Source organism: Vipera ursinii (assembly GCF_947247035.1).
Source record: "Vipera ursinii genome assembly, chromosome: 4".
Classification (NCBI taxonomy): Eukaryota; Metazoa; Chordata; class Lepidosauria; order Squamata; family Viperidae; genus Vipera; species Vipera ursinii.
In genome coordinates, this window is record NC_139514.1 from 86,198,227 (window position 1) to 86,270,315 (window position 72,089).

Here is a 72,089-nt window from a genome sequence, read left to right on the forward strand (position 1 = left end):
CTTTGCTGTTACTGTCTGTTACGTTAGGATGCAGCTAGCTAGCTCTGTATAATATATATTTAGTTTTTATATTTTGTAAGTAAAAGGTATTTAGTAAGATTATGCGTCGTGTTTTTTCTTGCCTTCCTGCAAGTGTATCATGCATTCTCCGAAGCACGGTCCGTCGCCCTCTACAAAGGTATGCAGCTAGCTAGCTCTGTATAATATATATTTAGTTTTTATATTTTGTAAGTAAAAGGTATTTAGTAAGATTATGCGTCGTGTTTTTTCTTGCCTTCCTGCAAGTGTATCATGCATTCTCCGAAGCACGGTCCGTCGCCCTCTACAAAGGTGATTTTTACCTTGACATTTTGGTATCGAGGATGGTTTGATTTATGTTTTTGGAGAAGCATGTTTCTGCGGCTGTTATCAGTTAGTTGGTGCTGGTGGGGCAGCGGTGGTTAACTGCTGAAACATGTCAGGAAGGAAGCCACGGCTGGAAAGGAGTCTTTCTGTGGGGCAGATCCCATCGACCTTAAGAACTCCGATAGCTTCGGCCACACGCCTTGGAGAAGACGCGCCTGCTCCTGTCCACGATGCAAGGTCAGTCACTCCTTTTTCTACTTTTCCAAGCTCCCTGGCAGCTGTTTTTGAAAATGTTCACACTCCAGGGGCTCAAGATGAATTTCAAAGTCTTGGAGCGAAACTTAAAGTCCAGCCGAAGAAAATTCCTTCTGCTCCTTCAAGCCCCAAGCAAACTATGCGAGATAGGGCTATGCAAGGCTACTGTGAACAAATTGGGGTTTTTGAAAGGCGTTTGCAGCAGGCAAAGAAATATGTGTCAATGGTTCAGCAATATGAGAGGAATTATGAGCATGAACCGGCCATATTGCCACACCCACAAGGAGAAGCCATATTGCCTCCTTCTTCCCCAAAGCTAAAGTCACGCCCATCATTGAGTGTCATGCAAGACGAATGGGAACCGGAGGCTCCTATGTCACATGATTATGGGCTGTCCCAAAGGACATACAGAGCCACAGTGATGCCTGAAGCAAATGTTATAGCACCATCTACTGGTGAAGCTGCATTAAGACATAAATTGGAGCTCTCACTCTCGCAATTGTCTATGGAGGAGTCTTTGCTCAGAGATACAAGATTTCTGCCATCATCTGAGGCTCCAGTCCCTGATGGTGCTAGGATTCCTGTTACTATTGCTTCTCCTGTTAATATTGCTTCTATGCAAGCCCCTCTACCTGGCAGAACACAGCCATATGTAGCCCACATGCGATTGCCACCGGGTTCTTATATGCGAAGGCCAGTGTCATCTGCAGATTATGCTAATGCACCAGCCCCAGCGCCAGTGCCTCCTGCTGGCCAGGGTGGAATAGCAGCTCAAAGACAGTCACAGCCAGCACCAATACTACCGGCAGCTTCAATGCAACTGCCGCATGTCCAGGCACAGACGCCACTGGTGCCCCCTGCAGGTTATGGTCAGATTGCACAACCTGCACAGCCAGTACCTCAATTGTTTTTTCCTCATCAAACACCTTCCATTGTACCACTGGCTGGTGACTCAAAATTAAAGAAGTCAGGACAGAATTACAGGGCATGGGTCAGTGAGGTTGGACTTTTGTTACGCAGAGAAGGTACTCACATGATGGTGTTTAATCCTCCTGCCCAGCCATGGACTCCTGACATATGGGACTTGGATAATAGAGCATGCACAACATTATTGATGTCAATGGACATTGAATTGCAGCTCACGTTTTCACAAGATGCAACTGCCCAACAAATTTGGACTCAGTTAGAGGCATGTTATCGGCCTACATCAATTGAGTCTACATGTTTGCTTTTGTCTGAGTTCCATGGTTCCAGATTAAAACCTGGTGAACATATTGGAGCACATTTGACTAAAATGAAAGGTATTAGAAAAGAACTGGGTGAAAAAGGCTATCCTATTGATGATTTTCAAATGATCAGCATTATCATCAATTCTTTGAATCATGAGTGGAAAGATGCTATTTCCAAGATCAATCAAGTGCCTATTGCTCAACGCACAGTGGATCATGTATGCAGGATCTTAGCCGAAGAAGAGGCAGTTATGCAAGCTGCGCCACATTTAAGGGAACCACCTGCATCAAGAGCTTCAGCGAGGCGTGCCTTCCGTGGAAGGACCTACGTTCCAAGGATGCCAAGATGCTACATCTGCAATCGTGTGGGACATGCCACCCGGGATTGTCCCCAACGAGTTCCAGCGCCCGTCACATACCAGCCCAGAGGAACAGATTCCAGAGGAGGCAGAGGTAGAGGCGGACGACAAGGTCGTGGTCGTGGTTCCAGGCGTGATCCACAAGCTCCACTTGTCACATTGGTTGTGACCAACGGTCCACAGCCTCAACCAGAGTACGACAGACGACTTCTTTGGACTTTGGACAGTGGAGCAGCATTACATGTTACCTACAGAAAAGAGCTTTACACTGAGATGCACGAGCCTGAACCTGAACTTCGTGAGCTTTACTCTTTTTCCAATCATCCTGTTCAGGTCATGGGAAAAGGAACTGTCTACATTGAAGAGCTTGATGCTCTCATTCCAAATGTTTACTATGTTCCATCTGCCAGTAGTAATTTGCTTAGTCAGAGTCATTTGTCTAGGTTTTCTCATTTTCAGGTCCACCATCTTGAAAAAGCAAGTTATATAGTCAAAGACGGAGATATTGTTGCTGAAACCATGTTGATTGGTGGTGTTTATTACTTAAAACCAAAGCCTAAGCAGCAAGAGCAGGCAAGTATACACGTTCCAAAGAGCACAGGCCCAGAGAGAGACGTCCCAGAGAGAGATCCTGTTGCTACTCCAAAGGTTCCTAATAATGATAAAAATACAAAAAAGACACAGGTTGCTCACAGCAAGCCTGGGGTTCCTAATAAAAATGCTAAAGTTGAGAATTCACTAACAGGTAAACCTTTGCATTCCAGGTGTATCCATAAGTGGCACAGAAGATTGGGTCATGTCAGTTTCCGTGTTCTGAAGAAGATGCCAGAGTTCGCAAGAGGTTTGGATCTAAAGGGGTGTAAGGTGTTTTTGGACTGTGCTGTCTGCAAGAAAGCCAAATCTAAGGCAGCAGCAATTCCAAAACGCGCTACACGCCTGTCAACACGCATTTTTGATTTGGTACACACTGACATAGTTGGTCCTTTTGCACCAACACTTGGTGGTAAAAGATATTTCTTGACAATCGTTGACAATTATTCTAGATATGGATATGTATATCCTATGAAAGAAAAATCTGAGACCTTTCAGATCTTTAAAGACTTTGCTAGTCTTGTCTATACCCAATTCGAGGTCAACGTTGCCAGAATCCAGAGTGATCGCGGTGCTGAATTCATGTCTCAGGACTGGATGCGTGAGAATGGGATAGTACATCAGACATCTGCTCCTTATACTCCAGCTGAAAATGGGGTGGCAGAACGCAGAAATGGGGTTTTGCAAACCATGATGCGTTGCCTCCTTGAAGATGCTCAACGTTATCCTGAGGACTATACAAATACATACTCACCCACAGTGCGGACTGAAAGTGTGAAAATTGCTTTAGCCACTGCAACTATCCTTGGCCTGGAAGTTTTCCAGTTCGACGTTGAAACGGCTTATCTACACGCTGATCTTGATGAAGACATCTACGTCAAAGGTCCTCCAGGTTTCAGACAGCAAGAAGGGGATACCTGGTTTCTACACAAAAGTCTTTATGGTCTGAAACAGTCTGGTTTAATGTGGTACTTATGTCTTTCTGACAAACTAAATTCAATGGGCTTTATTAAGTCCGAAACAGATGAATGCGTGTTTACCAAAAGATCCGGTAATAGGTATGAGATAATTCTTGTTTATGTCGATGACATTGTTTATATTGGTCCAAATAAGCAGATGAGTGAGGTTTTTGCTAAAGCTTTACAAAAGTTTTTCACGTTGAAGTGTTTAGGATGTATTAACACTTATTTAGGTGTTCAAATTGCCAAAACTCAGAAGGGGTTTAGTCTCACACAAGGAGAGAAGATTGAACAACTGTTACATCACTGTAACATGGAGGACGCTAAGCCTGTGAGTATACCCATGCAAACTGACTTTCACATTTTGGCACATGAACCAAGTCCTGAGTTCGAAGATCAAACACTATATCGCTCAGTCATTGGGTCGCTTCTATATATTAGTAGTTGGACTAGACCCGACATTGCACTTAGTGTTAATCTTTTATCACGACACGTAGGCAAGGCAAAACAGTTTCATTGGACATGTGTTAAAAAGTTATTGAGGTATCTAAAACACACCAAAGACATGAAGTTGTTGTTGGAACCAACACATACTGACTATGCAGAGTTATGTTGTTTTGCAGATTCAGATTGGGCGAGTGATAAGAAGTCACGGAAAAGTACATCAGGTTACATGATGTTTTTAAATGGATGTCCTGTTTACTGGCATGTGCGTAAACAGAATCTTGTTTCTTGTTCCTCTACAGAAGCTGAGTATGCTTGTGTGTCTGATGCATGCAATTCTTTAACCTGGTTTGATGCTTTAGTCACAGATATCTGGACACATCCGATTCGACCAATCACAGTGATGGAAGATAATGAATCTGTGGTTTATATTTCTGAAACACGTTTTACAGGTTCAAGGTCCAGACACATTGACATCCGATATCAAAACATAAGGCAACTGGTTAAACAAGGTTTTGTGACGTTACAGTATGTGCCTACACGTGATCAAATTGCTGACATGCTGAACAAACCACTTCCTACAGCCCAGCATGAGTATCTGCGTGAGAAGATGTGCCTTACCTGAGTCTTCACTTTGCTGACGAAAGAAGGGGAATGTCACTGCACGTTTTTTTTGTTCGTCAGAAAAGTTCATTTCTAACTGTACATTTTCCCCTGTTCTCTGCACCTGTTGTGATAACTTATCTGGTAACCATAGTGAATCCCATATGACTAGCTATGTTATGGTTTCAGTCTGTTTAGTGCGCATGTCTAGAAGAAGTTCCCAGAGTTATTATCTGTATTGTTTTTCTTCACTTTGCTGTTACTGTCTGTTACGTTAGGATGCAGCTAGCTAGCTCTGTATAATATATATTTAGTTTTTATATTTTGTAAGTAAAAGGTATTTAGTAAGATTATGCGTCGTGTTTTTTCTTGCCTTCCTGCAAGTGTATCATGCATTCTCCGAAGCACGGTCCGTCGCCCTCTACAAAGGTGATTTTTACCTTGACATCTTCAGTATGTTACAAACATTGGAGAATGCATTGAAGGCTGACATCCAGTCAGTAGTAGATGACTGTATTGTTCTAGCTCACTTAGTAGCATTCTCTCTTTTAAGGCATTCTAATATTGCCTTAGTATCAACTTTGGCCCAAATTAACCTTTTATTTTGGGTCACCTCTACCTTTTTGGTGAGCCATCTGTCAGCCATGTTATATGGTCTTAAATCTGAGCGGCCTCGCAATGTCACACTTACAGGCTGATGGTCGCTATTGTCGCTAAGGTGTACTGTGACCTCTGAGAAGAGGTCAGCCTTATCTCTAGACACACAAAAGAGATCCAGTACACTACTTGAATTGGCTGAGTGGTATGTATAAGGGTATGTATAATTCTTGTCCTTACCTCCCAAAATTTGGAGATTACCCTTAAAAATTAAGGAGACTAGGAGCAGGCCAGCGGCATTACTTTTACAGTCTCTCGAGAGCCACTGAGGATGGTTATCAAAGAACTCCCCTGGGATTCCCTTCTTCTGGGCAAGCTCATACAGAGAGGGACCCAGTCTAGCGTTCAGATCTCCTAATAATACCACTATGGACTGAGGGTACAGTATAGATATATCTTCTAAGATAACTTCCAAGCCTATCCAATATTCCAAATTATAGTGCTGGGATGTGCTTGGAGGAATGTACACATTTACCAATATTAAGTCAAACTGGTCATATTCAAATTTGACAGCTAGAAAGTACGGATACTTATCTTCGTTATATAATTTCTCTCCCTGCCATTGCAACTCTTGCTTTATAAGAATGCATAGCCCACCAGAGGGTCTCCCTTTGTTCCTTGTTTTTAGGGCTGGGGAGGCCCATCCCTGAAAGCCTGGCAATTGTACTGGTTCATCCACTTCGGTTAGCCAGGTTTCTTGAAAGGGTATTACGTCAAATCTAGAGAGAAAGCTCATTAGTCCACTATCAACCAGCCAGCTATGTTCCAGGTCATCAACTGTATGGGGTTCTCAGAGGCAAGGTGGTCTGACTTGGTTGATTGGCTAGATGGTAGAAATGCCAGATGTCAGCTTGACATTGGAGCTGGGTCATTATCATCTAAGCTTCCCATATAAACACAGTTGTTGTGAGGTTCGATATTTCTCCTCATGGGTTGCAGAACTTGCTGTTGCTCCTCTACATCTCGGCCGCCAGCGTGCCTCCGCTCTTGCTCCAAGAATGATCCTTTTTCCAATGGGCAGGTACTCTGGCTTAAGTCTATAAATGTAGATTTATGTCCATTTTTGGAGCGGCATGGCAGAGGGTTCATCTTGTGGAAAGATGTTGTGGGAACTTCTAAATCAAATGAGGATGTAAAATGGATTATGTCCTTATTGTTTGTCAGCTTAGAGGGCACTGTGTGATGAAGCCCTTTGTCTTTCAGTTGTTTCTCAGAGGCTGGGTCAGTCAGTGCAGTTACTCCACTCTCAGCCTGTGTGACAACACCTTTTTTTACTGTTGAGGTAAAGGCAGATTGTTGATTAAGTATCTTGTCACAAAGTTGCGTGGTTAGTGTAGCCAAATTAAATAGAGGCTTTGCTGTAGATTGAGTTGTTGTCAGTGCCTCTTTTAGGTCATCCAATCTTTGAATGATATTAACTTGCTCAGGTTCTGGCAATGCACTGAATAGGTCAATCAACATTTCCTCTGCCACATCCTCAGCAGTTCCTGCAGCTGTGGGTAACACAGTTCGTATATTGCTTCTTTGCTTTCTCAGGGTCAGTTCAGTTGCAGCAGCCTCAGGCTTAGTAGTGTGAGGGCTGTTGCAGCCTAGATTTAAAGCGACAGTTCCCTCTTGATGACGCTGTTTCAGGAGTGGGCACACTTTTTCTGAACAAAAGACCCTTATTGGAAATATTGAGAAAATGCTCAGAAAGGGTTTCATTCTGAAGAGCATGGAGGGAGTTGTGGGCTGCTTGAACAATAGGAGAATTCTCATACATTGTGTTCTTGCTGGCAGCCACTCTGCATGTAGTAGATCTATCAGAGTGAATTCACAGCGGAGCAGCTGGCTCAGGGACAGCCTAATAGCTTTTCTATTGCTCCAACGCCCTCTATTTACTCTCTTGTCATAAATTTGCAAAGTAACCTGGTTAGTTTGCAGACTGTAGTTATATTGGTCATCTCTTAGACCTTTGCCTGATTGTTTTCTCTGTAGGTGTTCAAATTTTTGGGAGGAGAACAAGGTCCTTCTCTACTTTCATTTTCTGAGTTAGCCATCCCATGTCTGCCCATGGTTATCCTCTCAAGTCCTTCTACAGTATTTGGGTGGCTCCTAACAAACTTTGCAAAAGATTCTTTCAGGCAGTCAACCTTATTTATGACAATTGACAAGAGATCATATATTGAGTTTACAGTTTGAGCTGTAAGCAAACATTGTCTAGAGAGGAAGTCTGTCACATTTTCCCCCTTCAAATTTGCTACATCTCCCTCCTGTGTAAAAAAGGCTGTTGCCGGATTCCAAGGAGGGGAGCCATTCTCCGAGAGGGAGGAGGACAACTCCACACGCTGTCCGCTCTCCAGTTCGGTTTGTAAGTCCCATTCCAATGAGTCACACAAATCAAACTTATCTGATAAGGTGCCTGAGAATGAGTTACTTACTGGAGCAGACTGTCTGTTTGCAATATAATCCTCCATTTTCTGCTGCTTCAAAGGCTTGGATATACTTTCTGCTGCAGAGTGCTGTCTCTTCCTTCTTTTCCTCATTCAGGTTTGTTAAAACAGGTTTTTTTTAAAAAAGTTTAAAACTATGGTTTAAAAGGTTAAATGGTTAAAAATGGGTTTAAAAAGTTTAAAAGGGGTAGGTTAAAATACAATATTAAAAGAGGTTAAAAAGTTAAAATAAAAATAAAGTAAAATAAAATAAAACTTTTACTTTTGCAGGAGCTCTTTACAGCCTTTGCTGCCTCTCCACCATCTTGGCTCCGCCCCTCCACTGCCACTCCGACTAGGAAAGCCAGATGTTAAGCAGTCTGCAGGGCAATAAAATAATATTCTGGAATAAGAATATGTATCTCTACCTTCCTGTTTTCTTCAAGTCAGTCATCACTCCTGGTGATCTCATGGACAAGTCCCTGAAGTTGGCAACATTTTTAGAAGTCCTTTGTGTGCTGTCTTCGCAAACTGATGTGATATCTGCCAGATATTGTCATGTGTGACATAGGACAATTATGTATTACAGCAAACCTTTTCAATCTAGGCACCCCACAGACTTCTATTTCTAGAATTCCCAGCTGACCTAGATCTTGCTAAGAATTTTGTGAATTGGTGTCTATACATCTTGAAGCTAAGATGTGTAACATTTCAAAAGCACTATTATTCCAGGGAAAGTTGTTCTTTAAAAAAAAATAGCCAACCTACACAGAATAATCATTGCAAGGACCATTACAGTCATATTTTTATATTAAATAGAGTACTATCTTTTGGAATCATTTCAACCACAGCTATTATCAGCAGGATCTGATTGTGAATTCTGACTGAAAGACAAGCTCAGCATTTGTTTCAGATTCTGAAAGCTATTTCTTCTCAATTAAATAATAATAATAATAATAATAATAATAATAATAATAATAATAATAATAATAATAATAATAATAATAATAATAATTATTATTATTATTTTATTTGTATACCGCCCTTCTCCCGAAGGACTCAGGGTGGTGAACAGGGCAAACATATAAAAGTACAGGACTACAAAAACTAAAAAAGAATTAAACAAGATGCCCAAGTTAAAACAGTAGATTAAAATACATTTAAAATAGCAGTAAAACCTAAACCCATCCCCCATCAGGCCAGGCCGGCTTGTTCGAACAAATAAGTCTTCAGATCGCGTCGGAAGGAGCGAAGGTCGGGCGCCATCCGGAGCTCAACCGGCAAATGATTCCATAAATCCGGGGTGCCCACAGAGAAGGACCTCCCCCTGGGGGCCACCAGACGACATTCTCTGACTGGTGGCACCCTGAGGAGGCCCTCTCTGTGGGAGCGCACAGGGCGGAGGGAAGTTGACGCCGGCAGCAGGTGATCCCTAAGGTACTCCGGACCCATGCCATGTAGGGCTTTGAAAACCATTACCAGAACCTTGAAGAGAGTTAAAACAAATAATTTCTATTTGAAAAAGTATAAAGATATCTTTATGTGATTTCCAGCTGATATTATTCCACTATTATCTTTAAATTACCAACAATCAGCTCTTTTGTAATTGAATAAAGATTCTGTTTAAAGCAGATTTCATTGATGAACGGAATACATCAAGATAAAAAATAATATGAAGAATATTTCATATTAAAAGCATGTTAACTCTAAAAGCGAGCCTTAGAGAACATGTAATAAAAAAATTACTGGAAATACACTGATGGCAAACAGCAGCAACTTTTTATTCAGGAATTAAACAGACTAAATCCACTCTCTCTTTTTGTTTTCTTTGCCAAGAATTATTTCACCTTCTAAATCAGCCATGTCAAACTTGCGACGTCACATGACATTGCGTGGTGTATCGAGAGTTTTGCCATTGCTGGCAATGGGGTGAGCGCGGCTTCCACGTGACGCGTCTGACCTGTGGGCCGGTAGTTTGACACCCCTGTTCTAAATTGATTCAAACCAGTTTCATACAGAAGAAGGGTTCTAACAATGCCATAAAGACAAAAGAGGAACATACTCGCCTTTGATCCATTTAGGACCAAAGAAATTACAAAAAATTTGTGATTAAAGTAGACATATTCAAGGATAATACTGGAAGAGGTCTGATAAAAATAAATGAGGTTAAAGAAAGATAGAAATACTATACTGAAACCCTTTACAGATACAATTATAGAATTGTAGTCAGTAAATGAGGACTACCAATATATTAAGGAAACTATTCTACTAACAATGGGACAGGGAAATGGACTAGGTGTCAGGTGCAGATGACTATACAATTTAAAGCTATAGAAGAAAAGGCAGTTAAAGCTCTAAGACCATTATAACGTGAATAAGATAAGGAACAGGTAAAAACACCTGGCCTAAACAGGTAATTATACCCTCAAGCTGACTGCACCTATGCAAGTTTTTTTGGCAGTCTTACAAAAATGTTTTGCCACTGCTTTCTTTTCAGCCTGGCGAGAAACTGAAACATACTGATGTATATTTTGAGAGAAGACGCTTGAGGAGGAATGGACTATTAACGTCTGGTAAATAAAAAAAGCCACACGGGTATGGGTAGACAAAATTTCACACAAAGCTCATTAAAAAAACTGGCATGGAAAACGCATGTCAGTCCTCTGCCAATAGATATGGGAAAAAGCAGCCTGGCCTAAAGACTGGAAAAAGTCTGTCTATATCCTAATCCGTAAAAAGGGAGATTCAAAGATAGCATTTCTGGTTGCTAAAGTGAACAATTCATTTTCTAAAAATTGCTAGAAATTAGCCTTATATATGCTAATTGCTGCAAGAATATTACATGCTTTTTTTATTAGGAAGGTCACTGGATACCCTCAACAGAAGAATAGCTGACTAAATTGTATGATTATGCTTCAGCTTCACAACTTAAACACTTCATAATTTAAAAACAAATATTTCAATTAATTTAATTAACATTGGGATGAATTTCTTGAATACATGGATTTGTATTACATCAAAATTTGGCTTACTGTTCTTATATGCATAGAGTTGTGAGAAGTCAGCTCTCCAGAGGTAGAAATATTAAAAGGGCAGAAAAATATATTTCCTCAAAGGATCTTAAAGAGGCAGAAAATCATGCCCAGTTTTTCTTAATAGCCCCAGGTCTCCCTCCCCCAAGCAGAAACCAGCTCTATAGAAATGCAGATGTAAACCATTCAGAAAACTTGAAGCTAGAAGATTAAGAAGACAAAGACCTAAAACCTACATACCCCACCCAAACTCTAAGACAGGACATAATAGGATTAACCCATATATGCCAAAGGGACACAGGTCAGAATACATGACACAGGAAATACAAAGCCTCAAACAGGAACAGGAAAAAACTCCAAACAAAAACCCACTCCCTACATGTGCTCACTCTTTTCTTCCAGAGCCATCTTCCTGTCTGCCCTCTTCTCTTCAATAAACTGCAACCTTCCTTCTAAAGTAGTTGTCATGTTGTTTATTCCCAGCTTGGACAGAACCATGATGACTTTTCCTTCAACAATTTAGCACGCCAGATGGGACTCCAAGCTAACCTCTCCAATGGACTGAGACTTTTATGCCCCATTTTGCCAGCAGCAGACCCCTTGTGTCTGTGGATGGGTTTCCCAGACCCTGCCCATGTGGAGCCAGGGTACTAAAGGGAGTTTTGGGTTTGAGCTCAAGGGCTGCTTTGGAAAGAATGTGAAGGTGAGTACCTCTAAATTTTAACTTTAAAGCCCAGGGGAGCAAAGGAAATGTGAGTATGGCTGTGTGTGAGAGTGAGAAAATCCTTTTCCCAATCGCAGTTGGATTTTGCTCCCTCTGGTCTGTTCAAGTGGCAGACCCTGGAAAGCATGGGGGTTTGGCCAGAGCGCAGGAACTTTTGTTAGGGAAAAGGGAGAGGCTGTGTGAAAATGGAATGAAATGAGTGAAAGAATTGGATTTGGCAACCAGCTGGTAAGGCCCTGTAAGCAAAGCTCATCTGTAGGAGTGGCTTATACTAGTGTACAAAGCACAGGTCCTCCCGAGTCTGAAAACTGAAGGCAGGGTGGTAGAAGGAGGCCATGTTCCTGTTGCGGCAGGTCCTCCTCAGACCCCTTTTGGTCTGCAAAGTGATGGTGGGGAGTTCCCTAGGTAGAAGGGGCCCGTACTACATTAGGGAAGCGAAGTCCTCCTGGGCAATTTTTTTAGTGCCCAAAAACTGACAGACAGGGCAGCAGGGATAGTATCAGTAAGAGTGGCTGGGAAGTACTGCTAGGGACCTGACTAAGCCAATTGAACCCCCACATCGGAAGGGGAACATGGTTAGCTGTAGTTTGAGGATGGGAATTAGGTCACCTATTGGAGATTTGCTTGAGGTGTGGGATAAGAGGCGAGTGCTTGTCCTGGATGGTATGAAAAAGGAAGCAAGACAAATTTGTGAAGAACGGGCTTTGCTCAGGGTTTTGCTGGGGAACCAATTTGACTAAATATACTTAAAGGGAAAATAATAGTGATTCTCTCTTTCTCTGCAACCATGTGGTATGTTTAAGATTTGTGCCTTCCCTAATTTGAGTTAACTGAGATTTATGGTGGGAATGACTAGGTGTAAAACTAAGACCTGTTTCCCTTTTCTGTTCCTTTCCTTGTCTTTGTGTGTATATGTGTGTCAAAGTCTTTGTGTGTGAGGTAAATGTGACTATTAACTGTCTCTAATCCAAAGAGAAAAGAATTTCTAAAATTTTGCTAGAAATTCTGCTTAAAATAAGCCATTAAAAGAAAAATTTCCTCACTCTAGCCAACAAACAGTGAAGAAAAATTGTTTTTTTCTTCTTCCTTTCTCTGTGTACTCTTAAGAACAGCCCAAAGTTACCAGGAGGGAATGTTTTAAGTTCATCTGCTGGAAAAGTTTCACTCTTGCATTTACTGTATGTGTTCTAATGGGTTTTATCTGTCTATCCTTTTCCTGAAACTTGACCAGCATTTTTCAATTTGCAAGTCCTTAAGTCCTAACATGTTGTAAATGTTCAAGTTCAGAAGTTAAACCTTTCATGTATGTTCTCTTACCAGAATCCAGCCTTTCTTTCATCCTCATCTGGGATGTCCTCAGTTTGTCTGCCTGTTTCTTTAACCACTGCAGTATTAATGCCTTTTCAAACTCTGCCTGCAAGCTACCCCCTTCCCCCATTCTACTTCTCCTTTTCTTATCCTCTGTTCCCCATGCCTTTGTCTGCCTCTCCTGCCTTTGTCTGCCTCTCCAGAAAGGGAGGAAGAGATATTGTTCTCATGTCTTTCAGCCCTGCATACATGACTCCCCCCCCCTCAACCTTTGGAAGCAGAGCACACTGACCCAGATGCTGCCTCCATCCATTTGAGCCACAGAATTGGGTTTTGAATCCAGCCATCCACTAAAAAGCCACCATCCAATCAGAGTGGAACAGATCTTCCCAAGTCCTACCATTCCCCCAGATGCCTTTGAAAGCTGCAGAAGGAAAGAGTCCTGGAGCCACTGATCCCTACGTGAAGCCTCAGAAGAAGCTTGTAAGCCGCCCTGAGTCTTCGGAGAAGGGCAGGATATAAATGGAATTAAAATAAATAAATAAATATTAGGAAGACTATGGGGGAGGGTGGAAACTCATTGTAAGGTTTTCTTTCTTGCCCCATTTGTATTGTAATAAGCCAGTTGAATGTATTTATGGAGAGATGGAATTTGGGAATAGTTGGCACAGCAAGTACTGAACACCTTGGACTTCTGTCTGGTGGGAGGGAAAATTTAACCAGGATGGTTGTATTGCTTATTTTGTATTAGTAGCTGCACAAACACACACACCATTCACAGTCACACTGAGTATCCCTCCACCTACCTTCAGTAAAGTTCACCAGGCTGCTTTTTGCTCTGTGGTGCCAAAGCTTTGCATGTTCAACTTCCTGCAAATTCTAAGGGGGAGGGAACCAGGCCCCTCAGGTGCTTTGCAATTCATATGCCCTGACTAGAGATCTTCAAACCTAAGCCCTGAATATCTTGTACTGGTGGACTCATATTGGGAGTCCTAGGGCTCATTATATGCAATTTAAGAAAAAATTAATAGCCTGGCTTGTATACTGGCTAACCTCAATCGGACATTACAAACCTGGATGCACTGAACTAAGAGGTAAGGCAGAAAACAACCCTTGAAAATGGGCAGCCAGTGGTTATGTACTGAGGCAAACTATGGCTGTGAAGAATTTTGGTAGGAATGTGCAAACCTGACTGGAAGCTCAAAGTGACATCCAACATTTGAAAGTGATTGGCACAGAATATTGGACACTATACATTTCTTTTCCACATAACAAAATGTTTGCCCTTTTAGACCTTTATGGGTTGGAAGCTCCCCTTTTGGGAGCCACTGCAGGTATCTGTTTCTGTTGCCTCTATTAGTGTCTTCTTTTTTTGGCTTAACAGTGTAAAGCTTGTTTACCAAGTCTCCCTGACCAGATCAATTTTATTCTTCTGCCAGTAAAAGTGTGTCACCCACACTATTATGGCACAAAGGGCAGATCTGTGGGAGGTCAGACCCCCCCCCGAGAGAAAGAAATATTAAAAGGGCAGAAAAATATATTTCCTCAAAGGATCTTAAAGAGGCAGAAAAGCATGCCCAGTTTTTCTTAATAGCCCCAGGTCTCCCTCCCCCAAGCAGAAACCAGCTCTATAGAAATGCAGATGTAAACCATTCAGGAAACTTGAAGCTATAATATTAAGAAGACAAAGACCTAAAATCTACATACCCCACCCAAACTCTAAGACAGGACATAATAGGATTAACCCATATATGCCAAAGGGACACAGGTCAGAATACATGACACAGGAAAGATAAAGCCTAAAACAGGAACAGGAAAAAACTCCAAACAAAAACCCACTCCCTACATGTGCTCACTCTTCTTTTTCTTCCAGAGCCATCTTCCTGTCTGGCTCTCCTCTTCAATAAACTGCAACCTTCTTTCTATAGTAGTTGTCATGTTGTTTATTCCCGGCTTGGACGAAACCATGATGAAGACTTTTCCTTCAACAGTGTAATGTTTTTACAAATCCAAAATGCCCTGCTGATTTTGTATCATAGCATAACTGCATGAAATTGATCCTTTGGGTGGCCGGTATATATAACTTTTCCCCCACCCAAGGTAGTCTGTCCTTCATTGTGCACATGTGTCTATTTTTCTGGAACCATTCATCCTTTTCCAAAGCTTTCCGGAATTCAATTCCGGTTTGGCTATCCAGCTGCGGTTTTAATTTAGCTTGTGCTCTGGTAGTTACTGGCACTGCCAGTTGTGATTCTGCCATAAGTGGTTTAGAATTGGTGGCTCGTGTGCTGTTATAGTGGGGCATGTGAGATAGTGCATCTGCTAGGAAGTTCTTTCCCCCTGGCAAATGCTTGAGCGTAAAGCGGAATTGGTGAAAATTTTGGGACCAGCAGGCTTGCTTGGGGTTGAGTTTCTTGGGTGTTTTCAATGCTTCCAGATTTTTGTGGTCTGTCTACACCTGAAAAGGGATTTTATTCCCTTCAAGGAACTGACTCCACATAAATAATGACCAGCGTATCCCGTATGCCTCTTTCTCCCACGTGGGCCAGCGCTGTTCCATTTCAGTGAGTTTCTTGGATGTATATGTGTAGGGTTGCAATATCCCTTCATCGTTTTCTTGTAACAGTACAGCTCCCAATGCCACATCGCTTGCATCTGCCTGTATTATAAAGGCCTTATCCATGTCTGGGTGTTTCAGAATAGGTGCTGCAGAAAAGAGTCTCTTTAATATCTCAAATGCCGCTTGGCATCCCATTGTCCATTTTAGTGGCTGGCTAGGCTTTACTGAAGATAATCCCTTCATTTTTAATAAGTTTGTGAGAGGCATTGCTGTCTGGGCAAATGAGGGGATGAATTGGCAGTTAAAGTTTGCAAAGCCCAGGAAACTTTGCAGTTGCTTTCTTGTGCGAGGTGGTGCCCATTCTAATACTGCTCTAACCTTCTCTGGGTCCATTTTAGTGCCCTGTGGGGATATGCGACAATCCAGGTAGTCTATTCTCTCCTGGTGGAATTCGCATTTCAATAATTTGGCATATAGGCGAGCAGCTCGCAGTTTCTTTAAAACCACTTTGACCAGGTTAACATGTTCCTCTTTTGTTTCGGTGAAGATAAAGATGTTGTCTAGATAAACCACTTTAATAGGTGCTTCCTTAGTACTTCGTTGATTAATTGCATAAATACTGCAGGGCCCTCTTGTAATCCAAATGGCAAAACTTTGAATTGGTAGCACCCCATTGGGCAATTAAATGTGGTTTTCCATTCATCTCCTTCCTTAATTCTAACACGGTAATACGCTTCCCTTAGATCTAGTTTAGTAAAAAAAATTCCTTTTGAGAGGTGTGATAAGGGGTAAGGGATATAGGTTGCTTTCACTGAATGTGTTCAATAGGCGATAGTCCACGCACAAATGTAAAGAGCTATCCTTCTTCTCTCTAAAGAGACCAGAGCAGCCACTTTATGCTTGGCTGGCTCAATGAACCCTCTTTCTACCGTATTTTCCGGCGTATAAGACGACCCGGCGTATAAGACGACCCCTTACTTTTAAGATTTTGAAGGTTTTGTCTTATACGCCGGAAAATACTTACATGCCCTGCCCGTCACAGAGGAGGCGAAGGCCCGACTGGCCCCGCCGGCCCTCCCACTGCTCCCGCGCTTCTGCCGGCCCCCGAGGCGCGTTTCCCAGGCGGCAGGCAGCGCCGGAGGGCAGCCGCCACCCCGCCACGGCCGGCGCCCCTTCTGCTTCCCCCCCAGGCCTTGAACTTCTCCCATTGGGCGCAGGGCGGGGCAGCTCCGCCTGCAGCCTCTTTTTTAGAACTCGTGCGCTTCCCTCTCACTGTCGGCCGAGGCGTGCTCGGCCGGGCTCCCGGTCCCTCTTCCCAGCCGGCTTCCCGCCCTGCCCCTCATGGAGCTGGACAGGGCGTGCAGCCTCTTGGTGTGGTTGCTTTTCCTGGGCAGCCTGGTGGTGCGGCTCCTGCGCTCAGAGCTGTTGCTGAGCTGGCGGCTGCTGCTGTGCGTGGGGCTGCTGGCCGTTTTGCCGCTGCCCCTCAGTGCCGCGCTCACGGCGGCTGCCTGCTGGCTCTGCTTCTCCCGTCCTCGGCGGCTCGCACTCCTAGTTGCAGTGCATTGGAGTAAGCGCCGGCAGAGGCTGCTCTTTGGTCACCCGCCAGGAAACTTGCCAAACCGGGAGAGCAACTGCCGCGCCCACGCCCCTCCTGGGATGCCGCGCCTGCCTGCCTCTTAAAGTGCCCACTCTGCATCCCTCTGGCCAAGGCAAAGGCGGCTGATGAGGACACTGACCTCGCTCCACGGGCGGCGGGAAGAGCTGCCACGTCTGGGAACTCCTTCTCCTCCTTCCCCCCTCCTGTCACCCTCTCGCCTCACGAAACGGCCTCTTAGCCCGGCGCGCAGCTCCGATCCCGGCCACCAGGCTGGCTCGTCTCCGACAGCACCGCCCGGCGGAAGCGCATCCCCGCAGGGGGGATAGCGGTGCTGGTGACAGGTGAGTACAGCGGGCGCGAGGCCCTCCCCTCGGGCCAAGAGCCAACGGGCAGCGCCGCCTTCGCGTGGGGAGAACCGCCCGACGCTCCCGCCCAGCCGTGTCCCGGAGCCGCGCCGGAGTTAGCTCATTTGCACGGGGCGGCCCGGATTTGCAAGAACGGGGACGCTCAACTGATTTGTTTTTTTTCCGGCGTATAAGACGACCCCCCCAACTTTTGAGAAGATTTTCAGGGGTTAAAAAGTCGTCTTATACGCTGGAAAATACGGTATTAACCAAAGATGCTGGTCTTTTTAGTGCCAAGGAAAATCATGTTATTTTGTACAATATGGATATCTTTCCCAGTTTTAAGAAATCTGAATGCTCAACTTATTAAAATAATTCATAAATGACAATTCCAAAATATTATGGCCATTTTAAAAAAATATATGTTTTTATTTCATTAGAAGATGGGTCTGAGTGTATGAGACTATTATCTAGAGATACCATAAATGTTTGATATTAATGGGCATTAAGTTGCTATCTCTGAAACAATTACAGCTACAAAAACTCAAATTTAGATTAAAATAGAATTCAACCAGTAATTAGCCTTGCATAATTTTCAAGTTCTATTATCAGCTACATCCAAAATTATCTGCCCACTTTCTAAGAATTATTTTTAGTCTTTATAGTTTATTTTTCTCCGTATCAATTTAAACTTAGTTCCACTTCTGGGTCATACTGTATGTAGACGCCTGTATTTACATAAATAAAATTTTATACTAGATTAAATTGTACAATACCTTTTTGCAATATAAATGTTTGCTTTTCAAAACCATTTTCAGAAAAGATGCATTTGTATGAACAATTGATGTTCTCTTCTTTCACACGTTTAAACCAAAGTTGTCTCATAACATATTTTTTCCCATTTTCATTACTGTTAAGAAAGGGGAAATTATACAATAACAATCCTATTAGAATTTACTCTGGAAAAAACCTCAAAGAATTCAAGGAATTTTACTTTTAAATAAACTGAAGAAGAGAGCTTATTGAATGCAATTAATTGATTTGGTCTTCAGTCATAAAAGGCAGTATGGCTCCTGCTCTCTTTTTCAGGCATTTGATATATCTGGAAGGATTTTGGAAGTTCCCAATTATGTGAAAGACAGTTTTTCTGTTGACCAGTTTGTTAATCTTGGAAATATATATACCTTAAATCAGGGCTTAAACTGTTTTCTTTATACAGTACCTTTCTCTTTGAAAGCTGTACTACTGACAATTTAAAGTTCCATATCTGTTTACTACTTCCATAGCATGCACTCCAGATATTGCAATTCCAATATATATGCAAAGTATTTGAAGAAAGTTGTCAGGGAATTGAAGAATAGAAAGATTAGTTTAAATAACTATATTATTCCCATCTATTAAAAATGGCTGGTTTATATTTTATGAATGAATATAATGGAAACAATTTCATCTGTCCATAAAGCCACATTCCTATGTTATGGAATTTTCATTTGGCAAAAATGAAGAAAGAGTTGTAATTTCCTCTCCAAAGAATAGGACTATTAATTATTTTTATAGTGCAAAATATGCCATTTGATTATACTGGATCTGAGTCATAGTAGATCACATTGCAAGAATTACCAAAGAAAATTAAAATACAAGTAGTCCTCAACTTACCACAGTTCATGTAGTGACCATTAGAAGTAATAATGGCACTGAAAAAGTCAGTGTCATGTGATCACCTTTTGCAAACTTCTGACAAGCAAAGTCAATGGGGAAGCCAGATTCACTTAATTATTGTGTTACTAACTTAACAACTGTAGTGATTCACTTAACAATTCTTGCAAGAGAGATCACAAAATGGGGCAACACTCACTTGACAAATGTCTCACCAACAAAAAATTTGGGCTCAATTGTGATCCTAAGTCAAGGAACTGCCTGCATGTCTAATTATCAAACAAGTGTAACAACATATTGTAAGTACATAATGTTTGGTTATGAATAGTACTTACTATTTGTGTTCCTCCCTTTGACACGGGGAATTATTATTCTGATATATTTCTATAATATCATCATGCACAATCTAATAAAGGTCATACTGGACTTCAACAAATTTTGAATAACCTAAAAACGCTGTGCAATTGAGGATTTCCTCTTTACCTAAGAGAAATATTTATTTAAAATTAATAATTTTAATGAAAGAAATATTCTCCCTTTTAATCCTCTTCAGAATTAAATTTGAAATCATTAACAGCCTTGCTTTGATGCATATTTCCTACCTGCTAGAATTCCTGACTTGGTTATATATTTTAATATAATTTAACAACTACAAATAACAACAAATAAGAAATTGGAAATTTAAAAAAATATTCACCTCACCAGAACTTCAAACTGAAAATTTTATAATTCTATTTCTATAATCATTAGTTATGAATCTATGTACCATAGGACTTGCCAACAATGTTTTGATACCACTGTTTCTTCTATTTGACTCTTTTATTCTAAAAGAGGGAAGGTACTGAAGGGTATTGAGGTACATTAAGTTTTATAAAATTTCAGAAAAATATTTTCTCATAGTACAACTACAATAGAGTAGCTATAAATTGTTGTATACCACTATCCTGCACATTACACCTTAAACATGAATATGGTTAAAAAATAGTTTACATGCTATGGTCAACAGAACTATAAAACTGTTAGAATGCTAAAGCTCCTGCATGACCTGAAATCTCAGAAACCAGTTGTTTTAAAAATTGGCAGTGGATACAGGCATGTTCTTTGACAAGAAAAATAACTAATTCTTTAAATTAAAATATCATTAATTATTTCTCTTTACAATTCTTTCAAAGGCATTCCAACCAGTTGTTTCTAAATGCTCTCTTCTTACTCTACTCTTCTAGAAGGAGTGTGGAGTCTGAGGAATAGATGCTGGATTTAAATATAAACCGAGAAATACCATTACTTGGTTTGTATTTAGTAATATAATATAGTAATATCATTCTAGCCCAGAGGTCCCCAACAGTTTGGGCACCAGGGACCGGTTATGTGGAGAGAGATTTTTCTGTGGACTGGAGGGGATGTGTTTTTGTGTGCTGCCTGCATCCCACGGACAAGGCTTTGTTTGTTTGTGTGAACCGGTTGCTGGCATGCCATGGCCCGGTACTGGTCCATGGACCAGGGGTTGGGGACTCCTGTTCTAGCCCAAGAACAGAAAAATCTATGATATTTTAAAGGCAATATATACAGCCAGCTTTTGAAAAGGCCCACTTGTTGATAATATAGTCAAATATCATCACAGATTAATAATAAAGAGAAGTACCTATTTCAGTTTTGAAAACATTATAAGCGGATCCAATTAGCTTTGGGACATTTTCTTCAGTACCTTAAGAAGAGAAAAGAATATTAAACATTCTCTGATGTGCTCAGTGAAAAATATTATTTTGTGTAATTACCTCCAATATTAAGATAATGAAACACATCAAATATTTTAAGATCCCTAGCCATTCATTTGCTAACATGGGATGTCTCAATTCTTTACTTCAAGCTTCTTACCAATAATTACAAAATTCTTATATTGGCCCTTGAAGACAGTTTTTAAATTAATTGGACTTAAGATATACCACAACACTATTTTAATATCCTCACATCTACTCCATACAAAAGGAAAGAAGACACAGGGAAGTGCTCCCCTCTATATTTTTAATTATGTGATAGCACAGAGGTCTCCAAGCAAATTTAAGACTTGTAGACTTCAACTCCCAGAATTCCTCAGCCAGCCATGTTGGCTACGGAATTCTAGGAGTTAAAGTCCACAAGTCTCAAAATTGCCATGTTTGGAGACCCTTGTGATAACACATTACAATTACCATATAGATTACCAGCTAAGCTGCCAAACCATCATTCTCCTTTTGCCTTGAAAACAATGATTGTCAGCTTGAGGGAAGCTGAGGCAAATACTCCAGTCAATATAAAGACAGTTTTCCACAAACCATGCTAAGGATGAGTATTCAAATGGGAGATCCCTTTTCTGAGATTTCATAAGTGAGGCAGAAATAAATAAATCAATTGGCCACCAGAAAGCGAAGATGTAATGATTTCATATTGATTCTGCCAAAGGCAACAGCCTTCTGTGAAAATGTTCTTCTGTCATTAGGAAGTATTCTCAGAATTACATAGCTGAATTTTCCTTTCTAAGGAGAGGAGTATCCAGTACAGTAGAATGATTTTCAGTATGATGGTCTTCTAATACCATATGCAAAATAGAAGTATGGTACATTGCATATAATGTAAGAACCATGTTAGTGGCATGCATACATAAGATCAAGCAAGCTGCTATCAGGGAGTCCTCAACTTATGAATGTTTGCTTAGCAACCATTCAAGCTTATGACAGACCCCCCCAAAAACTTTGACCCAGTTCTAATGTTCTGACAATGGCCACCTATGTCACATGACTACATTTCAGCCATTTGGAAACAATAATTTAGGACAATTTGCAGTGTCCCATGGTCACATGACCATGATTTATGATGGTTCTTTTTTTCCAAAAACCAATGTTTACTTCCATTTTTCAGTAGAAATGCCCTAAACATTGGGTTCACTTAACCACGGTGTTCATTTTACAACTACCACATATGCTTAATGAAACTGCAAAGAAGGTTGTAACATTGGGACCAATCACATGGTGACCCATTTTGTGACATTCACTTGACCGTAATGAGCAGACTCCATTATGGTCATAAGTCAAGGACTATCTGTATCAAGCAATAAGACTTACTTCATCCAGTTATACAGCCAACAAGCATGAAGGACTTGAAGTAGAGATAATTTCTGATAGAGAGCTGCTGGCATGAGATAAAAATGAAGGGTTGTACAGAGGACTTGTTAGAAGACCCTATGTGTGTGCACAGTCATCTATCGGGCTTCTGTTTTCTCCAGCACAGCTTTCATTACTAGTCAATACATGTATAAACATGGACAGCTTAAACAACTGTAATCCATAAACATAAGAGGATTGAAAGTCTTTCTCTATGTTGTGTTTTCCTGAGTTCTCCATTACTTCATAATATACTAAAATTCAAACATGCTACATTAGAGCAAGAACACCACTGATTGTGGTACCAAGCCATTTAACAATTTTACACAGCCTCACCTTTAACATTTAAATTGGTGGTACTTGTGCTGTTATATTTCTTTCCTGCATGAAGAATTGTTTTTACACATGTATATTTTCCACCATCCTTTTCTGTTAATTGATCAATGTGCCATTCTTCTTCACCTCTCTTATTAATATTCTCTATGCAGTCCTATTTCAATGAAGATGTTTACAAAACAGCTCATTATAAGCATAAAATACACAGATTTTTAAAAGGGGACATATTGTAAGATAAAGCTGCCAACCCTATTGGGGAAAAAACGTATCAACTGCTTTTTTTCTGATCACTTGGATAAACATGATTGCATCAGCTTTCATTTGTTATATTCGTTATATTCAAAAAATTATTCTGTCTACAGCTCTTGATCTGGGAATAAACCCCAAGGAGACAAATATGCATATATTTAGATGTTTAAATTAAATCCTCAGACTTAGTTGCTTAAAATAAATTATTTGTGTTAAATCCACTCCAGGAAAAAGCAAGAACCTTTGGAAAGAAAGAGTGCAATGCAGAAACAACCTGCTTATGTCAATATTCACTCTTTTTCAATGAAATATGTAGTTATTACTAGAATGTATTACCAACAGAAGTTTATATTATAAACCAGTATTCATGAAGTTAACAAATTAAACCATCTGTAAAATATTAATAAAATACTCCCCTTATACAAATTTCTGTTCAAGACATGTAAAGGATTTATTAAAAAGAAATTAATTTTCAACAACAGATAAGTTGATTAGAAGTTGCTATCCAGATGTAGAAGACACTGGCAGTGAAGTTTTAAACTCTAATTAGCTTCAGACTAGGATCCTTGATGTATTTATTTCCACCATGCATGGAAACAAGGATATGAACTTTAGCTACATTGAGAGATTTTTGAATAAGTGTGTAACTCCTTGAATGAATAGTGGTTGACAAAAGTCCTCGCTTTGTACAGCAATTCTACAAGCACAGTGGAAATGTTTACATCTGGGAAGCTTCACCAGAATGAAAGGTTCATAAACCGCTATCCAAAAAATGCAACATTTAGTGTCTGGAAGAATCTACATATCTATCTCTATAGGTGATGGACTCTGTTGAACACCATTATGCTGTACTCATACTGGGTTTTCATTGAAGCCACCAGGATCACTAAACAAAGAGGAAGACAATGTTCTCTGCAACTCAGATGATCATTTGTATTTTTATTGTTACAGTGGATGAATGCAGTGGATGACAATTTCCATTGTGGTATATTATCTCCCTCTTCCTGACTCAATCTATAAACAAGTAATAGTTTTAAAAGTACCTTATACCACGTTATGTTAATAACATTTGTACTATCATTTGTATCACTGCATGTGAAAGAATAGCCTGTCTCAATTATTCCATCTCTTCCAGTAAGCAAATGCTCTTCAGTGAAACAATTGCTTTTATTTCTCTTGATGACATTTAATGACCATTCTTTGCAGGTTATCTTCCAGGTTCCATTTCTGCATGGGAACAAGAAATGTGACATTTAAAGCAGAATAGTTGTTTCAAGGAGGAGATATATATCCAACTTCTTCATATCATAAAAATAAACTTACAAAATCTATGTGAAGAAATTAAGGGTATAGATCTCAAAAGTTAAAGAATATGTCCTTATTTTTGTTATGTGGCCACATTTTTAAGTGCTTAAAACTTGGATAAACCCAGCTATTTCAAAGGCTGAACTAGACTGCCAATCACAGCTACTACCATGATTGGCAGTTACCACCAGGATCAATTCAGTGTCACTCAGAAGTCTGAAAAGTCAGACCAAATTAGCATCCATGTTAATACAAGTATAACGTCCTTCTTTTTTACGTCCTTCTTTTTTACGTCCTTCTCTTGTAATAATTTATAATCACAGTTTAGCTAGACAAATATATACATAAAGATGTATACTTATTCATTTTAAAATTGGGTTATGGATAATTCTTGCTTAATGACCATTGTTCAGTGACCATTCAAAGTTTTGATGATGCTGAATGAGTGGGAGTTATGACTGGTCATCATATTTGTAGCCATCACACATCCCTACATATGATCACAGTTCAGGAACTTGGTGACCAGCTCAGAATTATGAGGTCACTATATCCCACAGACAGATGATCACCTTTACTGTGGACTCCAACAAGCAAAGTCAGTGGGGAAGCCAGCAGGAGATTGCAAATGGCAACAATGTGACATTGCACTTAACAATTCTGCAGGATTTGTTTAACAATGGCAACCAGAAGTTCTAGAATTGCCATTTTAAGTCAGCACAGTCAACATGACATCATGCTTTATGACTGTGTTTTTGTTCCAAATTGCCGCTGTTAAATGAGCACCTTTATCTTTTTCTAAAGAAAACAGTATTTACTTCTAATTAAATATGTTTAGTATCACAGCATAATATTCTTGAATACATGATTAAAACAGAAGAATGACATTTTTGGTGGATGTAAACCACATAGTGTTTGAAATGGGAGGAATAAGAGTATCATATGTTAGACTACTATACAAAGCAGTTATAGATTTATTTTATCTGTTTTTTCCTCCATTTATTATTGGTATGCACACGTTGTTGTTTCATTCTTTTTAGAGGTCTATATAAATGATACCAATAAAAGTACAATGAACGGTGCTACATTTTATAAATATAAAAGAATATTATTTTCTCTGTTATCATTAAAAGAAAGAAAGGAAAGTATTTTTTTCTATTTGGGGGCATACCCTGTTTCAAAACTGGAAAGAAACTATGTATTTAGTTTTGATTAGAGGCTTTAGAAAGATATATAATGCCTGATTCCTTAAAATGGGGGTGGGAAGAGAATGTTTAGAGGACTTACTTTTTCTTGATTGTCAAAAGTTTGGGTTTGGTTTATCAGGAAAATAGAAGCAACTTAAGAAATTAGATGACTAGAGAAAATAATGTCTCCATTATAAAACAATTAATACACGTAAGAATATTTGGAAATTCCACTTTAAAACAAGGAAAGGTTGAATTCATCATTTTCTAAAATGCAATTGCTGAAATATTTATGTAGATCATAGCAGTGAAGTGCTTAAGTACCATTTAAGTGACAGACTTACTCATACTTTTTGTAACATTCTTCCTGTTGTGGACATGCTGAGAAAAATTTAATTTGCAATACCTTTCCTGTTATACACACACATTGAGGCTGAAAATTGTGCCATCGCCTTTGGAGCTAAGAAAATGGAACAAACAAACCACAATTTCTGAACCAACAGGGTTATTATATATCTGTGCTCTGCCACAGAATTTACTGATATCATATTCAAAGCTTGTTAATGTTTTAAAGTTTTAAAGACTAGTTGCACCAAGAAGATCATGATATCTAGAAAACTTTGGCTATCTTTCTTTTTCAGCAAATTCTAAAAGATTTTGGAAGCTCTATGCTATTGTTTGGGTATAGGCAAGTGACTGAGAAAGAATGAATAAACTGAAATTTCACATAAAAACTCCTGTCAATCAAGTCAATCCTGGATAAAGTCATGTGAAAAGCTTAGATGAAGGGGCTTGTGTAATTAATGTTTCTCTTGGAAGGTTAGGAAGCACTAGTAGACTCCCAAAATACTTACCCCCAGGTTTCTCTGGAAATAAGTTGTCTATATCTTGGAGAAGGAAGATAAGACTTTAGGGATTTAATATTCAATGACTTCCCCTGTAGACTATCATTAAACACTCCAAGTGGGACTCTTTTGAAAATGCAAATATTTGACCACTCATTATCACTTCCCCAATTCAGATTTGGACACCATCTAAGGGACCTCTTGGACTTTCAGCTCCTGCTCTAATATACATCCACAGATCAGGACATCCAGATATAATTCAAAGTCCTGGTTATCACATTTAAAGTCATTTATGGCATAGGGCTGGCTATCTGAGGTATTGCTTGTCTCCAGTCATCCCTGCCATCTGTTTTGATCCAGCAGGGTGGGCATATTCCAAATCCCTTCAGTTAAAGAATTTCATCTGGCAGGACACAGGAGAAGCAACTACTCTGCTGCAATTCCTGACTTCTGGAATTAGCTTCCTCCCATAGATTTTTGTGGTTCCCAAACTTATGTCACTTAGAAAACTGCTAGAGATATGATTATTCTCCCAGGCCTTGGTGACAGTTGATTTTAGAACCACTGTTTTCTTTTGTTTTGATTTTCTGGTCTTATTTGTTTTGCTTTTCAATTTTACTTTCCATACACTGGTTTTTTTAGTTGTAAATTGCCCAAGAGTCATTTAAGAATAGGGCAATCTAAAAAATTCCCCTTCATGGATTACTGCCTTGTTGTGGCAAAGGGGCTTGCGTAATTCAATGAAGCTACGAGCTATGCCGTGCAGGGCCACCCAAGACGGACAGGTCATAGCAGAGAGTTCTGACAAAACATGATCCACTGGAGAAGGAAATGGCAACCCACTCCAGTATCTTTGCCATGAAAACCCCATGGACAGTACCAAAAGGAAAAAAGATATGACGCTGGAAGATGAGCCCCTCAGGTCAGAAGGTGTCCAATATGTTACTGGGGAAGAGCAGAGGGCTAGTACTAGTAGCGCCAGAAAGAATGAAGCGACTGGGCTAAAGCCGAAAGGACGCTCAGTTGTGGATGTGTCTGGTGGTGAAAGGAAAGTCCGATGCTATAAAGATTTTTTCTCCATAGGAACCTGGAATGTAAGATCCATGAATCAAAGAAAGCTGGACGTGGTCAAACAAGAGATGACAAGATTGAACACTGACATCTTAGGAATCAGCAAAGTAAAATGGACAGGAATTGGTGAATTTAATTCAGATGACCATCAAGTATACTACTGCAGGCAAGAATCCCTCAGAAGAAATGGAGTAGCCTTCATAGTCAATAAAAGAGTAGGAAAAGCAATACTGGGATACAATCCCCCAAATGACAGAATGATCTCAGTTTGAATCCAAGGCAAACCATTCAATATCACAGTAGTCCAAGTCTACGCCCCAACTACTGGTGTTGAAGAGGATGAAATTGACCAATTCTATGAAGCCCTACAGCAACTTATAGAACTAACACCAAAAAATGATGTCCTTATCATCATGGGGGATTGGAATGCTAAAGTAGGAAACCAAAAGATAATGGAATAACAGGCAAGTTTGGAGTACAAAATGAAGCAGGACACAGACTGATAGAATTTTCTCAAGAGAATACGACGGTCATAGCAAACACTCTTTTCCAACAACCCAAGAGACAACTCTACACATGGACATCACCAGATGGTCAACACAGAAATCAGATTGACTATGTGCTCTGCAGTCAAAGATGGAGAAGCTCTATACAGTCAGTAAAAACAAGACCAGGAGCTGACTATGGCTCAGACCATGAGCTTCTCATTGCAAAATTTAGGCTTAAGCTGAAGAAAGTAGGGAAAAGCACTAGGCCAATCAGGTATGAACTAAATCATATCCCTGACGAATATACAGTAGAGGTGACAAATAGATTTAAGGAATTAGATTTGATAGACAGAGTGCCTGAAAAACTATGGACAGAAGTTCGTAACATTGTACAAGAAGTAGCAACTAAAACCATCCCAAAGAAAAAAAATGCAAGAAAGCAAAATGGCTGTCTGAGGAAGCTTTTCAAATAGCTGAGGACAGGAGGGAAGTGAAAGGCAAGTGAAAGAAAGATACACCCAATTGAATGCAGAATTCCAGAGAACAGCTAGAAGAGATAAGAATGCCTTCCTAAATGAACAGTGCAAAGAAATAGAAGAAAACAATAGAATAGGCAGGAGTGCAGATCTCTTCAGGAAAATTGGAGAGATGAAGGGAACGTTTCATGCAGAAATGGACATGAAAAAGGACCAAAATGGCAGGGACCTAACAGAGGCAGAAGAGATTAAGAAGAGGTGGCAAAATTACACAGAACTATACAAGAACGAGCTTAATGTCCCAAATAACCACGATGAGGTGGTCACTGACCTCGAGCCAGACATCCTAGAATGTGAAGTGAAGTGGGCCTTAGAAAAGCTGAGCAACAACAAAGCTAGTGGAGGTGACAGTATTCCAGCTGTGCTATTCAAAATCTTAAAAGACGATGCAGTTTGTGTTACACTCAATTTGCCAGCAAATTTGGAAAACTCAACAGTGGCCACAGGCTTGGAAAAGATCAGTTTACATTCCAATTCCAAAGAAAGGCAGTGCCAAAGAATGTTCAAACTATCGCACCATTGCACTCATTTCACATGCTAGTAAAGTTATATTTAAAATCCTACAAGATAAATTCCAGCAGTATATGGATCGAGAACTACCAGAAGTACAGGCAGGATTTCGAAGAGGCAGAGGAAGTAGAGATCAAATTGCCAACATAGGCTGCATCATGGAGAAAGCTAGGGAGTTCCAGAAAAACATCTACTTCTGCTTCATTGACTATGCTAAAGCTTTTGATTGTGTGGATCACAACAAACTGTGGCAAGTTCTTAAAGAGATGGGAGTACCAGACCATTTTATTTGTCTCTTGAGAAGCCTATATGTGGGCCAAGAAGCAACAGTGAGAACTGGACATGAAACCACTGACGTTCAAAATTGGGAAAGGAGTCTGGCAAGCCTGTATACTGTCACTCTGCCTATTTAACTTATATGCAGAGCACATCATGAGAAAGGCAGGGCTAGATGAATCAAAAGATGGAATTAAGATTGCTGGGAGAAATATCAACAACCTAAGACATGCAGATGATACCACTCTAATGGCAGAAAGTAAAGAGGAACTAAAGAGCCTCTTGTTGAGAGTGAAGGAGAGTGCAAACGTTGGGTTGAAACTGAACATTAAAAAAACCAAGATCATGGCATCTGGTCCTCTCAATTCCTGGCAAATAGATGGGGAAGAAATGGAGGTAGTGACAGATCTTATTTTCCTGGGTTCCAAGATCACCGCAGATGGGGACTGTAGCCAAGAAATTAAAAGATGCTTGCTCCTGGGGAGGAAAGCCATGGCAAACTAACAGCACACTAAAAAGCAGAGACATCACCCTGCCAACAAAAGTGTGTATAGTCAAGGCTATGGTCTTCCCAGTTGCAATGTATGGCTGTGAAAGTTGGACCATAAGGCCGAGAGCCAAAGAATTGAAGCCTTTGAACTATGGTGCTGGAGAAGACTCCTGCGAGTCCCTGCTTGGACTGCAAGGCGATCAAACCGGTCAGTCCTAGAGGAGATCAACCCTGCTCTTTAGAAGGCCAGATCCTGAAGCTAAAACTCAAATACTTTGGCCACCTAATGAGAAGGAAGAACTCACTGGAGAAGAGCCTAATGCTGGGAAAGGTTGAGGGCAAGAGAAGAAGGGGACGACAGAGAATGAGGTGGCTGGATGGAGTCACTGAAGCAGTAGGCGTGAGCTTAAATGGACTCCAGAAGATGGTAGAAGACAGGAAGGCCTGGAGGAACGTTGTCCATAGGTTCGCGATGGGTCGGACACTGTTCTGAACCAGCCCTCTTCTGGCCTTGTAGTAAGGCAAACCCCTATTCAGATAGAAGAGACTGGAGAGCGTTCAAGGCTAAAAGGCGTCTGAAGCAGTAGGCGTGAGCCTAGATGGACTCCAGAAGATAGTAGAGGACAGGAAGGCCTGGAGGAACGTTGTCCATGGGGTCGCAATGGGTCAGACACGACTTCGCAACTAACAACAACAAATCTAAAAATTAAATTAAATTAATACTGTAAGCTGAGTGTTGGGACACAATGTAGCAGCTAAGATTCTAACAGGAATGTCTTTTGCAGATCATATTACACTGATCTTGAAAAGAAGATCATTGATACTGAGTTGGAAAGTGGACACAAATCAAAGAATTGCTTTTGACCTAAAACCTAAACACCTGGAGATACACTAGCGCAAGGATTGGTCCTCTTTTCTCATAATTTACAGTGCTTATTAAATGTCCTGTTATATGTCCACTCATTTAGTGACTTTGATGGGTTGGGTTTTGAAATACAGCCCTTTACAGTAATAGCAAACTAACTCTGAAAAATTACTCCAAAGGGACATGGACTTGCCGCTTACATGTAATATATGAACAGGATAATTTTGTAATAATGAAATTTTAATATGTGTAAACACTTTGTCATACTTTAACTTTAAATGCTACAAATGCTGAATGGATTTCTTGCTTTTACATCACTGTTGAGGAGTAAATGATGACTAAATTTACCTTGGGAACATGAAGAATTCTTACCATAGCAAAAGAGATGGTTTATTACAAATTATTAAACTGGGTAAATGAATATTATTTAAATGTAACATCTGGAACAAAATATATACTTTATAAAGGAATGCTTTACCATGAAGAATTTATATCTTTTATAGTGCATATAGCTAACATGTTATTTTTTTAAAAATGAATACATTATTTCAGAAGTTTACTTAGGATAAAATGCCTTTTTGATTCAGGAAGCTTCTACTGTTATCTAAAGAAGGATGTTTGATTTCCATATTAAGTTTACTTTATAGGGTGGATTTTCTTTTTTCTGGTTCATGGATGGCAAGTTTTACTGTTGCAAACTTTTCCCCAGTAGTTATATTGGAATTGTTGCATAGGTGGGACAACATTAATGTTCAACTGTCTTGGAACATATGGGGTTCTCCTTCCATTTGTTTTATTTACTGGAGTTTGATCCTTCTGATAATGCTACATTAATATCAAACTCAAACTTGGTAACAACAAGACAACCTTTTTTTTTTTAGAATCTATGTAGCATGTGAAGCCTATACCTTAAATAGCCTTAAACTGTAATTGTTTTGTTGTTATTTGAGGAATTGGAACATAAATATTTGCCCTCACATGCAAAATAGAAATATATTCCACTAACAATCTTTTAATATGGGTCAACACTCAAAACTCCCTCCAGTAATAAGTGATTTACCATTTAATTTTCAGATTAATAAAATAAATTCTTAAAACAGTTGTAGAAAAGATTAAATCAGTTATTCAAATGAACATGTTGCCCTGGTTGACATCTGACTTTATGAAAAATCTCATTTCTACCTTTCTCATCAACCAGAGTTTAGTCACAAGCTGACTTCTTTACCACAATTCTGCTGCTACCCAGGTATTCAGCCATGTGACCATCAGAGGACACCTAGCTGCCATTTTAGAGACTTCTCCCCTTGCTTGGCTAACTGGTGCCCATTTTTCAGCTAACTGGCCATGAATTTAGGGAGGTGACATCCAGGAAACTGAGAATGGACCATAAGGTTGGAGAACAGAGACAAATATGAATATAACTTCCTTTTTAAACACATAGTCATATCTATGTATATAGTGCACCTACTTGAGACAGCATTGATAGATTCCAGTATCATTCAGTAAAATTGGCCAAAATTGCAAATTAGACCCATTCAAATCAATTCTGCTGTCTCCATGAATTAGCATTTCTTCTCCTCCACAGGACGGAGGGGCGTTGACGTTGGCAGAAGGTGCTCCCGTAGGTAGTCCAGACCCATGCCATGTAGGGCTTTGTATGTCATTGTTAGCACCTTGAATTTCACTCGGAAGGCAACCGGAAGCCAGTGCAGCTCACGGAGGAGAGGTGTGATATGGGAGTATCGGGAGGCCCCCAAAAGTGTTCGTGCAGCTGCACTCTGCACCAGTTGAAGCTTCCAAGTGGCTCTCAAGGGCAGCCCCATGTAGAGAGCGTTACAGTAGTCAAGGCGAGAGGTCACAAGTGTACGTAAGGTATCCAGGTCCAGATAAGGTCGTAGTTGGCGCACTAGTCGAACCCGGGAGAAGGCCCCCATGGTCACAGCTCCTATGTGATCTTCCAAGGTTAGCTGTGAGTCTAGGAGGACACCCAGGTTGCGGGCCCTATCAACAGGGGGTAATAACTCATCCCCGATGTTAAGGGATGGAATATCCTGAGTATCCTGGCTTGCCGGAATGTACAGCCATTCAGTCTTGTCCGGGTTGAGTTGAAGCTGTTCCTCCCCATCCATTCCCGGACCGCTTTCAGGCAACGGGACATCACGTCGAGGGCATCACTGATGCTGTTTGGAGTTGAGATGAAAAGCTGGGTGTCATCAGCATACTGATGGTACCCTACTCCAAAACCACGAATGATCTCACCCAGCGGTTTCATGTAGATGTTGAACAGGAGAGGCGAGAGAACCGACCCCTGAGGGACTCCGCAAACGAGAGGCCTCGGAGTCGACCTCTGTCCTCCTGCCAGCACCGACTGCGAGCGACCCAGGAGAAAGGAGAACCACCGCAGAACCGTGCCTCCCACTCCCAGTCCCCTGAGGCGCCGCAGCAAGATACCATGGTCGATGGTATCGAAAGCTGCCGAAAGGTCTAATAAGACTAGGACAGAGGAATGGCCCCTGTCCCGGGCCCTCCAGAGATCATTCATCAGAGCGACCAATGCCGTCTCCGTGCTGTAGCCCGGCCTGAAGCCCGATTGGCACGGGTCTAGATAAACCGCTTCCTCCAGGACCTGAGGAAGTTGATGCGCCACCACACTCTCAACAACCTTCGCAAGGAAGCGAAGGTTGGAGACTGGACGAAAGTTATTCAATGAGGTTGGGTCCAGGGTGGGCTTCTTGAGGAGAGGTCTCACCATCGCCTCCTTCAAGGAGGTGGGGAAGTGACCCTCACTCAGAGAAGCAGAGATGACCGCTTGAAACCAGCCTCGTGTCCCCTCTCGAGCTGCATAAGCCAGCCAGGAAGGGCACGGGTCCAGTAAGCATGTGGAGGAGCTCAACCTCCTCATAATCCTGTCCACTTCCTTTGGAGTCACAGGATCAAATTCCTCCCAGATGACGTCGACAAGACTGCCCATGTCCTGTTCCTCCGACTCTGCCCAGTTGGAGTCCAGGCCGGTTCGAATCCGAGCGATTTTATCCAACAGATATTGACCGAATTCCTCGGCTCGACCCTGTAAGGGTTCCTCCCTCACCTCTTGGTTCAGAAGGGAGCGAGTCACTCTGAACAGGGCAGCCGGGCGATTATCTGCGGACGCGATGAGGGTGGAGAAGTAATTGGATTTCGCCACTCTTATCGCTGCGAGATAAGACCTGGTGAGGATTCTTAGTCGCAATCGGTCGGATTCGGATCGACTGGATCTCCAACGGCTCTCTAGGCCCCGTCTCCGACGCTTCATCTCCCGGACCTCCGCGGTGAACCATGGGGCTCGCTGGGATCTGCGCCGGGTCAGGGGCCGCAGGGGTACAACTCGGTCCAAAGCCTCCGTGGCTGCCCTTTCCCAGGCTTCCACTAAGGCGTCCACCGAGCTGTGAGCAGGGAGTGCAGGTGGGTTCCCAAGCGCTGCTTGGAACCTATCAGGGTCCATTAGGCGCCTGGGGCGGTACCATCTAGTTGGCACGGTGTACCCACGGCGGGGGGTGGCAAAGGGGAAGTCTAGCCGTAGGAGGTGATGATCGGTCCATGACAGGGGCGTAACGGTTGTGGAGCCCCCACCAATATAATCACGCCACCGTCCAGATAAGAACACCAAGTTGGGGGTGTGGCCTCCCTCATGCGTCGGTCCAGAAATTATTCGCGACAGGTTCATGGCCGTCATGGAAACCATGAACTCCCGAGCTAGTTCGGACGATCCTCCAAGGGACGGTAGGTTGAAGTCGCCCAAGACCATGAGTTTGGGGAATTCAACCACCAACCCTGAGAGGACATCGAGTAGCTTAGGCAGGGCTACCGCTGCACGATTAGGTGGAAGGTACGCCAGCAGCAGGCCCAACTGCGCCCCCGGACCGTATCTCAGAAAGAGAGACTCACACCCGACTATCTGAGGGACGGTGGTCTCCCGCAGGCTAAGGGTCTCCTTGATGATTACTGCCACTCCTCTGCCCCTACCATGGGCCCGAGGCTGGTGCAACACCTGGAAGCCAGGTGGGCAGAGGTCAACCAGAGGGACGCCACCCTCTGGGCCCAGCCAGGTTTCCGTGATGCAAGCTAGGTCCGCGTGCTCACTCTCCACTAGGTCTCGGACAAGGGGAGCCTTGTTAACAACGGACCTGGCATTTAGGTAGACCAGCCTGAGCTTAGGAGGCTGTACATCTTCGCTCCCGGGTCCTCGGGGGAAGTACAGAGGGTCGGAGCGTCTCACCGCTTGTAGAGAGCGAAGATGACCCTCCCGGTGTCGATATGGCCCTCTGCTTGTGCACCTTCTGCCGTTCCCCACCATCCTGGGAATTGGTTGTCTGTCAGCTCGCCACTGGGCTTTGTTGGCGACTGGCTCTCGTTCCTCACCTTCGTGAATGGTCGTAGGCCTGGCCTGCGCTATGGTAGTTGGAAGGCCCCCCTTCGCCGAACAACCATAGTCTTTTCCCGCCCCCCCTCCCTAACCCGACAAAGAATTTAACTAGGAACTTAACCAGGGGCCTCTTGTTGGACTTATGCTGGAGGCCCCTGACCCTGCCCGGCCATCTCTCAGAGGCCCAATGGTCTGGCCCGTCATCAAGATTGGATGTAGCGTAGGCGGGTCGCACCCAGGAAAGGGGGGAACCCCTGAGGGCGTGTAGGTCTGTGCTGGAATATTGGAGTAGCATAGAGTTATAAGGGTTTTTGGGAAGGCAGTCCCATGGATGGAGAATTGGCAGGAGGGTCGAGTCGGGTAGGTGGGTATCTGACCGTCACCCAGCCACTGCCACTTGGCTGGGTGAACCCCAGAAGCAGGCCACTCCCCATCCTCTCACAATGGGTTGTGATTCTGTTTCCGGGGGTGGTCCAGAACCCACTCTGGGTGAAGCGTACCCCATAGAGCTCTCACCTCTATGGGGCTGCAGGTGTAAGGTCAAGCCACTCTGCCCCTGTGGCTTGCACCCAGGCCCATCATGTCCTGTGGGGAGAGGGTGGGCAGGGAGGTTGAGAGTTGGTAGAGGCAAGGTGATGACGGCTTCGGTGGTCCAGTCGCCGCTGTCTCCACTGATCAGCTGGATCGTGGCGTCTTTTTGGTTTAAGATCGGCACGGGGACACCGTCGGCACCCAGGGTGCGGACCGGAGACGCCACGCCGCGTCTATTAATGCTGCCGTCGAAGGTTCTTGGTAAAAGTGGTCCCAGCTCCATGGCCCCTGTTGGTTGGGGACCGTCCAGAGCTCGGCCTCCCAGAGGTACGGTAGTCCCAGATGCCATGTCGCTGCCTCCGTTCCAAGCGCCTCGAAGGTGGGCCATGTTGCGTCCCAGGAGCTCGCGGATGCTGTTGTCGATGTTGCCGCCGTCGCCGTCATCGTCGATGGTGTCTTCACTGATCATCTGGTCCGCGGCGTCTCCTTTGATGAAGATCCATACGGAGATGCCACCGCCGCCCAGGAAAGGTTGAGGCGGCCGAGGCATAGAGGGGACGTTGGCACCCACTTGAAACGGCTGCAACGGCTCAGGGTGCGGGCCGGAGATCTCCTGCCGCCACCACCGCTGTCGAAGGCCCCTGGAAAAGCTGTCGACCAGGGCTCGGGGCCAAGGTGGCCGAGGGAGAGCGGAGATGCCGGTCCCACTCAAAACGGGTGCAGCGGTTCAGCCACGCCACCGTCGCTACCGCCGCTGTCAAAGGACCCTTGGAAAAAAACGGTCGACCAGGGCCCGGATAAGCTGTCGCCGCCGCCGTCGCCCTCACTGCCGCCGCACAGCTGATCCGCGGCGCCTCTTTGATGTCAATCCCTCAGGGAGGCGGCTGCCGCTCAGGAGCAGACCAAGGTGGCCGAGGCAGAGCAGAGACGCCGGTTCCACTCAAGCGGCTGCGGTGGTTTAGGGGGCGGGCCGGAGACGCCATGCCATCGCCGCTACCGTCGCTGTCAAGGCCCCTGGTAAAACGGTCGATCGGGGCCGGAGAAGCTGTCACCGACGCCGTTGCCCTCGCTGCCGCCGTTTCCGCCATACAGCTGATCCGCGCCGATTCCGCCGTACAGCGGCAATTTGTTAAGGCCGATTCCGCCGAACAGCTGATCTGCGGCGAATTGTTAGGGCCGATTCCGCCGCGCAGCTGATCCGCGGCGATACGTTCAAGGTCGATTCCGCCGCACAGCTGATCTGCGGCGATTTGTTAAGGCCGATTCCGCCACACAGCTGATCTCCGGCGATTTGTTAAGGGTCGATTCCGCCGCACAGCTGATTGGCGCTTTGTTCAGGGGCCGATTCCGCCGCACAGCTGATCGGCGCTTTGTTATGTAGTAGTTTCACTCCTGGACTAGGATATAAGAAAACCAGGCTCAAGCCCACCTTTAGCCTTGGCTGTTCTCTGGATGACTTTGGGCACTCACTTTTCCTCAGCCAATCTCCTGACAGAATTGTCTCTTGGGTGCCTAAAGAAAAAGCAAGACAATAAAGCCAATGAATAGAAGCCCTAAACTCCTAAAAGCACATGTAGTCCACGACTTATTAACACAATTGAGCCCAAAATTTCTGTTGCTAAGCAAGACAATTGTTAAGTGACTTTTGCCTATTTTACAAACTTTCTTGCCACAGTTGTTAAGTGAATCACTGAAGTCAGTAGCATGGTGGTTAAGTGAATCTGGCTTCCCCATTGACTTTGATGGTCAGAAGGTTGCACATGGGGATCATGTGACTCCAGGACACCCTGCAACCATCATAAATAGATGCATCTGAATTTTGATGATATAAGCATGACGGGTCATGTGAAAAACAGTTACAAATCACTTTTTCCAATACCGTTGTTACTTCAAACAGTCACTATATGAATGGTTGTAAGGCAAGGACTACTGTAACTGACCCCACTGCAGATTAATTTAACTTTGGAAACCCATTCTACTATTCAACCAAATGCACTGGGGTGTAATTTAAGATTATTAGCTTATGTTTTCTGAGGTAGCAGACAAAGTGGGGGGGAAAGTATCTGAGGAGTTAGAGGTGGTCTTTACAAAACACAGTCATTCGGCAAACATTTGAACATACAATGATACTGAATAAGTGGTACTTATGATCACTGTTTGTACTTAACTAGCCACAACATCTTTGACATCACATGATTGCCATTTGAGACCCTCAGTGCCAGCCAAATCAAAGGAGAAGCTGGCAGGAGGTTGCAAATAGTGAAAGTGTGACATCTTGCTTAATGATAGTGTGGGATTTGCTTTAGGATGGCAACCAGAAATGCATGAACTGCTGTTGCTAAGTGGTGGTGTCACATGACATCATCCTTTATGACTGTGGCTTAGTGATGGGAATGATGGTCTCAAATAGTATTGTTAAGTGAGGACTATCTGTACAGTCACTGCTATTTGGAAAGATTCCAGAGTAGATCATAACAATCACAATCTGAAAGCATCTTAAAAACAATGTGATAACTACCAGAGGTCAGCATGAATTAGTCAACAAATATGAAATAATTTTTAATTGCTATTTTGGTGATAAGTAAAGAATTATATATTCCTTATGGCAGAACTTAACAGGCTTGAAAATTGCATTCATGAAGCTTTTGTTAAAGGTTTCTCATCAAATCAGAGAGGAATGTCTCAAGATTTAAGCTTAAGTATTTGACTCATCTTTTTAAAAATGTAATGACTTGGCTGATGTAGAATACAGATCAATACAGAATACCGTATTTTCCGGCGTATAAGGCGACTGGACGTATAAGACGACCCCCCAACTTTTGAGGTGATTTTTAAGATTTTTCGTCTTATACGCCGGAAAATCAGTGAGGAGCCCGGGAAGGCACGCCCTCCCCTCTCACTGTGGAGGAAGCAGGGCAGGCTGGCGTCTGACGGGAGCTGGCAGGGCAGTCCTGCGCACTCGCGCACTCCCCGGCTGCTCCTTAGCAACTGGGGAGTGCCCGTGTGTGCAGGACTGCCCTGCCGGCTCCCGCCCGACGCTCTTCCCTCTTGAGGCAGCATCGCTCCCCAGCTCCTAAGGAGTCCTCAGGGATGCTGCCTCAAGAGGGAAGAGGTCGGGCGGGAGCCGGCAGAACCCAAGAGTAAAATAACGGCCCTGCTAAGATCTCTGTCTTGTGCACACATATTGGATATATATTAATGCTTTGATTATGATTTAGTTAGCATACGTAACATTGGATCTTGCTGGCCAGACCGAAAATCCATTCAACCTGTTTGTATTTCTCTTGGCGTTTACCATATGCTGAAAAGTTCCAAATTTAGTTATTTTTCTACTGCGATTCCAAATCTTGGAAGAAACGTTTTCCGGCTCTTGGCTGTGAAAGGAACAGAAGCTATTGCTTCCTGTGCTAACTTTCTAATACTGATTAGCTTTCGTGGAGAAGCAAACCTTCCATTCCAGCAAGATCACTACGGAGCGGGTTAGAAGACAAGACTCCAGCAACAGCTAGACTCCTTCCAAAGATCCGCCTAGATCCCGCCGACAATGTTATTTTCCGGGTACACCCAAATTCCCTTTTAGCACCGGGGAGGGGAGGGTGGGAAGAGATCATCGCTACTTTCTTCTTCCACTGTCTCCCTAATGCTTTCCCGCAGCTCCTCCCAATAATTCCCTTCTCCCAGGCTTACCCTACAAGTACATAATGTCCCAGGCAGCTGTAAATATCATGAATCATGGCTAGGAGGTGAGCGAGAGATAGAAAATAAGACGAAAGCGTCCCTTCCCCTTTCCCCCCCCCCACCCGATCCACCTCGTCTCCAAAGCCGAGGAGGAGCCGCCCTCCCTAACCAGAACGCGCAGCCACCTGTGGAATCCCTGGAGCAGCTCGCAACGGAAGAGAAGGAAGGTGCCACCTCTTTGGGCGTCACTGGGTCCTGATTTGTCCATCGGACACAGGAAATTGATCACTGCCTCTACTTCCATCGCTGTCCTGGAACCGAGAGTCGTACGAACAATCTCCCTTTAATTTGTTTATTCGAAGTGGAAATGAAAGCGGAGGGCCTGTTGGGACGTTGTATGAGATTCATTTGGACGGTGGAGCTCAGGCTCGAAACTGCAGGCAGTGACACGTCGGGTGAGAGCCGGCAGGACCCGACACTCTTCCCTCTTGAGGCAGCATCCCCGAGAACTCCTTAGGAGCCGGGGAGCGATGCTGCCTCAAGAGGGAAGAGCGTCTGGCGGGAGCCGGCAGGGCAGTCCTGCACGCGCGCGCACTCCCCAGCTGCTAAGGAGCAGCCGGGGAGTGCGCGCGTGCGCAGGACTGCCCTGCCGGCTCCCGCCAGACGCCAGACGCTGATTTTCCGGCGTATAAGACGACTGGGCGTATAAGACGACCCCCCCAACTTTTGAGGTGATTTTCATAGGTTAAAAAGTCGTCTTATACGCCGGAAAATACGGTAGGTTTTTCTTTATGAATCTTTCCATTTCCTCCTTCACTTTGGGCTTCGGAGGTTTTACCCTGGGCTTGAATTCTATAGCACAGTCCGTGGGTCGGTAGCTCATCTGCCCTCTCCTCACTGAAAACTTCAGCGAGATCTCTGTATTCCTCTGATATTTCAGGTAGCCCCCTTTCTTCTCCCATGGATGCTTTTTCCATTCTTAATTTTGGTTGATCCCCTTGGGGTTTTAAGTCTGTAGGGTCCCCCTTCGGGAAGTTGATTTCTGCTGTCCTCCAATTTACCCAGGGGTTCCATTTCTTTAACCCAGGGATCAGCAACCTGAAACAGTGAAAGAGCCACTCGGAACCAGTTCCCTCACAAAAGGAAAAACTGGGAGCCGCAAAAAATGTGTGCACATGCGTGTACATGCGCGCATGTGCAGAACAGAGTTTGACTGAAGAGTGGAGCCAAGGCGAGATATGCACCTACCCTGCATGTTTGAATTGATTGGTTGAACTTTTTTAGTCCCACTTTTTTTGGGGGGGGACTGCACGTCAGAGGACTGGGAGCCGCAGAAGACGGCTGAAAGAGCCGCATGCGGCTCCGGAGCCGCGGGTTGCAGACCTGTGCTTTAACCATTCCATCCCTAGGATCATTGGGCATTCCATGCCTGGGGTCACTACAAACGTTATGTCTTCTTCATGGTTCCCCAAGGATAGGTGGACTGGTAAAGTGGCTAGGGTAGCTGGCACACACACCCCTGCTATGGACCCATCTAAGTGGCCAAATGAAATTGGTTGTTCTAGCCTCAATGGAATGTCCAGATTTCCCACTAGCATCGGGCTAATGAGGCATTGGGTGCAGCCAGAGTCTATTAAGGTTTTCACCTTGACAGCTTCGGGCATGGAGGGAATTAATATAGTCACTGTCTTGAGGATGGGTGTGATGGGTCCACTTACCAGGTGTTCACCCTCCGAGCTGTCGTCTGAGGCATCCACCAGACCTGCAGTGTAGGCTGGAGTTCCTTCCCCGTGTTGAGCAGAGGTTGGGGATTCCACAGCCTCTATCACTCTCATGGCGGATTCTTTTTGCTTCACTGGGGACTTCCTGGATTTGCTGGCTGGTGATCTGTCTGGGTTGTGCAGGGGGGCTTTCAAGCAGCATTCTATGGCCCGATGCTCCTCTCTCCCGCATTTGAAACAGCCTGTTGGCTTTTTGGCCATAGCCGGTGGCTTTGCTGGCTCACGCATCAACTCAGGTGTTGAGCGGTTCCATTCTTTTCCTCGGCAGTGCCTCTTCAGTATGTCGATCTCTGCCACCTCTGCCAGGATGTATCAGTCATCGAGTTGGTGTGGGTCCCCCCAGGGCAGGCAGGCATCGTATAGGTCATAATTTAGGCCGTCTTTGAAATGGCTAAGAAGGATGTCTTTCAGCCAGTTCAGCTTGCTGGCAATGGCCCGGAATTCTTGCATATATTCAGCTACCGGGCGTCTGCCTTGCCTAATCATTTTCTTTCGCGGGCTTTGCGATCAGCCAGGGGATCCTCAAATCGCTTCCTCAGAGAGGACATGAAACGGTTGAAGTCATTGAGCTCTGGGGCATCGGAGTCATGCAAATTCACCACCCAGTCTGTGGCCGGCCCGTCCAGAGCAGATTGCACGATCTGGATACGGGCTTTGTCACTGGGGATTTGCCGGCTGTATTTTTCCATGTAGTTGAGGACTCGGGTTAAGAAAAACCCCAAGCGTCGTCAGTGGTATCGTCTCCCATCCAGATCGCCATCTGCAGTTCGGCGGGGAGTGGGGCCTGCTGAAATGGTTGCTATTGGATCAGTGGATGTCCCCGGGACTGCAGGTTCCAATTCCCCCTCAGTGTCTCTCCAACTGCAGTTCTGGGTGCTGGTGTGGCCGTGGGGCTCAGAACTCTCCTCCCCTAGGGAGCTGAGGGTTCTTTTCATCAGGTTGATAGCTTTCTATAGGATCCAGTTCGAGTGTTGTGCCCAGCTTCCTTCCTCTTCGCTTACGTGCAGGGATTTTTCCATCTCCTGTTTCCATTCTGGTTGGTTGGGCCCCCGTCTCAGGGTCACCTTTCTTGATTTCTTTTCCCACTCGCTTTTCTTTCCAATACCCATGGACCACCGAGGTTTGTGGTTACGCATCTCCACCACTTCTTCTACTGAGGAATATGACATTTCAGATCCCGACAGCTGGCAGGTTGTCCGTCGAGGAGATGGCTCCCTCTCTGGATGGGTTTCTCCCTTCCCTGCCTCGTCGTTTGACATTTTAATTTTTGCAAAGTCCCCCGGCAAGTTCTCCCTTCCAGGTTGACTATTACTGCAGATCCTGTCTAATGTAACGACCCACTTCAATTCTTTATTAAGAGAAATTGATTGCAGGCATGCTAGACAGGATCTGGGGAACCCTCCCTACCATTCAATGTTTTAAAGTGCTCCCAAGCAGCCCCCACCCCACCCGCAGTTCTTCCGGGTGATCCAAACTGGCAGATTGCTAGGTGTTACTTCAGGAAAGATAACATCAGTCCGGCTCCCTCACTACGATCATCCAATTCTCTTATTGCCCTGACTCCAAGTGTTGCATCTTTCACCTTCCCCTTTTCCTCCACTGTGGGTAAAGAGAAGAGCTTCAGAGAGGCATAGGATGAAAGGCAGATGGCTACATTGTTTTGTTAACAGATCCGAAGTGAATCAGCAAAAGGTTACTTTGAAGTGAAGACAGGAAGTGAAAGTAGTAAACTCCCCATGCATACCCACTCCCCTTTTTTTGTGTGACAGAATCAAGGAGACAGTAATGATTGGTTTTTTAAATCAGAGTAGATAGATAGAAATGAAATATAACTGGATTCTGACAAAGACAATGGATAAATGGATGGACAGGATAGGATCAAGGATGTTATTGGAATGTAAGCTGTGAGTCAGTGATGGGATTCAGTCAGTTCGCACCACTTTGGCAGAACCGGTAAGTAATTTTTTGTTGCCCAGGCCCAGAATGGACTTCCGGAAGCAGCATCCACACAGAGAACTGGTTGTTCACATATTTGAATCCCACCACTGCCGTGAGTTATTATTAAAGTCAAATGAAAATGGCAAAATATTTCCCTACAATCATGAGAGGCCAACCCCCCACTTGATGGCATCTAAATAACTAATCTAGGAGTAGTGTTTCTTTTCCTTGATTCTCAATTAAAAAAGACACATGAAAACATTCTGCCTGAAATTCTAGAGAACAATTATAATTGGACTAATACTAGACCAGAAGAACAATTACTCATATTTAATTTTCTATATTCAGTTTTTATGCTTTTAATATTTTATTTGTACACCACCTAAAGGGGTGGGGGAGATGGGCAATTTCTAAATTTGATAAATGAATGGGTGAATAAATAAATAGCCCAAAGTGGTCCAAGGCAGTCTCTGATATTTGTCATAGTATGACTCAAGATGGTTTAAATTCAGGGAATTTATTACTGTAAAAGGATAACAAATAATATAAGGAATTTCCAGGTTTCATTGAAAAGTAAGATACCTATACCAGAAAGCTACCTTTCTTAAGTTAGGCCCCTGTTCTCTTTGGACACTTCTGCCAACTATATGTCCCAAGAATGTGTTGGAGAATATTCCCAGAGCCCTTAACTACGAGGGCAATTTGTAAATAAGCCTCCATTTGGTTATGAATGACAGACATTCGCAGATACAATCTTTTATTATATACATTAGAAAACTACAACATTACATTACTTTTCAACATAATTGCCATTCAAATTGAGTCGCCAAATCTGGGCTATGGGGGGGTGATCAAAAACACCCCAACGGAACTGCTTCAAAAGTTCTTGGGTGCACCTAGCAGTGTGCAGGCGAGCGTTATCATGAACCAACACATTGGAAGTCAGCATGCCCTGATGCTTGTTATGGATGGTTCATTTGAGTTTTCATAACATTTCACAGTAGACTTCTGAACTGATGTCAAACCACGCTCCATGAACTTCACTAGCAGTACTCCTTTGGCATCTTCATATTTGGCGGGATTTTCTATGGCACCACTTCCAGTGTGGTGTTGGTTCATGATAATGCCCTCCTACACACTGCTAGATACACCCAAGAACTTTTGAAATAGTTCTGTTGGGATGTTTTTGACCACTACCCCCCCCCATAGCCCAGATTTGGCACCGAGCAACTATTACTAAGAAATTTCAAACCTTATACGACATTATGACAAGTGCCTCAATTTGAATGGCAATTATGTTAAAAAGTAATGTAAAGTTGTAGTTTTATAATGTGTATAATAAAAGTTCTGTATCTGTGGTTTGTTTCCAAATTGCCCTCATATAATGCTGTAGGGATCACCTCAGTTTCTGTTATTGGGAAATATTGGTCTACATTAATTAGATCTGGGGTTTTATGGAGGTGGCTTTCCTACCCCTTCCTGGTGATGTTAGATCTCTTTTGAATAAAGAGATCACACCACAGAGTGAATACAGTAATCCTCCTATTGTATAATCCAAAATTACTGGTGGTACCAGCCCTATGATCAATGGCTTCTGGCAAGCAGGTTTGAGATGAAAAGGATCAAGCAACTCTTAACTGTCACAGAGCCTTCCAAGTTTAATTAATCAGAGCTATTAATGATTTTGTTAATGAGTGCCTATATGTTTTAGGGGTTAATGTGCTGGACTGGCACAAGGGAGACTCAAGGTCAAGTCCAGTCTTATGTAAAGAGTAAGGTAAATCTAGAACCCTAACACAATTCACAGGATTGTTATTATGGTGAAAAATAGGATGGGACTTTTAATTCCTGAATGAAAGACAGAATATAAAACAAGTGGGGGGGGGGAAACAAACTTATGCTAGTCCTAAGTGATGGGATGACATAAAATCAGTTTCAAATAGGTTCTGGAGGATTTTCACTCCTAACTTGAAAAAAATGCAGACTTGAGGGCCTTGTGATCATTGTTCTCATCTAGTACATCTTTCTCTCACATAAATTGGAGCACTTGCCCAGAGCCTGCATTGTTCAGGAAGTTATCTAGAGATACCTTATTTTCTGGAGAACGAGGCCTAGCTGGAAAGCTCTACGAGAGAACTTATATCCATTGTTCTGTGCCACACCCTGATTGCCTATCGATAGATTCGCTCCAAGAGAGATTTCCCTCTGCCTGAAAGCAATAGACGATACCCCCTCCCCTTCTTATTTTTCTTCTTCTCCCCCCCCCCTCCATTTACCCAGAAGTGCTTTGGTGCGCGTGTGTTTCCGCTGGGTTTTCCTGCCGAAGAAAGAGCGAGCTGTTGGCTTCCTCTGACTTGAGAGTTTATTTTGTATCCTTTCGCACCTCTCCCCTCCAGCGCTCGCTTTGTTTCTCTTCCCCAGCGCTGGAAGAAGCTCCCGTGGAAAAACCAGTGTCTCTGCGCTCAGGGCGCAGCAGCAGGAGGAGGAGCAGCAGACAGAGAACCGAGGAAGGGAGGGGAGCAAGGAGCGACTGTGTCCGGGTGGCGTTTTATTGTTCGCGTGCTCCGGTGGGCGGGTGGGTGCGAGTCGTTCTGCGCGCGCGCGCGCGCGCAAGAAAGCTGCCGCTGACTGTTCTTCTCCCACCGCCGGCTCTGGGTTCTTAGATTGTATGTAGCTGCCTGGGAAAAGACGCCCTCTTGAGAGCGCCCGCTCTTTCTTCCCGATGGTGTGAATCCGCTTCAGAGCGACCTTCGCATGAACTGAGATTGAAAAGGAACTATTTTTAAAGCGGTGGAGAAGTCACGGTAGCTCTACGTTGCTCAGTCTCCTCTTTCGCCGTAAATCAAAGCAGCAACAGAACCCTCCACCACCCTTTTTCATCTCCATCTCCATTGAAGAAGAGTTTTACCCCGGAGTGAAGAAAGCGAGAAACGGAAGGGCGGAGAGAGAGAGAGGCGGCGGGGTGGGTGGGTGGGGGGGGGGGAAGAAAAGATCTTTCTGAGAAGCAGACACAGAAAGAGAGGGAGAGATTTATAATTTTCGCCGTGGCGTGCTAAGTGCTTGGCTCCTTATTTATATAGTTAAGAAAAATAACAAAGAGGAAAAATGGCGAATGACTCTCCTGCAAAAAGTCTGGGAGATATAGACCTTTCCTCTTTGCGGGTGAGTGTGACGAGGTGGGGGGGAGAGATGAGGATGGAAGGGAAAGCTAGGGAGAAGAGGGCTGCTTGCAGACGATCCTTGGCTCTCTTGTCTCCCTCCCGCTATCCACACAAAGCGGGCGACGTCTTCCCTGGCGTGGCTTTTGTTGTTCGGAGCTGGGTTGGGGCGGAGGGGAAAGGAAGGGAGGGTGAGAGGAAGACTTGGGATTGTACGTTGCGGGGGGGCTGGTGGGAGAAGAAACCTCTATAATAGGGGGTGGTTGTTACACCCTAAAAAAGGTCCTTTACTAGTTAGCTCGTTGGCTTCCCATTTTGCGCCCTGGGCAGAAGCGAGGGAGGATGAGTCCAGTCTTGGGTTCCTTTCTTTTGTTTGCATGTATTGGCATGTGCCTAGAAAATCAGAGTGAAACAACTCTGCTAAACGATCCACTCCAGTGTCTGCGTTTGGGGGATCCAGTAATACTTGCCTAAAGATAACAGTCATGTCTTCTCTTCCCTCTTCTCCCAACCATCCTTTCATTTTCCTCACCTTTATTGTGTAGGATCCTGCTGGGATTTTTGAGCTGGTGGAAGTGGTTGGAAATGGCACCTATGGGCAAGTTTATAAGGTTCGTATTAAGATTTTTTTTTCTTTTAAAAACATTTTATGAATATTTTCCTCCTCCACGGTAGCCATGATGTTGGGCCATCCCTGTTTTGTGAACAAAAGTTAATAGAAATTAATTTCCTGTGGCTTTGTGGCAGAGGTTATCAGCACACTGACCTGTCCTTTTTTTCAAGGGACCTCTTTGTGTTCATAAGTTCATAAGACACTAACTCTTGCTGCCTCTATGCTACAAACCAAAAACTCTTTTTATCTTTTATATTTTCATGTGGTATTTCACTGTCTGTGCACTGGGCTGATAGTGGACTGAAGAAACTGGGGATGTTCCTGTCATTATAAAAAATGATCAAATAACTTGCTTTTGAAAAAGAAAGGCTGGCTTTCTTTGTTGTGAATTTGTCAAGATGTGTGGAAACTGGCATAGTATTGTCTTCAGTGTTACCTCTATAAGAGGGTGTGGATGAAAAGGGTGGGGTGAAAGTGGGCAAAAAGAGTAGGAAAGGTTATTCTTTGGCTGGAAAGCAGAAAATCAAAATTTCTGGAACAACCAGTTTAACAATTAGATGAATTGGGGGGGGGTACAACCTGTACACATACACACAAACACTAATATATGGGTAAGATACGTTACTGTGAAAGTCTTCAAGATATACCCCCTTTAGAGGAAACAAATACTGCAATATCATGGGCTGTGTAATGTTTAGTCACCTATATGACTAAGTTTTCCAATGTACATTGTTATGGGAGTGAAACATCAGCCAGGGTTTGTTTATATAAAAGACAAACATTAATTTGAGGAAGTAACAAAATGTATTTCTTGTGCTGTGTTGCAGATCTTAACAACTGTTTTTCATCATTCATCGATTTTCACATCTGGGTATACAACAGAAAAGATGCATATTGTGTACATGTAGTTTCTGACATGTACTTATAGATCATCTTCATATCTCGTTGTTGCTGTATGGATTGGTATACTGTTTGGAGTTGTAAAAACATTGGAGTGAGCTGAATTGCTCTGGCCTTGCTTTAGATAAAAAGAACTAGGCCTATGTAGGAATAGAATGAATCACTATGAGTCCGAGTTTGAAACTGATTTATAGGTGACCTTTTGATACCTGGTTTTGATTCTCATTTTTCTGCATTGTTATTGCTTGTGGAGGTTACATCATCTTGGGTGTGTCTTTTTCTGCCTCCCATTCCCCAGAATGGAGTTCAGCTGTATGAATGTAAACTTCACTGTCAATTCAAATCATGCAATAGATATAATTTAATCTTATAACATTGTAAGCTAATTAGTGCACTTTTCAGTTGGCAGAAGGTTGATTGAAATACTTTGGTCTGAGTTGCAAAATTTTCCATGGAATGGAAGTAGTACCTAAACACAGCTAGACCTAATGTGAAAAAACTGCACAAATGTCTCTACCTTGAAAGAAGACAGTTATGTAAACTAGTGTAATTCTTCTGATAGGCGACTTCAGTTTGGTAATATTACAATGGGATCCAAATGGTTTGATCCTCCCTATTATATGCACATTTTTTGCAGTTAAAATTTTAATGTCTTTTTTGAAGGAGCAGCAATGATTGAGTTTTTTCCTAGTTTGAACATGTAACTAAAATTGTGTGCCTGTGTTAGCCATAGAGATGCTGAAGATGGGACATTGTGGAGCAGCTTCTTGATTAAACTTTTTTTTCCTTGTAGATTGCTCTAGTGTAAGATGTGGAGCAAATAAGATACATTTATATTGTGCGGGGATAGTTAAGTTTTAATTTCCTTTCTCTTTTATGGTATTTTTCTAAAGAGTTTGGCATAATAAACCTTAGCAGGTCATATGAAATGTTCAGTTCAAACAGAAATTAAGATGACATTTTGTACTAAACTATAACTTGCTAAATCCTGATTTATTATTTGCTTTTGGCTTGACATGCGTTGTAACCCCATAGATGGCTGGGCTTATGCAGTATAAACCAGTGTTTGCTTCAGACAATCAAAGACAACCAAACCACTTTATAGCTTAATACAGTGTGTCAGTGTGATGTTACAAATGAGTTTTATGGAGTGAATGTGTTTCCCAACTTGAGCAACTTTAAGATGTATGGACCTCAACTCCCAGAATTTCCTAGCCAGCATAGCCATTCTAATAATTCTAGCAGTTGAAGTTGGCATGGATGGGGACCATTTAGTTATTCCATGCATTCTCTACAAAACAGCAGGGTATAAGGCCAAGAATTGTATGTTCTTCCAGAGGTTGAACTACAACTCCAGGCTTCCCCAACTACCATACCTTTTCTAGTGAAGGCTGCTGAGAACAAGGAAAAAAAAAATATTCTCTCCCCTCCTCCGCCCCATATGCGCTAACATTTGCTGGATGTAATGGAGTGACTGTCCAACAGAGATTTGGGAGTTGCAAGAATTCCAGTGGTGCTATTAGAAAACCATTCATATAACCTTTAGCGTTTAACAAAATGAAGAAGTGTAAATAGTAGATTGGCTTGGTTTTTTCCAAGATTGCTTGAGCTAAAGTAGAAAGAAGAAAAAGAGTCATAGATTCTTTACTTTTAGAGTTTATTCTTTTCCACGTAAGTTCAGTTTAGATAAAAATCATAGTTTTTGTGGAGAAAACTTTGTGGAAGCTTTGTTTTGAACTTTAAATGATGTGAATGGTTAGAAGTTAGCTGCTGTAGTCTACAAATTAAAACATGTTTTTCTAGAAAGCAGGATAGTGTTAGAATAGGGAGAGTAGTCATCTTTACTAAGCTGAGGTCAACTGGTTCTCAGCTGAATGGCATGTACAGACTTGCTCAGCAGCATTCATTTTCTTACTGAAGAATAAGGAGAAGCAACACTATGGATGTATTTTCTAATGAATTGGGTGCCCTGATTGTTCTTGGAGAGGCAATAGAACAAACCAAATATCAACCCTCAAAATAAATTAATTATGCTAGGGACAGGTTTAAGTCATTTGAATATACGTTGATTTGGATTTAGCAGAAGGATTGTCTGCATATTATTTTAGGTTCTTATGTGTTACAATAAGAAACTTGTAGAATTTTTTTTAAAAAAAGAGTGTCAATTCACCAGTTCTTTACTATACATCTTAAACAAAAACCTGTACTTTTAAAAGATTTAGATTATTGATGGTATTAAAGCTTATTGCTTTATAATTCTTGTGATTTATATACATTTTTATCTAAGATCCATTAATAAATAGTGTCACTATCTGAAGTGGTGAACTTTGTTGGTTTTACTTCTGGTTGTTTATGTAGGATTTCACTTCATGAGAGTAAATGTATGAAATACCCACATGTATTGAGTTGGAGAAGGGCAACTGGTGGTATTTTACATAAATAGTGGTATTCAACTTGCTGTTTGATTTTTTAAGACATGTGACAAATTATATTTTTCACAAAGTATCCTCTCTGTCCATCCGTCCGTCTGCCTGCCTGCTTGCCTGCTTACCTCCCTACCTACTGTGAGAAATCTTTATTTTGGCTTATTAGCCTTTTATCATCTGGATTTGAGTTTTTAAATGCGTGTTCAGAAAAACCAGTTTGACAATGATAATGTGTAAAAGACAGCTGAAGAAAGGATATAACCAATGACTCCTCTAAAGCACTGAAATAAAAGCGAGGTACTGGGGAAAAAGGGTCCTTTCCAAACAGCTGCTGTAAATATTTCCCGTATCTGTTCAAAGACCCCAGCACAAGTTAATGATTAGGAAATAACAGGCGATACTAGGCTTGAATACCACAGGAAATGTGCCCTTATAATTGGGAATGGACTCATGCTGCTGCTCTCCTGAACCCTTGTGAGACAATCTGCTGTGAAGGCTTCTTTTATTTTATTTATATTTCTGCATTTCAAGAGCACATATAAATTGTGTTCCCTGTGTTTCTGGAAAAGGATGTAATGGGGAAACAAGTTGTGTGTGAAGACACTTGAACAACTTGAGATATTATACTTGACAAAAAAATTTTTTACTGTACATTCTACTTCAGTGAAGTCTTTATCCTTAGCCAGTTGCTCCTTCATTCATTTGCTGTACTAGGATAAGAAATCTGCTGTTTATTCCTCTGCTGTTGCTCTATGTTAAACTTTCTGACTGCATTTCTCTTTTGTTCATCTTTCCCCCAACTGTGGTATGCTTTTTTTCTAAATAATATTTCATGCATGTGATGAAGTGGTTGTAATCCACAAAAGCTTGTTTTCTAAATAAAATTGTTAGTCTTTAAGACACCACGTAACTCCTTGTTTTTGTTGCAGTATACTAACATGTCTAGGCCACATTTGGAATTATTAGAAATTACATATACACAATTTTGAAATTACTGATATCTCCATGACTATATTTAATATTGAAGTTTGTTTGTTTGTTTGTTTGTTTTAAAAATAGAGCTGGCTAGTAGGTACCCTCAATATTGTAATAGATGTTTCTTTTTAAGCAGATAAACAATGTTTCTAGTGTTCAATGTTTCAGTGTTCAGTGTTTATTTAAACATGACCATTGCAGGTTAGTAAATAATTTTCTCCTTTAAGAAGCTTTCCCAAATCTGGTGTCATTTTCATGTATTTGCCACTGTAGTTCCTAGTTAGTATGTGGCACCAAAAATGGTAGTAAATAGCAGGGTGAAATTGAAAATATCTGTAGCATGGATGGCTAGTGTCCAGTTTAAGTGAATTTTTCAGAGGATTGTATACAGTTGGAGTATTTCCTACCTATTTTTCCACATTCGTCAGGACTTATAATATCAGCAAATGTAGGTTGTATGTTGCATGTGCAGTACTTCCAGCCTTTTAGGAAGAGAGCTATGTTAGACTATCATGGGAAAAACTCAGAAGTTTGCTTAGGACTTAATACATTTTGATACATTTTATTAAAAGGCTCATATGCTTTTGTGACATATTGTTTACTTCATCAGATAAGCAGAATGGCTTAGATCAGGGGTGGCAAACTGCTGGCCTGAGGGCCGGTTGCATCATGCAGAGGCTGTGCCCACCCCAACTCTGGCAATGTGAAAAAAATCACGATATGTTGCGACACGTCACGTGAGGCAGCGAGTTTGACACCCGTGGCTTAGATGTATTAGGATAATATTTCTAGCTTAAATCTTAAATATGTGTATATAAAATGCACATATCTCCTAGATGATGGAATGTGGGCAATTTTCTAGGGATCTAGCCTGATAGAGTTGCATGATCATACAAGGGATAAAACTTTTTGTTCTGTTTATGGCATCCTGTCCCACAGTATTGTCCTTACCTTTAGCAACAAATGGTATGTATGCCACAGATGCAACTATGGTTGGTAGTTCAGCCTTCATCTTTTCTGTCTTCATAAAAAGTATGTGAAAATTCTGTTGACAAAAAACATGATGGGTGTTTGGAAATTACACTAGAATTAATATCTGAGATGACCGTTACATATGCAAGGTTGTGACTTGAAAGCCAAGATGAGTAAATGGTAAAGAGCACAAATTAATACATGGGATGAATGAAAACTAAATAATTATGAAACTAAGAGAAAGAAAGGATGCATTAAATATGAATGACGGAGACCTGATTTTATAGCAGCGGCCCCCAATCTTTTGGGCACCAGGGACTATTTCCATGGAGAGAGGTTTTTCTGTGGACCAGAGGGGGTGTGGTTTTGTATGTGCCTGCATCTCATAGTTGGGACTTTGCTTTCTTGCATGGTCCAGTTTCTGGTATGCCACTGACCAGTTCCGGTCCATGAACCAGGTGACCCATATTTTATGGCGTAGAATTGACGAATACATGCAGAGAAGTTGATGTGGGAACCTAATTATGATTAACTGTTAAACTGTATATGAGAATGTATCAGTTGGTATTATTTAAAGTTGGTACGATATAGGGTGCCCATGAAATTAGAAACCCAAAGGTGGCTATATTTGCTTATTATACATGGGTAGTGATAATAAAATGATTAAAGATGAGTTTTAGAGAAAATTTGTACAACATTCAATGTAATATATTGTAGGGTGTTTGGTGACAGAATGGTATAAGTGAGTACAGAGAAATGAACAGATCTTTTAGAGAACCAATGTGAATGACATGGTGACGGGGGTCTATTTGTTTGAAAAACATTTTTTTGCAAATACATTTAGCCTGAATACTACTTATGTATACATCTAAAAATAATTAATCAAAAACCACAATTGATATGACTGCTTAAAATGAATGAGAAAATTGGGATATAGAATGATAATAAAAGGTTTTGAATATGGAAGAGACCATTATTTAGTGTTATTAAGAGTGGGTCTTGAGAAAAATGGGAATAAAAAAAAGTGAATCTACTGAAGGTAACAGAATAGGCCTCTATTAAAAATGTTAGAAAGACAGATTAAGCTCCAAACAGAATGTAAAAAGTAAATATTAAGAAAGATGATTTGGAAATTTCTTGGAACTCAGTGAAAATAATTAAAAGAAACAGAAAGTGTAGAACAGCTTTATGGAAAAGAAAATTTATTTGAAAACTAGTCAAAAGGTCTAAACAAGGAACCTTCAGTAGATTTAATGTAATTAAAATAAAAACTATGAAATGTATTAGGCTGAAAGTTAAGTAGGTAATGTTGGAAGATGTATTTTAGAAATTTCTATGTAAATGTTAGTGATATTGTAACAAGAGGAATTGAAATAAGGAATGTAATTTTTTATAAGAAAAAAGAAAAGAAAATGCTAAATGTAACTATACTATTAAAGAATAGTATGATAGTAGGTATAGATGACAGTGGTGGAGAAATGTTAAAATATAAATCATTAGGAAGTCACTGCTGCTTTATGCAAGATAAAGAAAGTATAGACTTGATTTTTGCTCTTCAGCCAGTAATTAAGAAACCTGCGTGTATGAATTAGGTTGCTTTAGAAAATGTGTATGTTAAAGTAAACAACCTTGGATTATTGCGTGAGCTAAGAGTGGTATATGATGGAGGTAAAGCACACCTGAGAATAAATAGAATAGTTTGGCATTCAGTAGGATTAAGCAAGTAAGTATCTGATGTTTCCCCAGCTCAGTGTTTTTTCTCAGTTGGTAATTTCAAAATTTGTGGCTTTCACCTCTCGGAATTTCCTAGCCATGCTTCATCATATGTCATGCCAACTTTGAAAAACACTTGCCCTAGTTATTTTTTTTAAAATCCCATTTATATCCTGCCCTTCTCCGAAGACTCAGGGCGGCTTACAATCTAAAGCACAAATCAATGTGCTTAGCAATAGCCTTCATTCTATGTATATGCCTGCTTATTAGGGCTTTCGTCCCCTCCCCAGCGGCATTATTACAAAGTCAGCTCATTGCCCCCAACAATCTGGGTCCTCATTTTACCTACCTCGGAAGGATGGAAGGCTGAGTCAACCTTGAGCCTGGTGGGACCCGAACCTGCACTAATTGCAGGCAGCTGGTGTTATTTAAGGAGGCATTAGGCCACTGCTCCACTAAGGCTCTTTTTTTATTTAAAATATTTGTGGAGTAAATAAGAATTATTGTGATATTAAGGAGGGATGTTGTTGCGGATATTAATATATGTGTGTTTTTACATGGAAACTCTAATAATTTGAAGTCAATTTTCACTTTAGATTATATTTTCTAATGCTAGTCACTAGTGTGGACCAAAAATTAATGTGTCAAAGTTGCATTTGACAGACAACATTGAATAGTTACAAGTTATGCATAAAGAGTAAAAACCTAGAGTAAACACATGACTTACTATCCAATGTTAGCAGACAGACCTGTTATGTTGATGGTGTGGTTATCCTTTCCCCTGTGTTAAGGAACTTCTTTCAACTTTTTTTTCTTTTCTAAATGAATTTCTTTCAAATCCTTGTCTTAAGTAGCTAAGAGAAAAACCGAACAACAGTTACATCAAAATAAAAGTAGTAGCCTTCAGCCAAAGAACATATATTTTATATACCTAAATAATATGTGTTGTATGGAAGTGTATTATTTAATTCAGTATGCCTTATAGGATATTTTATACCTTTGTGCTTCACCATATGACAGAATGATAAAGCACAAAAGTGCTTTAATAATATATTTAATACTGTATATAGGGTGTAAAGAATTTCTGGTCAAAGATCAGAAATAAAGTCAAGAACCCATAGATGGATTTCTGTACCATGATATAGTATAGATGTGTAGTTCTTAATACATGTTAGGAGAAACACAAAAATACATTCAGTGTAGTTTAATATGGATTTCTTAATATAGGTATTAAAATAAGAGAGGGAGAAAGAGATATGGGTGCTAAATGGATTAAATATGAGTGACCAGTACATTAAGGTGGATGGGTTATAGAGCGTGGATGAATGAAAAGCGATAACTATTTGGAGAAAGAAGAAAGGGGTTGAAAGAAGAAAGGAGAGAAAATATTAGGGTTGGATGAAGTTAGAATCTGAAAAAGAGAGAGGTAAAAAATTTAAAATACAAAGGGGTGCAGAAGTGGGCCAAGGGGCTGTATATTTATTAAGTGTGGGCATTCTTTCTATATTTGTGGACAATTCCTTGAAGGAGCTCTTTCTCTTCCTGAATGTGCACATGGGATCAAGTAAATGCTCATTGAAAAGCAGGGTCATTATGGGATAGTAACCAAGTATGACCTTTTGTGATTGTGCCTAAAATTGATGTACAGAGGATTCTTGTTATTTTGTGGGAATTAACATTCTATAAAATCACCGTGAATTACACTGAATTAGTGAATACTGAAACCTCAGATGGAAATGTGTTTGTCAGGTGACAGTGGTTTTCGCTGTTCTTACTGTCTGTGAATGATAGTTTTGCAATTGTTGATTTTGTAATTACAAATAAATTTTAGCAAGTAGGCAAATTCACAAATATGGAATCTGCAAATAATTTGAATTGACTGTTTTATCTAAACTGAGTTGTACAAATCTACTTGCAGTATTGAAAATTGACTGTAAACTTAGATGAAACTGTATTGTTGGAAAGTATACCTGATGTTTGTCTTAGAACACAGAAATACCAGGCATTGCTTTTATTTTAAAATAGTTATAGGCCTATGTGTTGTAACTTTTCAGGGAAAGGCAGCAAGGGAACTAATAAACAATCCAGTTCATATTTTGAAATCTTAAGCTATTTTCTTCAGTAATAAATGAATGTTGTTCAACAACTATGGAACAGATGTAAAACATAATTTTAAGTAGAAGTAATATTTAGAGTCGGAATCTACTAGCACGCATGTGCGGGGGAACATTTACCTTTAATATTTAGAACACAGAATAGAATAGTATAGAATAGAATAGAATAGAATAGAATAGAATAGAATAGAATAGAATAGATTGTCATTGTGTAACTCACAATGAAATTAAGTACTGTCCACAGTGCACACTACACACAAGTAAAAACCACAAATAAGAATATAACATTATATACACACATCCTTCACATTCTATTCACCATTGCGCTGCCCCTAATATTGCACTTCAATGTTGCACTATATAGTGGTATTTAATATGATTACAGCTCTGGGATAAATACTTCCTTATATAGTGATATGAGATTATGTTTACACCTTGTTTAAAACTGCATATATGAATAAACATTCATTAGATGGATTCACACATTAAACTTAATTACTAAACTATTTGTAGATTATTAAATCACAATGCTGAATTTAAACACATTAAAACCAACTATATATTTTGGTCTGATATGTCACTCCAGAATAATTTCCTTTGTGTTTATTTTCTTCGTCTTATATCTTGTATTAATTCTGACTCGGGGAAAAACGAATTGTCTTGCCATTTGGATAAATAGCTATTACCCAAAGAATAATATGAATATTATATTTTTGTTGTCCCCCCATATATATATGTTTTTTTTAAGAACGCTGTATCATTAGTGGAACAAAAGTACAATTTTTAAAAATAAATTCTTCAGTTTGCAAACTCTCTCTCCAGATTCTGGAATTGATTCAACTCTATAACTCAGTTGGGAAATAAATTTTATTATGTTATATTCTCTCTGCTCAAAGCAGTATAGGTAATTAAGCAGTTAGTGTCAGCTGTGCTGGGAAAATGTTCATCACTGTTTGATCACATGCTAAGAAAGGTATGTGGAGATCTCTGATAGATGTCCATTTCACAGATGTTATTATAGTATACAATACCAAATTAGGAATTCTGATTTGAATTAATGTTATATGATGTGCTGAATAAAGGAGAATTGCACTATTTACAGTTCTGAGTTTATAGACAAGCAATACTAGGGAATATCTAGTATAAGATTTAAATTATGCATGTTAAAACAAGAAATCCAAAAATTTTCAGTAGGGCTGAAAATGTATCTTAAATAAGGCAAGCTTGCAGGTTATACAGAATGATCCTGTATGTCCTGTAAAACAACATATATGTGTATCTTTGTAGTTGCCACAAGCTTGACTTGAGGGCAGTTTTTCCTTAATGTCCCTAACATGAGGAAAACAGTTTTGTCAAGCCTCATATGTGGAAATTCAGGCTTATAAAATTGTAGTATGGTATTTTCCCTTAAAATAGTGACGTTAAGAAATTTCAGTAATTTATCTACCGTATTTTCTGGTGTATAAGATGACTGGGTGTATAAGACGACCCCCTACATTTCCTGTTAAATTATAGGGTTTGGGCTATACTCGCCGTATAAGACTACCCCTCTTCCAACGCATACCAAATACAAATTAAAAAACATCAGATTTGATTTTAATATGGTAATTTTAATTCAAATGCTTATGACACGCAGGTACTTAGTAGGAAAACTGTCACTTATAAACATAAGGCTGTTTGTCATCAAACATGTAAACATAAAACAGTGCAAGTGGATTAAACTTTTCCTAATTCACTCTAAAGCTTTCCCTGCGCAGACCAAATGGGAGATCCGCTTCAGGTTTTCCAGCCAGCCCGCCCAGTTCCTAAGTCAAATGTGTCCTTAGAGCTAAGCAGCTGCTCTGGCTGCTGCATTCCCCACCTGCCTTTCAAGTTGGGATAGACTGCAGCTGCTCTTCAACTTTAGAAGGAAAGACGCCCAGACCCCAGCCTGTAAAAAAAATCACAGACTGCAGCTTCTTCTCCAATTGGTCCCGCTTTCCCTGCGCAGACCAAATGGGAGATCCGCTCCAGGTTTTCCAGCCAGCCCTGTCCCTAAAGTTTCAGCACCCAGCGTATAAGACGACCCCTGACTTTTGAGAAGATTTTCATGAGTTAAAAAGTCATCTTATATGCCAGAAAATACGGTATTGTGAAATAAAGCACATTAATGAAACAGTTCATCCTCTGTGCTTGTTTTCACAATAAATTACAATAAAATTGGTGTGGGATTTTTATATATAGATGAAAAGGGTAATTAATAAAAACTAAATATAGGGATTGATAGATGTAATGCTTCACTAGATTTAATAAAAGGCTGTTGAAATAACAGCATAAGGTAATGAGACATCTAGAACTACTGGTGTTCTCTAGGAGTGTTAGACCTAATCTGTTGCCTGATGTTTAACATCTAATAATGGGTCCATAACTATATTCTGCCAATTCTGAGTTAAACGTGGTCCAATGCTAGATAGTTTCCTATGTACTGTTGTTGCTTGGGAGATATTCACAACTAACTTGTTAGCAAATTTTTTGAGTCTTTCCATCAGTCCTTGCAAAATCTATGTATCTGGGAGGTTTTGGTTGGTGGACGTCATAAAGGCAGGCATAAAACCTTGTTTCTTCTAGCAAAACAACACATTGCAGAGAAAAATTGGGCAGTTATATATGAGAACTGGAAGTATTTAGCTAAAATTTTGCAATCCTGCAAAACTTTTTAAAAATTATTTTATTCTGTTTGACTAAAGAAAAGACCATAACTAACTACATTTGTGAATAACTGTAATTCCTTTATGGACTTTTTGTTAATAACAGAATTGTGATTTATGGGTTTGATAATTAGAAAGGATAGAATATGCAAAGAGTGGAGCCATCTATAATATTAGAGAAGATAAAATCTAAAAGCATTTATAATTGATCTAAAGAAGATAGTAAGCCACTTTATTTTTTATTTTTTCTTTCATTTTCTTCAGTTTACTGATCACTTTTACTTTTTTCTTTAAATTTGTATTGTTTTTCTTTGTAAAACTTCTCCAATAAAAATTAATTAAAAATAAAATTACTTTTATTAAATGTATATAGCTGCCTATTTCACAATGACTCTGAATAACTAACAAGGTTACATAACAAATAATAATGAAAATAAAACTTAACAGCCAATGTTAAAACAGTTGAAGTAGTATTAACCTACTGACAGTCTGATCCTCAAACCCAGTAACACTTTTTATTGAAATATTTGCTATTAATGAAATGCTTGATAGTTTCTTGATTTCCTAGTACACAGGTCTGCAACCCGCGGCTCCGGAGCCGCATGTGGCTCTTTCAGCCGTCTCCTGCGGCTCCCGGTCCTCTGCCATGTGCAGTCCAAAAAAAAAAAGTGGGACTAAAAAAGTTCAACCAATCAATTCAAATATGCAGGGCAGGTGTATATCTCGCCTTGGCTCCACTCTTCTGTCAAACCCTGTTCTGCGCATGCGCGCATGTATGCGCATGCGCACACATTTTTTGCAGCTCCCAGTTTTTCCTTTTGTGAGGGAATCGGTTCCAAGTGGCTCTTTCACTGTTTCAGGTTGCTGACCCTTGTCCTAGTACAATGTTACATTTCTTACAATGAATTTTGTATAACAGTATTTCATATTTTCTACTTTCATTTTTTATATATTACTGCTTGAATATAAGAATCTTGTATAAATATAGTCCCTTTTTAAATTTGGAATTTTATAGAGGCAGTCATGGGAGTCTTCCAAGATAAACTGCTCAGGGAGCTAGATAAAAAACTTTTGAAGTGCTTCATTTTGTTTTCAGGGCCAACTTCATTTAATGTTTGTGAAATGAACCATAGGCTAAGATCAATATTTGGCAGCTTATGGTAAATATGCACACACTGTTTTTCTTTATCCCACTTTGTTTTTAGAGCTGTTAACAGATTAAAGGGATTTTAACTGACTAATAGAATTTTAAAACATTGATTCACCATAATTACCACCTTATTGCGAAACTTCAGTTGGGGTACCTTCTGAATATTCTTGGCTTCTCTAGAAGCTGAGATGGTTAAACAGCCTAGAACAATTCTGTTTGTGGATTGATTAATTATTATATGTCAGAGTCTGTGGCAGCTGCTGTACATAACAAGCCAGACTTTATTCTTATGACTTTTTGTTAAAATGATGAAACTATTTGTCCTGTTGTTGTTACTTGCGAAGTCGTGTCCAACCCATCGCGACCCCATGGACAACGTTCCTCCAGGCCTTCCTGTCCTCTACCATCTTCTGGAGTCCCTTTAAGCTCACATCTACTGCTTCCGTGAGTCCATCCAGCCACCTCATTCTCTGTCATCCCCTTCTTCTATTGCCCTCAATCTTTCCTAGCATTAGGCTCTTCTCCAGTGAGTCCTTCCTTCTCATTAGGTGGCCAAAGTATTTGAGTTTTAGCTTCAGGATCTGGCCTTCTAAAGAGCAGTCAGGGTTGATCTCCTCTAGGACGGACCGGTTTGATCACCTTGCAGTCCAGGGGACTTGCAGGAGTCTTCTCCAGCACCATAGTTCAAAGGCCTCAATTCTTTGGTGCTCAGCCTTTCTTATGGTCCAACTTTCACAGCCATACATTGCAACTGGGAAAACCATGACCTTGACTATACGCACTTTTTTTTGGCAAGGTGACGTCTCTGCCTTTTAGTATGCTGTCTAGGTTTGCCATAGCTTTCCTCCCCACGAGCAAGAATCTTTTAATTTCTTGGCTGCAGTTTCCATCAGCGGTGATGTTGGAGCCCAGGAAAATAAAATCTGTCACTACCTCCATTTCTTCCCCATCTATTTGCCAGGAATTGAGAGGGCCAGATGCCATGATCTTGGTTTTCTTAATGTTGAGTTTCAAACCAACTTTTGCACTCTATGTCCTCCTACTTTATATGTCCTACTTCATACAAAAAGCTTTTCTACCCCTCTCAGGAAAGAATCTTATAGAATTTACTCAGTCTTTCTGATGGGCCATTCCAGATAGGAATGACTTGATGCATTTTCACACGTACTTCCTTCTTTGTGAAAAAACTGGAATTAAAAACAATATTGTTCCGTAAAGTTAATCTAGTTTGGATATGTGGCATTTTGTCTCTACAGTTTATCTCTTACATCCTTACAAAATAATATATGTGTAAATTGAATGATTTATTCATAAACTAACTTCTCAGTAATTGAAGAATAGTTCTATCTGAAACCTATGTAGAAATGCAACAATATGCAAATAACAGTTTTGATTTTAAAGGGTGGACATATTATTGTTGTAATCTTAACAAATCTCTTGAGAAGATATAATGATGATGCAATGCATCTCCCATAATATGTCTTCGGGAATACAAAATACTAATTGCACTTGTTTGCAATTGTCTAAAGATAATGCTGTTTTTTCCACCTTTTCAGTGTGTAATTCCTTATTATTGTTAAGACTGAAGGAACATTGAAATCTCTGTTCATTAATTTGAAGCAGGGTTTTTCCTCTGTATTGAATTAGATGTAATAATACAAAGTATACCATTTAAACATTTATCTGAGAAATTTCTTCCTCCTTGTACTTAAGAAAAAATAATAAAAAATAATATTTAAATATTTTGAAATCTAGAAAAAATCAAGTCTGGGAAGAATGTTTCCATGGATCTAATAGGGGGTTAAAGACTTATTTAGCATTATTGCAAAAACAAAATTGTTTTTCTCAAATTATTGAAGTGTAAATAGTACTTGTGCTAAAATGTAATATAGAAATGTAGAATTAAATCTATAATTTGATTGAAAAAACTTTGTGTTATGAATTGTTATTGAGGGTTAATGTGTTTGATTTAAATGTCTTTCCATCTGTTTTGGAGGGAAGGTGAAGTTTGGATTTGAGTAGGAAACCAGCTTTTGATTTGAGTGGTTGCCGCCTAGAGGCGGCAAGTACAAATAGCTGTCATTCTGTCGGTTACTTTCAGTCCTGTTTATTCTGCAATAAATCATGTTGTATTAACCCGGTCTGGTTAATGCCTCCAAAAACCCCACTACACAATAGTGGCAATGAAGGTGGGATGCTGCTAGAAGAGAGAGCAGAAGCCTACTTGAGTCTGAAGTCACTGGGTGTCAGACCAGGCACAAGAGTAAACCACACTGGGCACATTCGTCCTGAGGGATCTGTCCCCAGGATCTAGGAAGCCCAGCTCCTTTTGCAGCAAAAGGCAGTGACCAGGACCTCACTTGAACACCTACAATGGCCAAGCTTGGCAGGCTCAATGAATTTGATGTCTCTCACCCAGAACAGTGGAGCTCCTACGTCTCCAGGGTGGACAATTACCTGTGGGTTAGAGTGGATGGTTGAAAGTGGTGTCTCTACTCTCTGTGTGTGGACAGGCTGCATTCGACATCACCCAGAATCTGGTAGCACCAGCAAGCAGTGAGTCGTTAACCTATGCTGACTTAAAGAGAAGACTGAAAGAGCACTTCAAGCCAAAACTGTCCATCATCGCTTGGTGTCACGCTTTCGAGCAAAGAGAGCGAAAGTCAGGGGAATCAGTTGCTGAGTTTGTGGCTGCGCTTTGACAAACTTCATGCCATTGCAACTTCCCAGACTTGGAGGATCATCTAAGAGACAGACTAGTTTGCGGGCTGATGAACAGAAATCTGCAGCAGCGCCTATTTGCCATGGAGAAACTGACATTCCAAGATGCTTTGAAAGAAGTCATGGCAGATGAGGCTGCCGGTGGAGCAATGAAGGTTCTCTGGCCTCTAAAGACATACTCTAGCCCTACAGCAGTACATCAGGAGACCACAGGGAGACCGAGTGATTTAGAAGAAGACAATGAGATCGACCGGGTGCAAAGAGAGCCATTTAGATGGCATCATTCTTCAGAACAAGCAACCCTTCCTCCGAGCTGCGCTAGCTGTGGGGAACAACACAAAAGAATTGAGTGCAGGTTTCGCACAGCTGTATGCCATGCCTGTGGAAAGCAAGGCCACATCGCCAGAGTCTGTAGAGGTCGCCAAAGAGAAACTCATACTGCAGATGTACCTCAGAAAGGTAAATGGGCCCTGGGACAGAACAAGGTCGGGTACTGCTCAGGGAGGAGAAGTATCCCGAGGATGGGAGCCCAACGCCCCCTCAAAAAAAAGTTGAGACTTCAGGTCAAAATGCAAGGGGTCCCTTGTTCCATGAAGCTAGACAATGGGTCAGCTCTATCCATCATTTCTTACAAGATTTCCAGCTATATTTGCAGACAAGGCAAGAGGCGAGTTCAACTCAAACTGTCAAGCCTCATTCTAATGGATTTTCAAAATTTCCGTGTGTCTGTGAGAGGTGAAGCCACCATAAGGGTCAAATTCAAAGAGGTTGAGAATCCCCTCAACGTTGTAGTTGTAGATGGACAGCGCACCAGTCTAATTGGATTGGACAGGTTTGAAGCATAACTGGCATCCACAGCACACAAACAGCTGACCTGGCAGCTGTATGCCAAGAGTATGCTGATGTGTTCAGTCCTAGCCTGGGACAATACCAAGGGACACCCATCTCCCTTAACCTTGATCCGACTGTCACTCCAATTAGGATAAAACCATGCAGAGTGCCTTTCGTGTTAAAGCCTAAGATTGATGCGGAACTGGACAAACTAATACAGCAGGGAGTGCTCCAACCTGTGGACAGTAGCTTGTGGGAGACTCCCATAGTGACCCCAGTGAAGCCCAATTGGGACATCCACATCTGTGCAGACTACAAGTGCACAATAAACAAGGCACTACAGCAACACGCTTACCCAATTCCAGTGGTAAGCCACATCCTTGCATCACTTCAAGGAGGTTGCCTGTTTGCCAAACTAGACCTCGCACAAGCATACCAGCAGCTGCCAGTCAACAATGCACAGCAGAAGCACAGACAACTGTCACTCACAGAGGGGCATTCAGAGTTCGTCATCTGCAGTGTGGGGTAAGTGTTGCCCTGGGATTGTTCCAAAGCATTATGGAATAGACACTAAAAATATACCAGGTGTCTGCCCCTATTTTGATGACATCCTGATTGCGGGAGAATCAGTGGCAGTCCTAGCAGAACGCCTCAGGACAGTGCTTCAACAGTTTTGTGAAGCAGGGTTGAAGTTAAAAAAAAACAAGTGCCAAATTGGTCTGGACTCTACTGAGTTTTTGGGAACTCGCAATCCACCGGTCTACCTCAAAGACTATGTGCATTGAATGTACAGGAAATAACCTTATATAGGGGAGAGGGGTGTTATGTATTGTTATTAAGGGTTAATGTGTTTGATTTTAATGTGTCCAACTGTTTTGGAGGGAAGCTGAAATTTGGATTTGAGCGGGAAACCAGCTTTTGATTTGATTGGTCGCCCCCTAGAGGCGGCAAGTATAAATAGCTGTCATTCTGTCTGTTTCTCTCAGTCCTGTTTATTCTACAATAAATCGTGTTGTATTAATCTGGCCTGGTTAATGTCTCCAAAAAACCCACTACACAATACTTTTAATTTGTAGTTTTGTGAACAATTAATTATGGATATACTTGGATTTGCTTTTCATAACCCATGTAAAGACCTTGTATAAATATCTTTCTGGATCAATTTGTGGTTGAAAATATTTCTGAATGTTAACACAGAAATTTGTTTCAATAAAACAAATTTCATTATAACTACTTAAATAATCTGCTTTAAGAATCATCACATTATTGTATATTATTTCTTTCCCAATTTTGAGATTACTGACTTCCTTTTATAAAAGAAGCACAATACCTTCTTTAAAATGATCAAACTGATCGAAAACTCATTGAAAAGATTTTTTTAAGATTTATAGAGCTACAAAAACATGGAAAAACAGAAATTTTTTTTATAGAAGGGCAAAAGTAAAGAGGAACAAAGAGGAAAGTAAAGATACACATCAAAAGAAATGATTTCTAATCTTCTTTATAGTAGTTATATAATACTGTAATTATCTTCTCTGCCCTCCCATATTGCATATTATAGTTCCCTTCTTCCATAAGCAAATCTCTTTTAATTAATAAATCCCAAAATCAGCCGTTCATTTTAATCTACTTTCAGCAAAAAAATTGAAAGAAGTTTTCAGTCTTTTATAAAAGGAGTTGTAGTTTCCTCCTTGGTCCAACAAGTGAATTTGACCATTTCTGCTAACTGAGCCATCTTATGTATTTTTATTTATTTATTATTTTTTTTATGCCATCTATCTCCTATAAGATGACTCTGGCAGCCATTTTTTCATTATTGGTCCTTTTGGTCTTCCATCCTTGTGCATATAATAGTTTCACTGCATTTAACGTCTGCTTTTTACCATCTCATAGGCTCTTTTTAAGAAAATTATATTATTACTACACTCTGTCAATTCACTCTATCGTAGCAAGCCTCCTGAAATTGAAAGAAGTGTCAAAACAACCCAAGTTAGCTGTGGCTCCTAAACACTAATTTGGCTTTGAAGAGAACTTTGTTAAGTATGTCATGTGGAAAATCAGTCAAATTTGGGGGGTTTTATATTACTTTCCTGAGTTTTTGGTTCACTTAAAAAATTACAGGACCGTCTGCTGCCAGGAACGACTTACCATCGCCCTGTGTGCTCACACAGAGAGGGTCTCCTCAGGGTGCCGTCGGCCAGACAATGTTGGCTGGTGACCCCCAGGGGGAGGGCCTTCTCTGTTGGGGCGCCTGCCCTCTGGAATCAGCTCCCCCGAGAACTTCGGATGGCCCCAGATATCCGGTCCTTTCGTCTCGACCTAAAGACATACCTTTTCCAACTAGCCGACCTGGACTGAAGACGGGGGTTTTAATTTTGTTTTAACTTTTATTGGTTTTTATTGGGGCTTTGTAAATTTAATCTCTTTTAATATTTGTATTTATTGTTTTATTGTTGTTTTATTGTTGTTAGCCACCCTGAGTCCTTCGGGAGATAGGGCGGCATATAAGTCCCATAATTAAATTACATTAACTAGACAACCCGTGACCTGTTGGGTCATCCCTATTTGCCATACAATACAGATTATGCTCTCCTAGCAGAAATCTGGTGGAGGCTTTTCCTCTCCTTTGATGACCCACAGAACTACCTACCATGTTGTTAGGAATTGCATGAGGAAAACTGTACCTCTGCTCCCCATCTGGTGTGTCCCCAAAGTCTCCCCTTCAAATGTTGGAATCCTCCAGTTAGCCCTACCTTGCCAGCAGTCTCCCTTGTCCTTCTTTTGCTGCACACTGCTGTCAGATTAAGCATTGGTTCCAAAGCAGCCAATTGCTGCTTTCTGTTGGACCTTGCTGCCAGCTGGTTTGGTACAGTGGCCAGATGGAGGGAGGAAAGAGGGTGGGGATATGCCTCTCCTATCTTCCCTTGCACCACACCATCTACAAGTCACTGGGAAATGTAGTCAGAAATGATAGTCACATTACTATAGCTGACTGCGGTGGTGCAGCAGTGTTGAAGGGCCGCAATGTTGCCAAATTTCTATCCCATGGGAGTAATGGCACCCAGATTTTAGACATATTCATTAAATTAACCCATTTGAGGTACACTGATTCAGAAACTGTTGCCCTATGATGCACCGTTTTACCAAATTACCAAGTTACAAAGAGAAAGGAGAGTTTTAATAGTATATAGATACAGTGAGATGAAGACCATGAGCTTACATGAATGTGGGTCAGAGACTTGCTGTTTATTGACAAATTTACTGTAGACTTCAGCCCTGGCCTTCAGTGTTCTGTTTTTAGTACTTTCCCTTTGCTTCATTATATACTGTATACTGTCATCTTAATAGATTTGGAGTTATATGGATAAGTACTAAATTATGGTGTCCTTTTTTATTTCTGGAACAATTGTGTGTGTTTGAATTGTAAGAAAATACAGTATACAGTTTCAACTGTATATTGCATATTTTACCATCTGTTGCAAGTCACTTGTGGAATGCATGGGAAAGTAAGTAAGGATGTGAGGAAGACTGAACTGAAGATATATTTTGACAGCTAAGCTATTATGTTGCATGACTTCTTGTGCTTTGCAATGCATGTGGTCCTTTCCCCAAGTATTTTGACTTCACACTAATGTTCATTATCCTGGTTGCAGCAGTTTAAAGTTACTTAGTCCTACTGTTCTGTTCATTTATGTATCATTCATATTTATATTCTCCTTTCTGCAGGGACACAAATACAGCCCTACGGAAACTAATCCCCTTCAATTTCAAGTAATATGTCACAAAGTTCATTTAAAAATTGCTCTGGATATTGATTTTTAGTATTTGCTTAAAATGAGTGTAAGAAGCTGTGGTGATGCAGTGGTAGGAATGCAGTATTGCAGACTGATTGCCCACAGCCTGGAGTTCGATCTTGACCAACTCAAGATTGACTTGGCTTTCCATCCTTCTAAAATTGGTAAAATGAGAAGCCAGATTTTTGGCAAAAATATGCTGACTGTGTAAACTGCTCAGAGAGTGCTGTAAAACACTATGCTATTGCTATTGCTAATCTTGCATTTAATGAACCTATATCTTCTTTCAGTCAGCTAGGTTTGCAATACTAAAAATGTAAACCACTTGTTCCAGTCCAGACTACAGTTCCCATTATCCCCAGTCAGCTAGATTGATGGAAAGTTAGCAAAGCCAAACTGCTTCAGAAAAAAGCTTTGAATTCAGAACTCCAAGTTTGGTTTATAAAATTTCTTAATTTTTTCCTAATTTCTCCCCCCACCACCATATTAAATGATACATATATGGATATAAAACCTTGTACAGAAAGTCCTCAACTTACGAGTACAATTGGGCTTGGAAATTTCAGTCACTGTTAACTTGATTTTATGACTATTTTTCCTGCAGTCTGTAAGCAAATCACTGCGATTGTTAAGCAACTGATATGATTGTTAAGCATATCTAGCTTCCTCAATTGACTTTGCTTGTCAGAAGCCAGCTGGGAAGGTCATAGATTGCAATTACCCGACCTCAGGCTGCTTCAACCATTGTAATTGTGAGCAGATGCCACAGCATCCAAATTATGATCATGTGCCTGAGTGGGTGATGTGATGGTCATAAGATTGTGGATAGGTTATAAGTCACTTTTTCCAAGTCTGTTGTAGCTTCAGATCATCATTAAATGAATGATCATAAATTGAAAATACACAAAGATTATATGTAGAGATTGTTTACTTGATTAAATTATGCATAATTTATCTACATGTATGTTTACTCTATTACCCATTAATATGTAGTATATTCTTGTATAAAAGAAAAGGCTTTCCAAAATATTGTAGACTATGAATGCACTGAATATTTCAGAATAATTAAAAGCTTTTTTTAATTATATAACTACTGGGAAAAGGCAAATTAAACATGCTTTTTAGAGGCTATAGAGAAAGTTGAACATTTTTTAGAAAGTTGAAACAAGTTGTCTGTAAACATTAATACAGGGAAACAATTTTAAACAAAAGATGTTTGAAATAATTAGCCTAATAATTAGTAACCCAGGACATTTCTTATAATATTTCCTTTCATGGGTCTCTATAAAATTAATCAGTGTTCTACCTTGCACTAACTGAAATTGTAGAAGTAAAATCTTTAAATATTGAGTTGATTGAAGGTATACTCTAAGAATGCATGGATGTATGTCTGTATATTCCTTGCGATAACATTATAAAGTATTTTTAATCAATGAGTAGTCCTTAATGGTACTACGTCTACATGGAGGGAAGTGAGCAGTGGGGTACCACAAGGTTCTGTCTTAGGTCCAGTACTCTTCAATATCTTCATAAATGATTTAGATGAGGGAATGGAAGGGGAACATCAAATTTGCAGATGATACTAAGTTGGCAGGAATAGCCAACACCCTAGATCAGGGGTGTCAAACTCAATTTCATTGAGGGCTGCATCAGCATTGCAGTTGCCCTCAGAGGGCCGGGTGGGTGTGGCCTGGGTGGGCGTGGCCTACTGGGTGGGCGTGGCTAAAGTGCATATGGCCTACTGGGTGGGCATGGCCAGCTCTACATCGTTTGAATCAAGGGGGCCTATGGGGGCCTGGGCAGGAGTGGGACAGATCTGAGGGTTTCTGGCAGAAGGAGGGTCTCTGGGTCAGGGCCAAGGCAGTGGGGGCCGTTCCCTCACTGTTTCCAGGATGGCTTTGCGGGTCGGATCCAGCCCCCGGGCCTTGTGTTTGACATGTCTGCCCTAGATCAATGATGGTGAACCTTTTAGAGACCGAATGCCTAAACTGCAACCCAAAACCCACTTATGTATCATTGGGTGGTGGGTGGGAATGGCTGCAGTGGTAATGGCAGACTGGGTGGGACTAAAAAGTTCAATCAATCAATTCCAACTTTGTGAGATCTTTTTTTTTCTCATGAGAAGTTGAATTGATTGATTGAACCTTTTTTTTTGCACACGGCAGAGGCCTAAAGCAAAAAGGTTTTATAAAACCCAGCTGAAGGCCTAGGACTGGGGCTCTGTGTGCCATCTGTGGCACATGTGTCTTAGGTTCGCCACCATGGCCCTAGATGATAGGCTCAAGATCCAGATGGATCTTAAAAAAGTTGAACAGTGGACCCTATTTAACAAAATGAAATTCAATGTAGAGAAAAGTCTTACTTTTAAGCAAGAAAAATCAAAAGTACAATTATAGATTGGCTGAAAGCAGCTTTAATAGCAGTAACTGTGAGACGGATTTTGGAGTCTTGGTGGACAATCAATTAAATATGATCCAACAGTGTGCAATGGCAGCCAAAAAAGCCAATGCAATACTAAATTGCATTAACACAGGGATTCATTCAAGATCATATGAAGTACTAGTACCACTCTATAAAACCTTAGTAAGACCACACCTAGAATAATGCAACCAGTTTTGGTCTCCATAGTATAAAAAAGATGTTGAGACTCTAGAAAAAGTTCAGAAAAGAGCAACCAAGATGATTAGGGGGACTGTAGGCTAAAACATGAACGGTTACAGGAACTGGGCATGGCTAGTCTAGTGAAGAGAAGGGCCAGGGGAGACATGATAGCAGTGAGGGGCTATCACAGAGAGGAGGGGATCAACCTATTTTCCAAAGCACCTGAAGGCCAGACAAGGAATAATGGATGGAAATTGATCAAGGAGAGATTCAACCTAGAAATAAGGAGAAAATTTCTGACAGTGAGAACAATCAACCAGTGCACAGGTCTGCAACCCGCGGCTCTGGAGCCGCATGCGGCTCTTTCAGCCGTCTCTTGCGGCTCCCAGTCCTCTGCCATGTGCAGTCCAAAAAAAAAAGTGGGACTAAAAAAGTTCAACCAATCAATTCAATATTGATCTTGCCTTGGCTCCACTCTTCAGTCAAACCCTGTTCTGCGCATGTACGGGCATGCGCACACATTTTTTGCGGCTCCCAGTTTTTCCTTTTGTGAGGGAACCAGTTCCGAGTGGCTCTTTCACTGTTTCAGGTTGCTGACCCCTGAACCAGTGGAACAGTTTACCTATAGATGTTGTAGGAGCTTCATCACTGGAAGCTTTCAAGAAGAGACTGGACTGCCATCTGTCAGAAATGGTGTAGGGTCTCCTGCTTGGGTGGGGAGTTGGACTAGATGACCTACAAGGTCCCTTCCAACTCTTGTTATTCAAATTCTAAGAGCCTTGTTGTAGATCAGGCACATCAAACTCGTGACGTCACGTGATGTCGCACGACGTATCGTGACTTCCCCATTGCCGGCAGTTGGGTGGGCAATTGGGTTTCAGTATGATGCAGTATGATGCATCCAGCCCATGGGCCAGCAGTTTGACATGCTTGTTGTAGATTCTCAATACAAAACAGCAGCAGCAACAGCATAGGCATATAGAAAAGGAAAGAACCAGGATAAGCTTATTGCTTTGGCCCCTAAATCATATTGATGAATTTGTGCTGAAACTTGTTCTTTTTCTTTTAAGAAAAGAAAGATAAATGGAATTTGAGAAATTGATTAGACCCAATGGGCTGTTATGAAGTTATTATAGTTCTTTGCCTAATATGGATGCTCTATATTTTCTTTGAAGAGTATGTACCTCTCTGTTAAGGATTTGCTTGATACAGAGGCCACTTAGGTTTCCCTAAGAAAACATTGCCAAGCCTATGTATACTTTGCATCTTGGTAAGTCTTTCTGAAACTTGAATTCTGAGCCAAAAACATTGAATTAGAGAAGCTATAAAAGACATAGAAAGTAAGAAATGTTGACTTCATTGGCTTGCTGTCTGCGTAAATTCTGCCAATCTCATATAGCTGTCAAGAATTATTTAGGACATCATAATGCTATCCAGAACATTAAGAAAATGGCTTAACTGCTGCTCTAAAGAGTTCACAAATCACCATTTACTGGTACTCCAAAGATTGAAGTTGGCCTTATTTGAAGGCATCTAGGCATTGTTTGCATGTTTTGAGTCATTTTTTAATTTTCTTTTTTAAAAATTTAGTTGGGAGGGCTGATAGACATCATTGGTGCAGTCACATGCTATACTGCTTGCAAACACCACAAATACCTTACGTTGATCTGGTTTATGTGGTGATCTTCAAACACTTTTGATGATAATATATTAGTCTGCATAAAGTAAGATAATTGTTGGAGCTGTCTATTAAAAGATAAATATGTCCAAATCAATAGATTATGTTCTTAATATTTATATATTCTGCCTTTAATGAGAAGTGCTTTCCTACTTTTCCAAAGGAATTTGAGGACATATTATGGGGCTTCACAAATTGAGACTTGGTTGCTTATCCAGTGGTCTGGTGTTCTCCTTTTTTTTAGAGGAAAGAGTAGATGGGTACATTTTTAGAGATAACAACTGCAGCTGCCCTTTATATTTTATTGTGTAAGCACATTTTTATGCTTTAAAAAGTTAATTCTGATATTTTGCTTTTATTTATTTAATGTTAGTGGTGCCCAACTCCAGAGCAACTCTTGAGTGTTCCAACTTTCCATTATTTAATTGAAAATATTTTAAAATGTAAAACTCAGGTGGTCTGGCACATTTTTGCTCTGGAATATCATACTGAGCATACAAGATTGTATGTCTGAAAACCTTTACAACCATCACCAGTCACATGTTCACAATTTGAGCTCTTGGCAACCAGCTTGTATTTACGATGATTGCAATGCCTTACAATCTTCCCAGCTGGCTTGTAACAAGCAAAATCAATTCAGGAGCCAGATTCACTTAGTGGCCATGTAATCCACTTTATGACCACAGTGATTTGCTTAATGACTGTAGAAAAATGGTTGTAAAATTGAGTCCAGTCACATAATAACTTGCTTTCTGACTGCACAAATTTACAATGGAAATTCAAGTGGCAATTTTAGTCATACTTTGAGGACTACTTGTATGGCTGTATTGATTATTTAATTAATTTATATGTATGTTTGTTGCACAGTATGATATACTTAATAGGTGTGTGATACTTGGGTAAAAATAAAGTGGAAAATATAAAGTGGTCTATGGACATGATGGAAACTTGGATGGTTTGCAAAAGAGAAAGGTATAGAAACATAAAGTTAACTAGGTTGGTACAGACCAGACTCAATTATATTTCTTTTTCTTTTTTTTCTTCTATTAGTAATTTTTTT

General features: G+C 41.2%; 2 protein-coding genes across 5 annotated transcripts in view; one reads left to right on the forward strand and one right to left on the reverse strand.

The window, feature by feature from the left end:
- Nucleotides 1–8,933: 8,933 nt before the first annotated feature.
- On the reverse strand, nucleotides 8,934–31,937 carry LOC310639742 (interleukin-18 receptor 1-like). The gene is made up of 7 exons (XM_083361605.1): nucleotides 31,835–31,937; nucleotides 23,840–24,023; nucleotides 22,548–22,701; nucleotides 20,717–20,779; nucleotides 19,410–19,557; nucleotides 18,195–18,328; nucleotides 8,934–9,338 (listed from the first exon to the last, which is right to left on the reverse strand). Exons 1-5 carry the CDS (start codon nucleotides 31,933–31,935, stop codon nucleotides 19,481–19,483), a joined length of 579 nt encoding a protein of 192 aa, XP_083217731.1. The 5' UTR covers nucleotides 31,936–31,937; the 3' UTR covers nucleotides 8,934–9,338; nucleotides 18,195–18,328; nucleotides 19,410–19,480.
- A 13,756-nt stretch (nucleotides 31,938–45,693) lies between these two features.
- MAP4K4 (mitogen-activated protein kinase kinase kinase kinase 4) overlaps nucleotides 45,694–72,089 on the forward strand; it is a 192,668-nt gene continuing 166,272 nt past the window's right edge. For all 4 annotated transcript variants that reach the window (XM_083363033.1, XM_083363035.1, XM_083363034.1 and 1 more), the window contains exons 1-2: nucleotides 45,694–45,858; nucleotides 46,400–46,465. In XM_083363033.1, the coding sequence (XP_083219159.1) occupies nucleotides 45,802–45,858; nucleotides 46,400–46,465 (123 nt within the window). In that variant the 5' untranslated portion in view covers nucleotides 45,694–45,801. The remainder of the gene's footprint in view (nucleotides 45,859–46,399; nucleotides 46,466–72,089) is intronic.

Excerpts from the sequence above, each read along its gene's own strand:
- LOC310639742 (XM_083361605.1), bottom strand. The coding sequence starts at position 31,935 with ATGCTAATTCATGGAGACAGCAGAATTGATTTGAATGGGTCTAATTTG. Across the intron at positions 24,024-31,834 it reads ATCTATCAATGCTGTCTCAA|AAATGGAACCTGGAAGATAA; the intron begins GTAGGTGCACTA and ends GTTCCCATGCAG. Across the intron at positions 20,780-22,547 it reads CACCAATTTAAATGTTAAAG|GTACTGAAGAAAATGTCCCA; the intron begins GTGAGGCTGTGT and ends TCTCTTCTTAAG.